The following is a 72,089-nucleotide window of genomic DNA, read 5'->3' on the forward strand; positions in this document are numbered from 1 at the left end:
AGCTCAATTACAATTTCACATATACAGAATATGGGGACAATTCTACATCATAGGGCACTGCACACTAAGGGGCAGATTCTATAAATGACGCCTAAGTTAGGTATCACTAGGCACCCTTATTGCAGAGACCTAGTGACACCTAACTTAATTACGCGTCTAAGTTAATTTTTTTTTTAATTGGTTAAATGGTGTGGTAATTGACCACCGGCAAAAAACAAAAGGAATTGACCCCCAGATATCCACAGAGAAGAAAATCCAGAGAAAACCAAAAAAACTCTGTGGAGCGACGATGTTCTTAAATGGACTTTATTTGAAAGAGTCAAAGTTCCAAAGATACACCAAAATCATCCACATAAAATAAACATAAAAATAAATTCATCCACATAAAAATAGGTTATCCACATAAAAGCCTTAAAGGACCTAGTCCGCTAGGGACACAGGACCCAACACGGTCTGCGTTTCGACAAAAAGTCTTCGTCGGGGGTCCTATAAATAATGAGGGTACATTAAGAATATTGTAAGTTATGAATGGTAGTGGTGATGAGATATGACTGTGAATGATATCTAACATGCAAAGAGTATAAAGGATGTGTGATAAGAGACCTAGTGATGTGAGTGGCACTAATGAAAATGAGTTGGTGAAAAATCATGGAAGTATAGAAAATATTTAAGTCTATGCAAAATGCAGAGTGAAGTGAAGAATTTATATAAAAATGGTGGACGTGAGAAGATCATGCTAAACAAATGATCTGTGAATACTTGTGTTTAGACAAGCTAGAAAGACACAAATGATCTGTGAATACTTATATTTAAATAAGCTAGAAAGACACAAAGGGAACTATATGGGACAAAACATGAATGAAGAATACATACCCTGGGGGTCCTATAAAGGTGAATACGTGGGAAACTAATCAATACAAAGAAATTAAAATAACATTGAATTTAAAATTTCAGGAATTAAAACCATATGTAAAACTCTGTACTCCTGCTAAGTGTAAAATTAAGCATATTAGCAAAGCCATGTAGAATGTTTTAAAACCCAAAAACAGATACAGATAATAAAAAAAATACGCAGTAAAAAAAAGGGGGGAGGTGAAAGCTTCCAATAAAGAGACTGAATTGAAAACCTAATTGAAAAAATAACAAGTAAAAAGCCATACAAGTAAGCATACCCAGTGAACTGTGATTGAAAGAAAAACAGTGAGAAGCCGCCACAGGAAAGTGATGCATATTTTTTTATTATGTTTTGTCCCATACAGTTCCTTTTGTGTCTTTCCAGCTTATTTAAATATAAGTATTCACAGATCATTTGTGTCTTTCCAGCTTGTCTAAATACAAGTATTCACAGATCATTTGTTTAGCATGATCTTCACATGTCCACTATTTTTATAATATATTTAAGTTCTTCACTTCTCTGCATTTTACATAGATTTAAATATTTTCTATACTTACCACGATTTTTCACAAACTAATTTTCATTAGTGCCATTCACATCACTAGGTCTCTTATCACACATCCTTTATACTCTTTGCATGTTAGATATCATTCACAAGTCTTATCTCTCATCACCACTACCATTCATAACTTACATGCATTCTTAATGTACCCCTCAAGAAGACTTTTTGTCGAAACGCAGACCATGTTGGGTCCTGTATCCCTAGCGGACTAGGTCCTTTAAGGCTTTTATGTGGATAACCTATTTTTATGTGGATGAATTTATTTTTATGTTTATTTTATGTGGATGATTTTGGTGTATCTTTGGAACTTTGACTCTTTCAAATAAAGTCCATTTAGGAACGTGGTAATTGACCACGCCATTAAAAACTGATTAAAAAAAAAAAAAAAGTTAATTCACAGTTGAACTTACATGCAGATATCCGCGTGGCACTAGCAACATCTAACCATGCCTACCTGAAAAGTAGGTGTGGTTAGGGGCGGAGAATAGGTGTGGTAAACTTAGTTGTCACTAGGCATGTGAGACAGGGGCCAGTAAATTATGTCAGGTAAAACCTGGTCTAATACACCCGTGCCTACATCAAAGATATCTAGTGATGCCCAAGTCCACTTAGGCACCGCTAAGCATGATTCTATAAAGGATGTCTAGCGGCTGATTGACAACCATGCACACCAGCGCCTAAAAGTTAGGTGCAGTTAGGTGTTGTTTATAGAATCAGGGCCTAATTCCTCAAGGTGGACAGGTTTCAGCAGAGATGTCAGACTAAAGATTCACCACCCATCTGGGCAGCAGCAGATGGGCAGTGTTGGAGGCGGAGGATCACATTTGATGCGACAACGGCGACAACATTGAATTTATACTGTGCAGAAGAAAGGCCCGGCAATCTGCTTCTGTATTCTGCCATGAAAACTTGATGATTTTCAACAAGCCACTAGGACTCGCACACAAGTCGATAGCACCTAACAACAGCAACATGATTGGCTACTCCTGGAGGAAATGTTAATATTACCACATCCTTGGCTTGAATCTTCCCATACGACGATGACTGAACCCCTTCTCTTTTTCCAGTATTAAGCTTCTCATTTCTTTCAAAAATTCACTGGACACAAGGGGGCAATTTTCAGAAGGATTTCCTGCAGAAAAGTGCCTTCAAAAATTGCTCCAGGCCTTCTATGGGAAAAGAAGCAGGGCAGGGCACCAATTTTTTAAAATCCCAATGCCACTTTTCTTTTTTTTTTTTAATTCTTTATTGAATTTCAAATTTTGACAGTACAATACAAATATATTAAACATGAGTATTATACGTAACACACTTAAAATACACAAAATTAAAACATTACCAATCCTTTTCTCCCTCCCTTCCTCACATAACTATTACACTGCACATGCATACATTATTACAAGGGAGAAGAGGCTCAGTTTCTCTAATTTCTCGCTGTACGGCCACTCCTCCAGCCCCTTAACCATTTTAGTCGCTCTTCTCTGGACCCTTTCGAGTAGTACCGTGTTCTTCTTCATGCACGGCAACCAGTGCTGGATGCAGTATTCCAGGTGAGGGCATGCCATGGCCCGGTACAGCAGCACTATCGTCAAATATATTTTATTGAGCACCAATAGAAACAACATCAGAAACCAAAACAAAGAACAACAAGGTAGCTCCATATTTCACACAAAAAATTCCAGCAAGCCCACCCCTCCAACCCAACCCAGTACAGCAGCATTATAACCTTCTCCGATCTGTTTGTGATCCTCTTAATCACTCTTAGCATTCTGTTCACCCTTTTCACCACCGCTGCACATTGGGCCTGCTGGTGCCTTTTCAAAAGAGAAATGCCTTGAGGAGTGCAAAATATCTGTGCCTTCCAGAGCCCACTGAAAATGGCCCTCTCTGGAATCAACTGAACAAGTCCTATCATGGAACAACTACTCTTCATAATTAAAAAGGTGCTAATTAGTAGGTCTCTATGGCAGTCTAGAGAAGCATATGAACTCTAGTTCATATTCTCAAAGAAAGAGGACATGTTTTTTGTACAACTAAAAGTCAATAATAAACACGCAAGGCAGAAACCACAAGATGGCAAGAAGCCTCACTAAAAATTGTGCTGGGCCCAAAAGCCAAACTTCCATACTCATCCTGGCCCCAGATCTACTTCTACACAACTAACATTGTGGTGAAAAAGTTCCCACCAAGACCAGATGGGCATGGCTAAATTGTGGATTCAGCTATGATATTGAAAGAGTCAGAAAAATTTTCCATAACAGACAGAATTCTGAAAGCCATTTTACTGCTCACTGGTATGCACTGCATATCCATATCCACACACCTTTGTTATAGGCATATATCCCTTCATTCTCTAAATGTGCATCCAACTTGACAGCACGCAACGTTGCATGTCTGTGCATAATGTAATTGGATCATTAGATGCTAACTGCCCTTAGTTGGTACTGTACTATATATACATGCAATTTCTATAGTGCTCAACAACAACTGCAAGGGGTTTTGGATCTGGAAGGAGCATGGGTGGGTCAAGGTAGGCATGTAATTTTGGACTAATGCTAGTATTCTGGGTGGCAGCCATGATGAGAAGCAGAGTGTCTGGAGACGAAAAATAACAACTTCACATCCTGAGGCAGCTTAAACTTAGCGAAATGCTGCCCATCGTCAATGTGCGGTGAATCCAACTTCAGATAAGTCCTCTTCTAATGGTATATTGTTTTATAGTGGCTGTATTCCATACCACAGGTTGCATTGCACAAAGCTTTTTTTGGTTAAACATTTATTCAAGGAGGTTTTTTATGCCAGTGACGTGATCATATCCCGCTTAGTTCTCCATTTTTCATAGCCGCTGTGTCAGCTGGTGAAGGAGGGGCTCTGAGGCTTTTTTCTACCTCAAAGCAATTTTTGACAAAAAAGCTCTTTTAGATGCTTGATCCTGGTTTGAGAATAATCCCACAATTTCCACTCTTCTCTAATTTGGGGCTCAGTGTTGCTTATCATGACTATATGTTTGCTGTGTTAGAAATTTTGAGAGTGTTGATTTATTATGATATTTTTTCTCATTTGCTTGAGTTGTTTTGTACTAGTATTCTGTAACAGCAATGTATTTATTCATTCAATTTTCTATACTGTTCTTCCAAGGGAGCTCAGCCTAAAGTTCAGTGCCTACATTGTCATGCCTAGCCACTGTAGGTGCCTAACTTAATTGATTAATAAGCTTAATCAGAGCCAATATTTGGCACTTAACAATTCATAATTGGTTTTAATTTGACTTAATTGAAAGTTAGGCACTTAACTCGAAAAACATGATTCTACAAAAAGTAGGCATCTAGTCCAAAGTGCCTACCTAAAATTGGATGTGGTTGGGGGCACATCGTGGGCATGTTTTCGAGTTAGGCACATCTTTGTGAATTAGGCATCGGTATTTAGGCAAAGAAAACCCTGTCAAACTGGGTATGCCTAAAGTTAGGATACCTAGTGACACCTAAGCCCACTTAGGCAGTGCTAAATGTGATTCTATAGAGTGCACCAAACATTTATAGAATCGTGCTTAGTTTTGTACTAGTTGGCACCAATTTTTTAGGCAAACTATATATAATCGGAACCTTACTGCTTCTTCCAGAGGCTGTTATAGGGGAAAACACCCTCCAGGGATTGAAGACAAAGTTAGACAAGTTCCTGCTGAACTAGAACGTACGCAGGTTTTTGACCTAGGGGCCGCCAAGGGAGCGGACTGCTGGGCACGATGGACCACTGGTCTGGCCCAGCAGTGGCAATTCTTATGTTCTTATGTCCTCAATAGTAAGTACTACAGTAAGTTTATCTGCATTAACAGCATGTTGGTCCTTGTGTTAATAGCAACATTTATGCTGGCCTGAATAGAAAAAAGTAGGGAACACCCGTCACCAGAAACCCTGAATTTAAAGAAGAAGGCCTCTTTGAAAACACACTCCCTGAAAACAGCATAGGTATAAAGCCAGGAACAGATACCATTGATGAAACCTATTTGCATACAGAATTGCATACAAGAGAGTTGACTGCTGGGAAAGACTGGTAGTTTCACCCTGAGGATAAAAGGGGGTAACTAACAAGTCTCCCAGGAAAGTGAGAGTGGGAAAGTGAGAGCTAACCCAGTTCTCAAGGTGACTCTCAGGGGGATGAATGCTGGCAATTGCCTAACCTTCAGGAAGTCAAAAGGATTCTGATGTGGCCAGTGTGAGACTAAGGACTTTGCCCTGTTGGGAGGCCATAGTGGGTCCCAAAGGTACTCAGTGTGACCAGGGAATCTAAGAGAGCACCAGACTAACTGATGGTACCAGAAAAGTAACCAGAAGTGACTGGTGGTGACAAGAGTGACTGGAAGTGACCAAAAGTGACATGAAGTAACTGTTTGGCAACTGGAGGTGACCACAATAAAAGAAAGTGATAAAGCAACTGGAAATGACTGCTCAACACCCCTTCTAGGTGCCACTTTAGATCTGGACTTGGATTACAGTAAAATCCTGCAATACAGTGCATTAAGCTCAGATCTTACAGTGTTTTAGTAAAAGGGCCCCATAATATTTATTTATTCAATTTTATATCCCGTCCTCCCCAAGAAGCTCAAAACATGTTAAATCAGGTATTCAAGCATTTTCCCTATATATCCTGGTGGGCTCACTATCTAATGTACCTGGAGCAGTGGAGGATTAAGTGACTTGCCCAGGGTCACAGGGAGTAGCGTGGGGTTTGAACCCACAACCTCAGCGTGATGAGGCTGTAGCTCTAACCACTACCCAACACTTGTATTTCTGCTTGCTCCTCTGTGGGCAGTTTCCATACTACCCATTGATTACTGCCCATTGATTCTGGGTCCATTCAACATTTATGCAGCAATCAAGGCTGCAAGAAAAAAAGTTGCAGCCAACTATTTGGAGCTTCAGAAGAGCAAATAAGCATAAATCAGCACAGTACCATAATTTTACAAAGCTCTGCACCTGCTTTTGCAGTTCTGTTAACCACTACTATTTTGTACATATTAACACAAAATGACAAGTGAATATAACAAACTTGCTGGAATGTGCCCTGGGGAATCTGCATGCATTTTTTAAATTGATCACTGGAATGCACTGTTAGCTTTAGTCAGGGGGTAGTGCTGCTGGAATGATATAAGTCCTTACATTTTGTAATATGGCAGGTCTGTGTGTGAGATACAAGGCAATGCAAGCTAGTGCTGCCCGATTTGTCAAATTGAATCAAATTCACTGATTCACTTTGGTGCATTGATAATGACAATAATTGCTTAGCAGAGCTTGACTTGCAAGCTGAGAGGACACGTGAAGTGAGTGCTCCCCTACAAGTGACAATAGCCTCTTAAGCTCTGTGCTATGGGACAGTGGAATGGGGAAACTCTTGCAGACATCTCTTAGAACCAGAGGACATAGTAACATAGTAACATAGTAGATGACGGCAGATAAAAACCCGAATGGTCCATCCAGTCTGCCCAACCTGATTCAATTTAAATTTTTTTTTTTCTTAGCTATTTCTGGGCGAGAATCCAAAGCTTTACCCGGTACTGTGCTTGAGTTCCAACTGCCAAAATCTCTGTTAAGACTTACTCCAGCCCATCCTCCTCCAAACGGCCATGCACAGACACAGACCGTACAAGTCTGCCCAGTAACTGGCCTAGTTCAATCTTTAATATTATTTTCTGATTCTAAATCTTCTGTGTTCATCCCACGCTTCTTTGAAGTAGAGGAGAAGCATGTGAATTTCCAGTAGGATCACCTATCATCTGCACAGGTTCCTGGATCAGCTCCAGTGGCTGAAGAAAGAAACTACAACCACTTACAGCACCAAGGGCCAGATTCACTAGCCTGCCCAATCGGGCCCAATCCGGGCAGGTCCGACGAATTCAGCAAACTCCAATATGCAGATGGGGGCGATCGAAGGAACACCCCCATCTGCCGGTACGGATCGCTCTATAGTGATTCCCGCGAAAGCAGACCATCTTTAGATGGTCTGTGCATTTGCTGGATCTCCGGCCTGGCACTTTTTTTTACAGCCCGTGGTTTTAACCCACTTAAAGCCTGCAGGTTAAAACCACGGGCTTTCACTGCGGGGAAGGGTGGGAGAGTCAGGGCGGGCAGGCAGGCAGATCGGGGCAGCTACAGTCAGGGCAGACAGGTAGATCGGGGAAGCAGGAGATCAGGGTTGACAGAACTGAGAGCAGGGTGGCAGAAGGCAGTCGGAAAGGGCTTCAGCGACTGGTCCTCAGCAGTCGCTTTTTGGGTTGACCAGCCAGCACAGTCGAATCGGCAAATTTGTTTAGTGAATCGCGTCCCTGACTACTTTGCATGCAGTTCCCCTCGTTTGCATGCGCGGATTGGAATCAGATCGCAAAACAGGTTAGTGAATACTGCAGGAAGGAAATCGGGTCGCAAAGGGTTCGCAAACCAATCGGTTTGCTTGGTGAATCTAGCCCCAAGTCTCCTTCCCACCAGGACCAAGCCAGCTAAAGCACTGCACTGGAGCCTCAGAGTCCTGGAGTCTCCCAGCACATCCAGCAACAGAGACTGTGATAATCTTCTTTGAAGTATTCTTATTCTACTAGCTACACTGTTGAAGAGGGAGCTTCCAGAGGATATCCACATAGTTTCAGCAGGAGTAAAGAATATGAAAGAGATATGGAGATTTTGTAAATACTGTTTGTTTACTGCCTCTGCCAAAGTAGACAAGCTCTGCTTTTGTTATGGTCCCAGTTATCTATTTCAAAAGGCCTTAAGTAAACAAGCTGGTTCAGAAGCCATTACCTGAGGGACATATATTATTGACTGTGTAAAGAGTGCAGCCTATGTGAAATGCTTACCTATGGCCTCCTAGATTTTACTGGTTCTGGTTCTAAACCAAGAAATTAATTATGCGAGTAGTGGCATACCACAGCACTTGCCTTGCACTCATTTCCCTTTTGATTACCACCTGAAGATAAAGGTTTATCTAGGGTTACCATAAGTCCAGATTTCCCCGGGCATGTCCTCCTTTTTCAGGACATGTCTGGGGATCCAGATGGCTTTTCAAAACCCAGCACTTTGTTCGGGTTTTGAAAAGCTTCCTCGAAATCGCGTCTGGCAGGAGGGCGGGCAGCGAAGGGCGGGGCTGGGGCATAACAGAGTGGGGATGTGTGGAACTGGATGGGCCTGGGGGCAGGTCTATGGGGTCCGAATTTTACTAAAATAAAATCTGGTAACCCTAGGTTTATCCATAGTACCTTTAAACTTTCTTAATCATCATTTTCCTCTTACCCATGAAGTTTGAGTCGGGTTGTCCAGAAAATTAAAAAGAAATAGCTCCAGTATTCATCGGATACCCTAGAAGAGCTCCAAAGAGGGGTTCCTTTTTTATAGCATGCTCTTTTGTTCATGCGCCTGTGGCCACGTGCCTTAATGCAGTCACAATTTTAAAGCTCTCCTCCATGCCCCTGAAGATATCACAGTGGCATCCTCTGTTGCTTGAATTATTCCTCTCTTGGGCTAATACTCTGCAGGTACCACCACTCCCTAGGCTGTTAATGCTGGCCTGGACTCACTCTCTTCCCTCTCTTATTCTCTTTTAAGCTTATCTTAATGATATGTTAATTCAATGAACTGGATCAACCACAATCTTTAGCAACTGGTGCCGATATAATAATTGTTCGCTCAGTCTGCCTGCCAGTTTAGGGTCACAAATGTTTGATATGCTTAGTGATTGCAACTGGCTTATTGTCTAGATACGCCCGGCATACTTCTCATGCCTGTCTTCTCTTTGTCACTCTGACCCTTGCTTTTTCTTTTTGTCTTCCTACTTTAAAACTATGATGGTTTAGGCTGGCTTGGAGACCTTTCCCAACCTTTTTTTCTGCCCTTACTGAATGTTACCTACTGTCACCTCTACCTTCCAATTCTTGCCTCTACGTTGGCAATTTGCCACCTTCTCTCATCTCTAAATTATGGAACTCTGCTGCCAGCTTCAGTGTACTGGTGCATCTATGATTTTCCTTGCAACGTCTTTTATCTGTCAATTTGTCTGCATGTCTTTGTCAACCTGTTGCCCTTGGCACAGCTGTCGTCACCATTTGTTGTCATCTGCTTAAGTCTTTCTAGTAGCTATATTTTGCAGTCTCAGCTGCAGAATAAGGAGACTTTGCTTCCAGTTTCAGCCGCCTCATTCTTCCACAATACCTGTGTTGCAGATCACTTTCTTGTCATGTGCTATGAGTGAGGGTACGGTGCAGCTCAGAGGGGAGGGGGGGGCGACGTGTTGACTGGTAAGTTGAATACTGTCAGCAATACTTGGGCTTGATATATGGATACAACTAAGATTCCTATCTATATAGTCAGCATGGTGGAGACTTGACAACTAGTGTTTAAGTATAGGTGACTGAGGCCCGCGCAGAGTGGCATGCATAGCTCTGGCCACCTTATTAGACAGACTGAATGAACTGTGTGAGTCTTTATCTGCTGTCATTTACTGTGCTAGTGTGTTGTTCTATACGCCCTGGAGAAAGCCTGCATGGTCAGTGATAGGAGAGAATGTTAGCAGAGGTCAAAGAAGTCACAGTGCCCTATTCTTCAACCTTTGTGGTTGCCATCAACACTGCTCCTCCGAGATATTAATGTCAATGGTTTATGGCTTATGGTGTAGTCCAATTTGCTATACTGCCTTTCTTGATTAACACATCCAGGCAGCTCACAGTCTAAAAGTAGAAAAAAAGCTCAGTGAGGACCTTAATTTCTTGCATAGAAACCCCCCAAATTACTGAATATATAGTTTGTGTGGATGGACATATAGTTAGTGTGGGTGTGATATCATCCTGTCTGAAAGGGTTACACTGGTTACCTGGGTATTGGCATATCGGATTTAAGATCTTAACACTGATTCATACAACACTACAACATGGTGCCCCAAATGACATAAATATCATTTTAAAGATTTACCAGTCAGCACGTGCATTAAGATCACAAGGGACGCAACATCATATTTCTGCCTCGGATGTTTCTCCTTTCAGGCCTCAGTACCTTCCAGCCAGCAGAAAGGCCCTACCACCACTTCAAACAACCCCTCCCAGGTCCGCCGCCACTGCTGCAACTAAAGCAAAGGGAAAAGGATCCACCGCACACAAACCACCGCAGGCTCCAGCTGAACGCGTCGAACACTGACTGCCACGGAGCTACATATCACGGAGGCAGGGATCACAAAGTTGTAAGTGCGAAGCCTCTGCTTGCCCTGGATCAGCAGCATGGAATGTTGCTTCTCTTTTGGATTCTAGAATTTTGCTACTCTTTGGGGATTCTGCATGGAGTGTTGCTACTATTTGGAGTTCCGGAATCTTGCTTACTCTATGGAATGTTGCTACTTCTTGGATTGGCCACTGTGAGAACGGGTTACTGGGCTTGATGGACCATTGGTCTGACCCAGTAAAGTTATTCTTATGTTCTTACCCATGATGAATATGCGATAGATTTACATACAATGGATGTAAGGCACGTACAGTTATTTTATGCTTATTCATTGTGGATATCCTGAAACCCAAATGGCCCAGTGTATCCTAAGGACGGTGTTAAGAACCTCTCATCTAGCACTAGGCAGAATTGAAGTAAATGCATAAAAAGGATGGACATGGATATCATCACCTACATTTTTGAACCTGAAAGTAATGTAATGTAATGTAATGTAATTTATTTCTTATATACCGCTACATCCGTTAGGTTCTAAGCGGTTTGAAGAAAATATACATTAAGATTATAAATGAGAAGTAAGAAGGTACTTAAAAAATTCCCTTACTGTACTAGCTTTAGCTGGACAGAGTTCTGCATACATGAATGCTCTTTGGCAAAATCATCCTTTGGTTAATCTTTCTTTCCAGTACGTGCACTTCACACTGATCCTCAGATGACTCTCAAGACAGGTGTGAAAATAAAATTTCTTTCAAGAAAAATTCTGGGTCGCTACAGCAACATATTATGGGGTGGGGTACATTTCAAACAAAGGAGAGGCACCAGGGTTCATTTGATGATCTGGGAGATGGCTGCTATGTTCTTTTTGCCAAAAACTAAGGCTGCAACAGATTAAAACAATATCTGTGATCCAATTCAGTCAAACATATTCTCACTATAATTCTATTAATATGCAGAGTTAACTTTTTTTTTTTCCCTTAAAGCAGTATACCCTGAAGGATTCAGACTGCAGCCCATGATCCTGAATATATGGCATACATGAGACAGCAAGGCTGTTTGTCTGTCATTTGCAGTTATGCAAGCACAGCCACACAATAGGGAAACACAGGCCTTCAGTGAAGCACTGTTATCAGCTCTCTGCACTCCTATCACGGTGCACATGCCAAAAATAGCTAAAGCAGCTTCTGCAATAATTAACTTGTCACTGGCGCAGGAGACCACGCAGAAGGGAGAAGTTTACAGACTTCTAAACTTAGTTTTGCTCAGGCAGCTCTGAAGACAAACTGGCAGCATTTTAAAATCATGTTCTGCTCCGATTTAACGAAATGCTTTTATGTTAGAAGCAAATTTTTTTTAAAAAAACTCACAAGCTCACTTTTTTTTCTCTTGCATACAGAACAGGAGGCAGCCTTTTGAAAAAGAGCAACAGACCCACACTGAAAAACTGCTCATATCATGGAATATATACTGTACATGTTCAAGCACACGAACAGCAGAGAAGAAACCAACTCGAAAAATCAAATGAGGTTTTTTTTTAAGTCACGGTTTTTTTATTGTAAAAGTTTTACAATCAATAAAACAAAAGCATAGTAACATCAACAAACCATGTGATGGGCAAATACAATTATAAGCATGAAAAAAAGTTGCTATAACAATCAGAACTATATTCCTTGGAAGCAATCCAACATAGGAATAAACAAATCACATGAGTAAAACATTATCTATGATAAAATTAAACAAAAAGGAGGGAAGAAAAGAAAAGAGGAAGATAAAGGAAGAAAGTAAGTTAAGTAAATAAATAAATAGATAATAGATAAATAAAAATAAAAATAAAAGATAAAGAAATACCTAAGAGCTGGAGCTTTGGAGGTAAAGTTTGAGAGAGTTCCATTTAGCAAGAAATTGAGGGAATCTGCCGCATTTTTTTGCCAAATATGCTTCATATCTATAAGTTAAGCAGACAAGATTCCACCATTGTGTTACGGACACCTTAGATAGATCTTTCCAGGAGTTAAGAAGAAGTTTCAAAGCAAGGGAGATAAGAATATCAAAGAGAAAAGCATCAGAGGAAGAGAGAGGAGATGGTAAAGCAGAGGATTTAAGTAATAACATTTGGTATGAGAGAGCCACATTGATATGAAAAAGAGAACAGATAGTGTTCCACAGAGACGACCAATATGTTTGGATAGAGGGACAGAGAAATAATAAATGTTTGAAGGAGCCGATATCTGTAGAACATGTCCAGCACTCCTTTGCAAAGGTAGGATTAATACGATTTGATTTAATCGGGGTCCATTGGGCTCTGTGACAAAGGAAAAATAGGCTTTGAGTAAGGGAAGCTGACCTAGAGGAATGAAAAATAGATCGTAGATAAGAGGACCAATCACAATCAGAAATAGGGCAGCCAATATCTTCCTCCCAGGATTTTTTAACAGAGGAAAGAAGTGGGAATTGGAGTTCCTTAAGAAGGTTATAGAACTTGGAAGCTGAATGGCCCAAATTACGGAATTGAGTAGAAAGAGTTAACAAAGTCGGGGGTTGGCGATTAGCTTTCAGGTCACCAACAAGTTTACGTAGAGCTGAACGTAATTGTAACCATTGATAGAAGTAAGAGTCAGGAAGGCCAGATTTATATTGAAGCTCGTAAAAAGTGAGCCAGGAGCCATCAGGGTGACATAGTGCAGAGATATCCCAAATATGATAAGTAGTCCAGGATGGCCAGAATACAGGCTTTTTCTCTATTAGTAGTTTAGGGTTTCTCCATAAGGGGCATAGTGTGGATTGAGACCAAGGGCAAGCTAATAAGCGGTCTAGATCCTGAAGTGTGCGGAGGGAAGTGAGAAGTATAGGGTTACGAGTTTTAATTTGTAAGTGTGTGGACCCAAGAAGTCGTAATGTAGGAATAGGATGTAGAAGGGCCATTTCAAGTCGAAGCCAATTGGGGGCCATTGTGTTAGTACATGAATCCGAAGAATGTAACCATTCGGATCCCTGTCTCAACAGGAAGGCTTGATGATAAAGAAATAAATCAGGGAAGTTAACACCTCCAGCCGACTTGGGAGATTTGAGTTTACGTTGCGAGATTCTATGTGGTTTATTGTTCCATAGGAAATCAAGAAGTAGTTTTTCTAAATGTTTGTAGAAGGAGTTAGGAAATAGAAGAGGAAACATAATAAACATATATGTAATTTTTGGAATGACCATCATCTTGAGGGTATCTAATCTCCCCCACCAAGATAAATGTAGAGGAGACCAGTTGGACAAAGCGGATTTCACAGAGGAGACAGTCTTAGACATGATAAGGTCCATTGTTATCTTGAGGTCTTTGTCAAATGGGACACCTAAATATTTCATCCCTGTGGATATCCAAGTGAACGGATATGAGGGAAGAGTGAAGGGTGTGCAGGCATCATTGAGGGGCATGAGCTCAGTTTTGTCCCAATTGACCTTATACCCAGACATAGAAGAGAATTGAGAAATAAGATCAATGAGAGAATGCAAAGATTGTTCAGGGTCAGAGAGATATAGGAGAATGTCATCAGCATAAACAGACAGTTTAAATTCCAAATCAGCAATAGAGATTCCTTTGATAGAGGTAGATAATCTGATATGAGCCAGGAGGGGTTCTAAAGCTAGGTTAAACAATAAGGGGGATAAAGGACAACCTTGGCGTGTGCCCCGTTGGAGGGTAAAAGATTCAGAGAGAGCATCATTAACTATAATCTTAGCAGTAGGGTTGGTGTATAATAAAGAAATCATATGAATAAATTCAGCAGGAAATCCAAAGTAGCGAAGGACACAAAATAAGTATTTCCATTCCACTCTGTCAAAGGCCTTCTCAGCATCAAGAGAAGCCACTAAGAGGGGTTGGTCTCTTGACAGAGTGGAATGGAGAATGTGGCATAATAATCTGGTATTGTCTGCTCCGTAACGACCCTTTAAAAAACCAACTTGATCTCTATGTATAAGAGAAGACATAACAGAGTCTATTCTATTAACTAAAATTTTTGCAAAAATCTTATAGTCCAAATTCAGCAAAGAGATAGGTCTATAATTTTTAACATATTGGATATCCCTGTTGGGCTTTGGCAGAACAATAATACTGGCTTCATGGAAGCGGGATAAACAATTAGGAGAAGCAATAATAGACCGATAATAGGACAAAAGATGTGGAGTCAGAGAGTCCGAGAGAGTTTTGAAGAATTCCGCAGGAAGACCATCAGGTCCTGGTGCTTTTGAAGAAGCCATAGAAGAAATAGCACGTTGGATTTCATCAGTAGAGATAGGATGACGCAGAGGTTCATGCTGAGACGGGGTAACAGATGGCAAATGTGCAGATTTCAGAAATTCGGAAATCACATCTTCTGGACAGGTAGATTCTGAAGTGTACAGAGAGGCGTAGAAGGAATGAAATTCTTTGAGTATGTCAGAAGTGGTATTGTGGATTGAACCAGAGGCTGACTTGATGTGAGAAATCCGATGTTTGGATCTTTGCCCTTTAAGATATAAAAGCAAGATGATGGCCCGCCTTTTTGGAGGTAGCATAATATGAGGCTGATTGGCGGAATAGTGAGACAGAAGCAGATGAACTGAAAATCTCGTTGTATTGGAACTTAAGTTGTTGTAGGGATTTATAAAGAGTGGAGTAAAAAGAACCATATAATTGTGATTCCAAGGCATGTATTTCCTGTTCCATACGTCGAAGGTTAGATTTCTTAGTTTTGAGTTGATAAGCTGTGTAGCTAATACATTCCCCTCTCAACCAGACTTTATAAGATTCCCAGACCATGGTAAAGTTGGATACAGAAGATTCATTCCGGGCAAAAAAGGCATTAGATTCAGCAGTAATGTGAGATAGAAACTCTTCATTGCTAAGAAGCAGGTTATTTAATCTCCAAGAACGAGGTGGCTAGTCAAGGGACCAGTTGAGAGAGCAGGATATGGCAGCATGGTCTGAAATAGATATATCGTGGATAGTAGTTGCGGTAGTGATATTCAAGATGTCTTTAGATGTCATAAAATAGTCGATCCTGGAATATGATTTGTGGGGCGGTGAATAAAATGTAAAGTCCTTGGTTGTTGGATGAAAAATTCTCCATAAATCAGTCCATCCGTATGTTTGCATCATATTGGAAAGGGTTGAACGGACCCTCAGTTTTGCAGGGCGGCAAAGAGAGGATCGGTCAATGAAAGGGTCCAACGGAAAATTAAAGTCTCCAGCGACGATAGTATGTTCTGAGAATGAGGAATGGCAGATGGTGTGAAGATCCTGAAAGAAAGAGGGATCATCTGAATTAGGTGCATACAGGTTTAGTAGATTCAGTGGTTTGCCATCTATGACACCCTCAATATAGGACCATCTGCCCATGGGATCAAAAGAATGAGTGGTTGATTGATAGTTAAGTGACTTGCGGATGAGAGTTATAACCTCATTCTTCTTTCCCATGGCAGGGGCGGCGTAACAGTGTTGAATCCAACCGCCGGTGAGTTTTTGCGCTTCAGCAAGGTTTATGTGTGTCTCCTGTAAGAGACATATATTAGCCCCTAGGTGTTTGAAGTATTGTAGTATTTTCTTGCGCTTCACGGGGCTAGACAGGCCCTTAACATTAAGGGATACAATCTTTAATGAGACCATGGGGTTAAGTGAACAGAAGCTAATATTGGAACTCTATAAAATGTCAATAATCCCATTGGAAAAAGGCCAAATGAGCAACAATGATGGCTGTAATCCAGAAAAAATGGAACATCGGACAGCAAGAGAGAAGAATCATGATGATGATAAAAAGAAAACAAAAGGTAATACCAAGCTCCAAAAGGGAAAAATAAAATATAAGGTGCAGCCATGAAGAATAAGAACAAGAATATGCTGCAGTGCATAAAACAGGAGATGTAGATACTATAGATGGGGACCCGTGAGGTCAAGAGGCACTCAGTATGCATGCAAAAGCTCCAGCCATCAGCAGGTAGTCCAGATCAGAATGCATCCATTTTGAAATGTAACATTGAAATTAGCTCTAAAATTCAGGTCATGGCTCCAATATTTTCATCTAGATATTTCTGTAATTCAGCAGGATCCTCAAAATTCTTGGTGGAATTATGATAGGTAATCCTCATTTTTGCTGGATTAAATAATCCATATTGCGCTCCAATGGTCTTGAGCTGAGGTCGCATGGCTAAGAAAGCTTTTCTTCTTTGAGCAGTGTTCTTAGAAAGATCAGGTACAAGCAAAAAATTTTTTCCATCTATCAAAAGAGGTTGTTTGATTTTTGCTGCTTGCAGTATTTGTAAGGCATGAGAGTATCTAAGGAGTTTCAAAACCACAGGTCTTGGAGATTTAGATGGTAGAGGAGGGCCGGAGGGTACTCGGTGGGCTCTTTCTATTTCTAGAGCTGGTGAAAATTGTATGTTTAAGAGAGATGGAAGGAGAGAGTGTAAATAGGAGATGATATCATTACCCTCAACAGACTCCGGTAAACCAATGATATGCACATTACTTCGTCTCATGCGATTAGACATATCATCCAAGTCCCTCTGCATAAGATCCATTTTGCGGAGACCACGTTGTATATCTAAGAATTGAGCGGTTAGTCGTTCTTCTGAGAGGTCTAAACGAGCTTCAAATTGTTTAAATCGGAGAGTAATATTACTTAGCTCAGATTTTATATCAGCTGTCGCTGCCAAATTTTCATGCATGAGACCCTGCAGTAGTTATAAATCGTGGGACAGGGAAGCGTCTGCCACGAGGAGTTTGGATGAGGCCTTGTCCGGAGACGGGGGCTCGTGCTTGGATCTTTTGGAAGCATTTGTAGCGGTGTGGGAGCCAGACGCGGTCGCCCCGTCAGACTTAGGGGATTTCGCGGCCATCGGAGCAACGGAAAAGAAAATTTTTGACCTGAATAGAGCGGTGAAACAGGCAGGATGCCGATAATTGTGATCGGGCTGGAGCGAGTGAGCAAACTAAGCAGCCATCTCGATGCCGGTCACGTGACCACCCCGAAAAATCAAATGAGGTTTAAATAATCAAGTCAGTGATTTTTTTTTTTTTTATGGAGCCCATTTAAGAGCAGAACTTGGTATCTCCTTGAAAGTCTGCTAGCAACTAATGATTATGTTTTCAGAACCAATTGATGTATCACCTATTTAAATTCCTAAAGTCCTCTGGTGCTTAAAACAAACTTCAATGATGATAATTTTCAAATGACTCTTCATAAAGATTCTCAACATTTTTTTTTAAGCAGCAGGTAACAAGACTGACAGTATCTGAGCTGTGGGAGTCACATTCTATATATAAGAACTTGGCTCTTTATTCCTGTGATGACATTACATTCTGCCAGAAATTTCTACCTTACAGTTATGTTCTCCCTGAATCTGAGAAATATTTACCCTCACAGATATGTGCCAAGATTGTGCAGCTTTCTTGCTCCAACTCCTTACAAATTATGTAGATATTTTTAAAGTAATCTAAGAGCCTAATTACCCTCATAACCGTAGCCTGTTCTTTGCTAATCAAAATAACAGCAGGCATCAGCCACCGAAAAATCTGCTTGCAATATTAACTGCAGAGAAGTGTGTAAGAGTGAAACAAATAGTAAATATTTTATCCATAAAGACTGCATTATCTATGGGCTTCACCCATCAGTGGAACACGGGAGTTCACTGCAATGTTACCTGAAATGTTGCCAAAGAATCTGGCATACCTTTACAAAAACACTAAGTATAATACACTTCTAGCAGTTTCACCACTCCCTGGTGATATTTTCTTGTTAAATATTTGTACATGGCCTGTTTATTGATGTTGCAGTTATGATCAAGTGATATCAGATGTGAACTAGGAACACACACTGAGAGCAATCAAAAGTGGTTGGTGGTAAGAACAGATACTTTTCTTTTTTTATATATCCTCTATAATAAAACACTAAGCACGCATGCGCGCTTAGGGTTTCGTGATCCCTGCCACCGTGCCGAATTCGATTTCTGGCGCATGGGGCAGCTTGTGACAGTTTGTGTAGCATGCAGAGATTTGAGCAGTGGTGGCGGTTTGACTCCTGCGTTGCCGGGACGCTTCGTCTCACCCCGGACCAGAAAATACAGCAGCCGCGATAATGTGAGGTGGACCAGCCTAGCAAAAGCCCCGAGGCTGCCAGGGCTAGCAGATGATGGACAGGGGGAGAAGGGGTACTACTGGACAGGAGGATCAGGTAAGGGGTGCTGCTGGACAGGGGGGGAGGTAAAAGGAAGGGAGAAGTCCTACTGCTGGACAGGGGGAGCAGGGAAGAGCTGCTGCTGGACAGGGGGGAAGTAAAAGGAAGGAAGAAGGCTTATGAGCTGGACAGGGGGAGCAGGGAAGAGGTGCTGCTGGACAGGGGGGAGGTAAAATGAAGGGAGAAGGGCTGCTGCTGGACAAGGGGTGGTGGTGGACAGCCGAGGAAAGAAAGAAAGAAAGACAGACAGCAGCCAAGGAGAGAGAGAGACAGAAAGAAAGACAGACAGACAGAAAGCGGCCAAGGAGAAAGAGAAAGACAGACACACACATCTATTCTAGCACCCATTAATGTAACAGGCTTAAAGACATAAGAACATAAGCAGTGCCTCCGCTGGGTCAGACCACAGGTCCATCTTGCCCAGCAGTCTGCTCCCGCGGCGGCCCGAACAAGTCACGGCCTGTCTGAGTCACCAGAAGGGGCCCCCTTGCCACCTTGGTTTCCCATTGAGTCTTATCTTCCCATCGAAGTCCTAACCCTCCGGTCTTGCACATGCACGACCTGGTTGGATTTCTATACTTATTACTTGGTTTGCTTTCTATACCTGTGTTACATCCCAGCACCTCTCTCAGTATCCCCACGATCCCCCTATCCCTCAGGAATCCGTCCAATCCCTGTTTGAATCCCTGTACCGTACTCTGCCTGATCACTTCCTCCGGTAGCGCATTCCAAGTGTCCACTACCCTTTGGGTGAAGAAAAACTTCCTTGCATTTGTTCTGAACCTATCTCCCTTCAGTTTCTCCGAATGCCCCCTCGTGCCTGTTGACCCCTTCAGCCTGAAGAATCTATCCCTATCCACCCTCTCTATGCCCCTCATGATCTTGAAGGTCTCTATCATATCTCCCCTGAGCCTCCTTTTTTCCAGAGAGAAGAGCCCCAGCCTATCCAACCTCTCGGCGTATGGGCAGTGTTCCAGCCCTCTTACCAGTTTCGTTGCTCTCCTTTGGACTCTCTCAAGCACTGCCATGTCCTTCTTGAGGTACGGCGACCAATATTGAACGCAGTATTCCAGATGTGGACGCACCATAGCTCGATACAATGGCATGATGACTTCCTGCGTCCTGGTTGTTATGCCCCTCTTTATGATGCCCAGCATCCTGTTGGCTTTTTTCGAGGCTGCTGCGCACTGTGCAGATGGCTTCAGTGATGCATCCACCAGCACACCCAAGTCTCTCTCAAGACTGCTGTCTCCCAATAATGCCCCCCCCCAATTTGTATTTGAACAACGGGTTCTTTTTCCCTATATGCATGACCTTGCATTTTTCCACGTTAAAGCGCATTTGCCATTTGTTTGCCCAGTCTTCCAGCTTGTCCAGGTCCCTTTGCAGGTCCTCACACTCCTCCCTAGACCTAACTCTGCCGCACAGTTTGGTATCGTCTGCAAATTTTATAACCTCGCACTTTGCCTCTTTTTCCAGGTCATTGATAAATATGTTGAAGAGTAACGGCCCCAGCACCGATCCCTGTGGCACACCGCTTGTGACTCCCCGCCAGTCAGAGTATTGTCCCTTTACTCCGACCCTCTGCAGTCTACCCGACAACCAGTGCTCGATCCATCTGTGCACATCCCCTCCCACCCTGTGGTTCCACAGTTTCCTAAGCAGCCTTTCATGTGGCACCTTGTCGAAAGCCTTTTGAAAATCAAGGTAAATGATGTCTATAGGTTCCCCATTGTCCACCCGACTGCTTATTCCCTCAAAGAAGTACAGAAGGTTCGTTAAGCATGACCTTCCCTTACAGAATCCATGCTGGCTTGTTCTCAGTAGGCCATATCTCTCGATATGCTCGCAAATACCATCCTTGATCATAGCTTCCACCATCTTCCCTATAATTGAAGTCAGGCTCACCGGCCTGTAGTTTCCGGGGTCACCCCTCGATCCCTTCTTGAAGATAGGTGTGACATTCGCCAATTTCCAGTCCTCTGGTACCTCTCCAGTTTTCAAGGATAGGTTGCAAACATGCTGGATTGTGCCCGCTATTTCTTGTCTTAGTTCTTTCAGAACCCTTGGGTGGATCCCGTCCGGGCCCGGCGATTTGCCGCATATAATAGACTAGCATATAATATTGCTTGATCAACCCGAGTCAAACAAATCTCTGTTCCTGCTCCTCTAGCCCTATTTCTTTAGTGATTGATGTCGTGTGGCAAAAGATTGGAAGGACCATGGCCTCTGTGGCCAATTCTGCTGCCTATGCTCTGAGTCTGGCTTGGATGCTAAGCAGGGTTTAGCTGGTTTGTAACTACATGGGAGACCAAAAAAGATTGATCCAGAACAAGTGCACTGGATTATAGAATGTAAAGATAAGCCATTGCAGTATTCTGCTGATAAAAGTTTGGTGGGTAAGGAAAGCATTGCAGGGCGGTGCTGACAACAATAGCAATTTATTATTTCTATACTGCTACCAGGTGCATGAAGCGCTGCACATTGTACATGTAAGAGACGGTCCCTGCTCAGAAGAGCTTACAATCTAAATATGACAGACACAAAAGGCTCAGAACAAGTGCTCATGTAAGGACTTAGAGGGGGGAGCAGCTGATGAGGTAGAATCACATAGGACAAAGAAGATTCTGAGCTTAATGATCAAGAAGGGAATTGGAGGGGGTTAGAGAGGTAGTAGTGGACCATTGAGGGCATGCCATGCTTAGTTTGTTTACAGACGTATCAGGCCTATGATCTAGCATTGTGTGGCCCACCCCTCCTGATAGGGAATCACCAGATGGAGTGGATGCGGCAGCCCTGAAGTGAGGGCCTATGAATGAAGGCCTAAGGTTAGCAGGACTGGAGGGTGGGGGGGTGCAGCTGCAGTTTGATGGCCTAACCAACCCCCCCCCCCACCCACACATACACACACTCACTCTTTGGGCTCAAACCCCCTCCTGAACTTCAGCATCCCTTTGCTGGAGGGGATGCCAAAGCCTTATCAGCCAAAAAAATACAATGTCACTGCTCTACTCCTTCTTGCACTGCTTTCCTAAGCCAAAAGTCACACGAGGAAGAGGGAAGCAGCAGCACTCTATTTATTTGGCTAGTGGGGCCTCAGCATCCGTGCCAGCAATGGTATGTTTGACATTCAGGGGGTGGGAAGGAGGAGGAGGGAGCAATGCGTTCCCCCCCCCCACCCCAGTCCACCCCTGGGTGCTCCCCAAATTGAGGGCTGGCTACACCCCTGGGTTGTACAGCATTGGGTAACACTGTAAGCAGGAACCCTTTATTTACAGTATATCAGTTAATAGGATGATTGACATTCTGAGTTCTGAGGGCAAATCACTTCGGGTCGTCAGCAGCATGACTGAAGCAACCCGGAAGCTCATCCTCTGCTGCTGCTTCCTGTCCCCACATAGGCAGAAAGCAGTAGCAGAAAGAAAGCTTCTGGGTTGCCGAAGGTAGCGTATTTAATTCAGTCATGCTGCCGACGGCTCAAAAAATTATAGCAGCACCTGTTGAGCAAGCACTGGATCCTGTGTGTGTGGGGGGGGGGGTGGAGGAGAATAACATGGGGAGGGTAGGAGGGATGCTGGACTGCAGGGATGGGGAGAAAAGATGCCAGACCTCGAGGGAAGGGAATGGAAGGGACAGATAAAGATGTCAGACCACTGGGAGGGTAAAAGGGAAGGATTCCATACTAAGACAGGGGGAGGGGAAGGGAAAGACAGAGAGAAGCCAGACCACAAAGAGGGGAGGAGGGAAAGGAAGGAGTGGATAGAGAAGCCAAACTGTTAGAAGGAGAGGATAAAGATAAGGAGGAGATAGTACTTAGGGAAGCAGGGGAAGGGGAGAGAGAAAGAGGACATGGTGAACAGGGATGGGAGGGATGAGGAAGGGAAAAGAGATGGAAGAACTGCTGTTTATGGCTAGATGGGAATAGGGGAGAAGAAAGAGGGAGGAGATGGCACACATGGATGGTGGGGTATGGCATAGAGGAGGAAATAATGAGAAAGGATAGATGGGAAGGGAAGATATGGAAAAGTAAATAGATCTAATGAGTAAGCAGAAAAATAGAAGAAAGTTGAATATTAAAAGTTAATGCCAAAATGCCTAGTTACAGTAAAGATAACAGAATATTAGCTGATACATGGAAAACATTGTGTTATGTAAGTAATTTAACAACACTTCCAATTCACAAATCTACAAATCAATCTATATGGCTGAACTCCAAGATTAAAATTGGCAGAGAAAGGCTCGCCTGGAAGCATTGGATGATAGCAGGAATACGTTTATTAGATGATGTTATCTCTAATGGTAAAATGCTTGAATTTTCACAGTTGCAACATAAATATGGCCTTAATAAATCAGAAAGTTTTAGATGGTTGCAACTGAAGCATGCCATTCAGGCGGAGTTCCCTGACTGGAAAAACCTTAATAATCAATATAGTATGGAGTTCTTATGCTTTCAGGCGGACTTCTTGGGTCACCAGGCCGCCCAGTGGTAAAAATTGCTGACTGGATTTATTAAAAAGAAACCAAACACTGGTCTGAGAGACATTTGGAGCATTGAGATCAAGCATCAAATTACTGCATCTCAATGGCCACGAATTTGGACTTGGAGGGTGAGATGTACAGTGTCGGCATCTATGAGACAAACTTGGGTTTTTCTGTTACATAGAGCATTATGGACCCCTGTTCGGTTACAAAATTTGGATAGCTCTAAGTCTAATAAATGTTGGCACTGTCATCTCGAAGCAGGGACTTTATATCATTTATTATTCTATTGTCCATTTATTATGAATTTCTGGAAATCAATTTGGGACCAAATTAATTGTTTATTAGATAACCCGGTGGCATTATCATATGATACTGTGCTATTTGGTATGGCAATGAGAGCAAAAAGTCACATTTCTACAAATAATAACAAATTATTACTTATAATGACCGGGGTTGCCATTCAACAAATTACATATAATTGGAAAAATTGGAGTAGATTTAAATTATAATTTCTGGTGAAATTCCTTATGTTATGTTTATAAAATGGAAAGATTTATTGCAATACAGCGTGGTTTTTTCAGGAAATTTCAGGATATGTGGGAGCCATTTACAAAGTATTGTACCGATTAGATGACATTTTATTTTATTTTTTTTTCCCCTTAAATTTACAAGTTTGATTGTGAAGGGAGGTGGGGAGGGTAAATTTATTGTTACATATTGTATAAAGTATTGATTATATGATAAGAAAGGGTGGGAAGGGTGGGAGATAAAAGCATATTATTTGTACCATTGATGATTATTAAGTGTTATATTTATTGTTAATTTGTTTGGATATATTGTTACACTTATTGTAAATTTGAAAATGAATAAAGAATTAAAAAAAAAAAAAGTTAATGCCATTTCTTAAAGATAAACCTGTATTGAAAGTATTGTAATAAGTTCTTCTTTTTGGTTGAGGGTATTAGTGACAAATGGAAATTAGATGGCCAATATGCCTGACCTTGATGGATATTGATAGTTGATTTGTTCTTATATATTTTCTTTGTTTGGTGTGCACCGAGCAGCTCTCATAATATGGACTGTATCATTGAAAAAGAGATATTGCATTTTATTCTCTTCTTGTATATTTGTTTTCTATATGGTTGGATATTCCTATATTTTGTTATTTTTTAATGTAACAAAGGATAAATAAAGAATAATAATAAAAAAAAAAAATTAATGCCAAAGATGGATGTCAATGTGATGACATCATACACATGCACAGAGGCAGTAGCATAGTAAGGGTGGACAATGCCCGGGGCGGTGGCGCTCCTCCCCCGCCCTCTTCCCCATCCCCCATCGCATGCGCCCCCTTCTCTTTCCTCGTACCTTTTTAATTGGTCCAGCGTGAACAGCATGCCCATATCGGTGTCCGCTCGTCCTTTGATGTCACTTCCTAGGTGCAGGTCCCAGAAATGACACCAGAGAGACTACCGATGCTGGCGCAGGCAGCAACCTTGCACTGAGTAAAAAAGGTACAGGGGAAGGCAAGGGGCATGCATGCGTGGAAAGGAGAGGAGCGGGGGGACGGAGGAGGTGTGCTGCATCATTAGGACAACCACGCCCGGGGCGGACTACCCCCCTTCCTTACTATGCCACTGCGTAGACCCTCTAGAGGTGGGCCAGAACTCAGGAAAGGAGACACAAGGCTCGTGTAGGGGTGGGGCTGAGAGCAGAATGGGGCGGGGACATGGACAGAACAGGTCGGGGCTGGGGTATAACAGGGTGGGGACCATGTGTCCTTTTTTTAAAGAGGAAATCTGGGAACCCTACATATGACCTATCTGGACCCTAACCATGTCATCTACTACCCCTTCCTCTTTCTTAGAGTTCCAACATAGATGGTTAGCTTATTTATTTATTTTAAAAATTTGTATACCGCCTATTTTGTAAGTGGTTTCCAAACAGTAAATATTCATAAAACTAACTTATAAACATCTTACAACATACAGAATTTTCTGAAACCTATATACAATACATACAACAACAAGCAGCTTGAGTAATAAGAGTTTTCAGGAATTGACATATGAAACTTATTGCAGCCTCCACACATAGGAGTCAACGAACAACTGAGCTTTTAATCATTTCTTAAACTTAGGGCAGTCTGTGCATAGCCTTAATTGACCAACCAGAGCGTTCCATAAATTCACTCCGGTGCAGGACCAGGAGCCAAGGTCGGCACAAATAGCAGGTGGAAGAGGCTGCTCATGCCAGCGAACATTTCAAGAGGTATGCGAGGAGCAGGAGGGCACTCAAATGGTGGGAAAGAGTGGGGGCACACGGTGTGGTGATGTTGGGTGCCACTGCCCTGGATGCCAACCTCCCTCACTATGCCACTGCCTGCAGCAGTGCCTTTTTATTTATTTAAAAATGTATTACCCACTACATCCACCAGTTCTGCGCATGTTACAGTAAAAACATGCATAATAAACACACACACACACACCCCTTTTATGAAGCTGTGTTAACGTTTTTTATCACCAGCTGCGGCAGTAAAAGCTCTGATGCTCATAGAATTCCTATGAGCATTGGAAATTTTACCACCACAGCTGGTGATAAAAAATGCTAACACGGCTTCATAAAAAAGTGGGGAAAGTACCTATAAAATAAATATAAAATAAGAAAAATCACGAAATGAAATATAGTAATATCATAACGGCCCCCCCCAAGAAATAAATAAAACGGATACTAATTTCAGTCATATAACCTGTGGTAAGCATGCATTAGCGTTTACTACAGCTTAGTAAAATGACCCATACGTTTTTACTACTGAAATTCCTTGATTTTGATGGGGGACATCTATTTCTCTGTATATTGGAACGACAAAATTGTAATAAAAATAAAAACTGAAATCACTACATTTATAAAAGTTGTAGATATACAGTATAATTTTCTTTTAGAAGAGGAGCACAGACCAAGATTGGTAGCTTATCTAACTGCCATTAAGTAATGCATTTCTAGTTGGTGACCTGTGCTGAAGATAGGTTTCATTTTATTTTCCGCTCTGCCTGTGCTCCTTCAGCTGTATGATAAGGTGAGAATCTTTCTCCAATTATGGTTTTTCCACTTTGATTTGCATGTCCCTGCACTGTTGAGATAACAGTGAGACCTGCCCTTTTTTAAAAAAAAAAGAGTGTGAACAGATATTACAAAGAACATTACAAGGTATTTGCAAACTGTTTACACATACTGCACATGCTCTTAATGGTACACTGAATAAGCATGAGATTAAATTAACCAGAAAGCACAGTTACTTACCGTAACAGGTGTTATCCAGGGACAGCAGGCAGATATTCTCACATGTGGATGTGGGTGACTTCATCCACGGAGCCCCGACGCGGACAGCTTTTCAAGCAAACTTGATTGAAGATTTCAAGTTTGCTAGTGCTGCACCACGCATGTGTGTGCCTTCCTGATCCACTAGAGGGCGCATACCCTCCTCATGGTCATCAGTTCAGATAGCTAGCAAAGAAGTCAACCTCGGGGAGGCGGGCGGGTTGTGAGAATATCTGCCTGCTGTCCCTGGATAACACCTGTTACGTAAAGTAACTGTGCTTTATCCCAGGACAAGCAGGCAGCATATTCTCACATGTGGGTGACCTCCAAGCTAACCAAAAAAGGGACGGAGGGAAGTTGGCAATTCAAGAAAACAGATTACACAAAACCGACTGGCCCAACCGGCCGTCGCTCCTGGACAGAGTATCCAGGCAGTAGTGGGAGGTGAAAGTATGAACCGAAGACCAAGTGGCAGCCTTGCAAATCTCCTCGATAGGCGTCGACCTGAGGAAAGCTACAGAAGCCGCCATCGCTCGGACTTATGTCCCGCGACTCGACCATGCAGCGCGAGACCAGCCTGAGCGTAGCAAAAGGAAATACAAGCAGCCAACCAGTTGGACAAGTTGCGCTTGGAAACTGGGCGTCCTAACCGATTAGGGTCGAGGGACAAAAACAATTGAGGAACCGTCTGAGGAGACTGAGTGCGTTGAAGATAAAAAGCCAACGCCCTCTTACAGTCAAGTGTGTAAAGCGCCACCTCGCCAGGAGGCGAGTGGGGCTTCGGAAAAGAGACCAGAAGAACAATGAAATGATTGAGAGGAAAGTCCGAAACCACCTTGGGCAAGAACTGGGGTTGAGTACGGAGGACCACCGTGTCATGAAGAAATACAGGAAAAGACGGGTCCGCAACCAGAGCTTGCAGCTCACTGACTCTGCGAGCAGACGTGAGAGCAACCAGGAATACCACCTGCCAGGTGAAGTAATTCAAAGAGCTTTATCAATGGAATCAAATAGAGGTATCACCAATTGAGTCAGGACCACACAAAGATCCCAAACCACCGGAGGGGCTTTGAGCGGAGGATGTACATTGAAGAGATCCCTCATAAAGCGGGAAACCGTCGGATGGACGGAGAGCAGCGTCCCATCAAGCGGCCGATGAAAGGCAGCAGAAGCACAGAGGTGGGCTTGAATAGATGTCGATTTGAGACCAGACCGAGACAAGTGAAACAGATAAACCAGCACTGAAGGCAAGGAGGCAGAGAGCGGATCCATCCGGTGCTCAGCACACCACGCAGCAAATCAGGACCATTTCTGGGAATAGCATTGCCGAGTGGAGATCTTTCGAGAGGCCTCGAAAACACCCCCACCGACTTGAGAGAAACAGAAGGAGGGAGGCACGTTGCGAGGAACTAAGCTGATAAGTGTAGAGACTGCAGATTGGAATGCAATAGAAACCTCAACACTGAGACAGCAGAGAAGGGAGCATAGGTAGGAACAGAGGCTCCCTGACATGCTGGAGGAGCAGGGAGAACCACAGCTGCCAGGGCCACAGAGGAGCCATCAAGATCATGGTGGCACAGACTGACAGGAGGTGTATCAAAGACCTGAGAATCAGAGTAAAGGGAGGGAACACATAGAGGAACCTGCCCATCCAATCGAGAAGGAAAGCATCTACCTCGATGCGAACCCGGGAGAACATCCTCGAGCAATATCGAGGCAACCAGTGAGTGAGGGGCAAAGCGAACAGAACTACCTGTGGGGTTCCCCACCAAACAACCACATGCCGCAGAGTCTGAGAATGGAGCGACCATTCATGCGCCCGAAAAGGGCGACTCAACGTGTCCACCAGACAATGCTGCTCGCCCTGGAAATACACCGCCCAAAGAAAGAAGTAGTGGTGTAACTCCCCCTCCAATGACGAAGGGCTTCCCTGCAAAGTAACAGGGAACCTGTACACCCTGGCTTGGTCACAGAATACATCGCCACCGGGATGTCGGGACGCACCAGGACCCCGCAATCCAGCAACCAATAACGAAAATCCACCACGGCATTGTAAATGGCCCGGAGCTTCAGCAGATTGATGCGGCTGCAACGGTCCGCACCCGACCAAAGACTCCAAGTCCGAAGGCCGTCGTGTTGCGCCCCTAAGCCGATGCCGAGGAGTCCATCGGCAGAACCTTCTGATGTGGGGATATGAAGAGGTGGCCCACCAACGAAACCAGCGCACCACAAAAGCGCTGGGAAGCGGGATCCCGATCCTGCCATCACTGAGATGCTCGGGTCCAGTGGGGAACACGAAGAGGAAACCAGGCGAACATCGGGACATGAACCGTGGAGACCCATGATCCCAAAGCATCAGCATCAGCTCGGCCGAGGCTGAAAACCGCTGAGACACCAGCTGACTCAGGCGCAGACAGGCGGCCTGCCGAGGCAGAGGCAGAAAAGACTGGAGGCGGACCGAGGACAGAGGGGCCCTCGTCCGGTATAAACAAACAAGGCCCTCCCCCTGAGGTCGAGACAAGAAGGAGCACAGACAAACTGGGTCCAGGTCCGCCCCGACGGACTCCGGAGACTGGGGCGGACAGAGTCTGAACCGCTCCCAGACTAGAAACTAGTGCAGGTCACGAAGGGCCAGGACCAGACGTAGATGGGAGGATGGGGACGCCCAACCGACAGAGGCAAGGCTATACTCCCAGTGCGTAGACACGGTGACACCCCTCCCGAAGGGAGGGGAGGAATCCCCAGAAAGAGAGCAGCCCGGAGGCTATGCGAGAATAGTCAAAAAGACGGCCAGGAGTCGCCGAAGCCGGCGGCTGGACCATAACCCGGTGCTGCTGCAGCTATTGCGGCTGCTGCGAAGGAGGCCGAGATAACACAAGAAAGGTATCCGGAGGGCCCCTCCGGAGAAGGAGTCCAAACCACCAAGGCAGAAGGGATTCAGCTGAAGGCGTCCCGATAGGCGAAGGACCGGTCGCGTTCTGAAAGGCGGTTAGTAGCCTCCGCAAGAGAGGCCTCAAGAAACGCAGTACTCACGCAAGGAAAAGTGGCGAGATGATCCTGGAGGTTCGGATCCTCAGCCACACTCTGCGCCAAGCGAGATGACGCATGGCGGGAGCAATAGAGCCGGAGCAGGGAGAGAGTCTCCTCCAGGAAACCAAACTCCGCACTACAAGAATCCGTCACGGCTGCCCGGAATGAACCGAAGAGAAAGCAATGTTACTTACCGTAACAGTTGTTATCCAGGGACAGCAGGCAGCTATTCTCACTAGTGGGTGATGTCATCCGATAGAGCCCCGATACGGACATCTTGCAAGCATGTCTTGCTTGAAGAAACTCAGAAGTTTCGAGATGCCCGCACCGCGCATGCGCCAGTGCCTTCCCGCCCGATGCTCCGGGCGTGTCTCCTCAGTTCAGGTAGCTAGCCGAGAAGCCAACCCAGGGGAGGTGGGTGGGACGTGAGAATAGCTGCCTGCTGTCCCTGGATAACAACTGTTACGATAAGTAACATTGCTTTATCCCAGGACAAGCAGGCAGGTATTCTCACTAGTGGGTGACCTCCAAGCTAACCTCAATGGGATGGAGGGAGAGTTGGCAACTTAGGAGAACAAATTTTGTAACACAGTTTGGCCAAACTGTCAATCCCGTCTGGAGAGAGTATCCAGACAATAATGAGAGGTGAATGTATGAACCGAGGACCAAGTGGCAGCCTTACAAATCTCCTCAATCGGTGTCGATCTGAGGAAGGCTACAGAGGCTGCCATTGCTCTGACCCTATGGGCTGTGACCTTACAGGGAAGGGGTAATCCAGCCTGGGCATAGCAGAAAGAGATACAAGCCGCCATCCAATTGGAGATGGTGCGCTTCGATACAGGTCGTCCCAACTTGTTTGGATCAAAAGAGACGAAAAGTTGAGGAGCAGTTCTGTGTGGTTTGGTGCGATCCAAGTAGAAAGCCAAAGCACGTTTACAGTCTAGAGTGTGTAGAGCTGATTCTCCAGGATGAGAATGAGGCTTTGGAAAAAACACTGGAAGCACAATGGATTGGTTGAGATGAAATTCAGAGACCACTTTAGGCAGGAATTTCGGATGAGTGCGGAGGACCACCTTGTCATGATGGAATACTGTGAAAGGAGGGTCCGCCACTAAGGCCTGAAGCTCACTGACCCTGCGAGCAGATGTGAGGGCCACCAGAAAAACCACTTTCCAAGTGAGAAACTTTCGGGGAGCCTTGCTCAGAGGCTCAAAAGGAGGCTTCATAAGCTGAGAAAGGACAACATTTAGATCCCAAACCACTGGAGGCGGTTTGAGAGGAGGATTGACATGAAAAAGTCCTTTCATAAATCTGGAAACCACAGGATGAGAAGAGAGAGGTTTCCCTTGTAGAGGCTGATGGAAAGCCGCAATAGCACTCAGGTGAACTCGTATAGATGTCGACTTGAGACCAGACTGAGACAGGTGTAGAAGATAGTCCAATACAGAGGAAAGAGAGGCTCGTTGAGGCTCCTTAGAATTGGAAACACACCAAGAAGAAAATCTAGACCACTTCTGGGAGTAGCATTGACGAGTAGCAGGCTTCCTGGAAGCCTCCAAGACCTCCCTCACCGCCTGGGAAAACTGGTGAGGGGTTACGTTGAGAGGAACCAAGCTGTCAGGTGGAGAGACTGCAGGTTGGGATGAAGCAGTGAACCTTGATGTTTAGTAAGCAGTGAAGGAAACACTGGAAGAAGGACCGGCTCCCTGCTGCTGAGTTGAAGTAGAAGGGAGAACCAAGGTTGTCTGGGCCACTGAGGAGCAATCAGAATCATGGTGGCATGGTCCGATCTCAACTTGACCAGAGTCTTTTGAATGAGAGGAAATGGGGGGAACGCATACAGGAAGCGATTCCCCCAATCCAGTAGAAAGGCATCTGCCTCGAGACGATGAGGAGTGTAGATCCTGGAGCAAAAAAGAGGCAGTTTGAAGTTGTGGGGAGCCGCAAAGAGGTCTATCTGAGGCGTTCCCCACTGAGCAAAGATCTGATGAAGGGGCATGGAATGGACCATTCGTGAGGCTGGAGAAGCCGACTCAGCTTGTCCGCCAAGACATTGTCCTTCCCCTGAATGTAGACAGCTTTGAGGAAGGTGTTGTGGCGAACCGCCCAATCCCAGACTCTGAGAGCTTCCTGGCAGAGGGAGGCCGAGCCCGTGCCCCCTTGCTTGTTGACATAATACATGGCGACCTGATTGTCGGTGCGAATAAGGACCACCATGTCGTGCAGCAAATGTTGAAAAGCTTGAAGAGCATTGAAGATGGCTCTGAGCTCCAGAAGATTGATTTGATGGAGTCGGTCTGCACAGGTCCAAAATCCCTGAGTGCGAAGCCCATCCAGATGCGCTCCCCAGGCATAGGTCGAGGAATCGGTTGTGAGAATCTTCTGGTGGGGAGGAGAATGAAACAGCAAACCTCTGGATAGATTCGAAGAGGTCATCCACCAGAGCAGAGACTGCCGAAGAGCAGGAGTGACTGTGATGTGTCGAGTCAACGGATCCGACACCTGAGTCCACTGAGATGCCAGGGTCCACTGAGGAATTCTGAGATGGAGTCTGGCAAACGGCGTCACATGAACTGTAGAGGCCATGTGGCCCAGGAGAACCATCATGTGTCTCGCCGAGATGGTCTGGCGAGAAGATACAGACTGGCAGAGATGAAGAAGAGCATCCATGCGCTGAGAAGGAAGGAATGCTCTGAGACGAATGGTATCCAGGACAGCCCCGATGAAGGGCAGAGACTGGGTCGGCTGTAGATGAGACTTGGGAAAGTTGATCTCGAATCCCAAACTCTGCAGGAACAGAATCGTGGACAGGGTCGCCGAGAGGACCCCCGAGGCCGAGGGAGCCTTGATCAGCTAGTCGTCGAGGTAGGGGAATACCTGAAGACCCTGGTTCCTGAGTGCTGCGGCCACCACCACCAGACACTTCATGAAGACTCTGGGAGACGAAGACAGGCCGAATGGAAGCACTCGGTACTGCAGATGGAGATGTCCCACCCGAAATCTGAGGAACTTGCGAGAGGCCGGATGAATGGGGATATGAGTGTAGGCCTCCTTGAGATCCAGAGAGCATAACCAGTCGTTCTGCTCGAGGAGGGGGTAGAGAGAAGCAAGCGTCAGCATGCGAAACCTCTCTTTGACAAGGAATTTGTTGAGGACCCTGAGGTCCAAAATGGGTCGCAGGTCGCCCGTCTTCTTCGGGACAAGGAAGTACCGGGAGTAAAACCCCTGGTTCAGTTGGTCCGTTGGAACCGGCTCCACGGCACGAAGCCGGAGCAAAGCCTGAGCTTCCTGAAGAAGAAGGGCGGTCTGAGTCAAGTTGGAAGGATACTCTCTTGGAGGGTGGTCCGGAGGGACCCGATGGAAATGAAGAGAGTATCCCTCCCTGATGATAGTAAGGACCCAGAGGTCGGTTGTTACGGTCTCCCAGCGATGATAAAAATGATGGAGACGCCCTCCGATAGGAAAACCAGGGGGAGGCAGAACGAAGTTGGTTATGCCCTCGACGAGACAGTCAAAAAGGCTGAGTGGTCTTAGGGACAGCAGGCGACTGAGACTTAGGCTGAACCTTCTGGGGAGGCTGTCGCTTCGCCGGTTGCCTCGCAGGAGGAGTTTGCCTCGGCTGATAACGCCGCTGATAAATCAACGGTGGACGAGAAGGTCGAGACTGCTGAGGCTTAGGCTTTGGCCGAAGGATAGATTGGAAGGACTTTTCGTGGTCAGACAATTTCTTCGTGACAGTCTCGATGGATTCGTCAAAAAGATCCGCCCCAGCACACGGGACGTTCGCCAGGCGGTCCTGAAGATTTGGGTCCATATCAATGGTCCGCAACCAGGCCAACCGGCGCATCGCCACCGAGCAAGCCACCGCTCAGGCTGAGAGCTCGAACGCATCATAGGCAGATTGCATCAACTGGAGCCGGAGTTGGGACAACGAAGCAACCACTTCCTCAAACTCAAACCTAGCCTGGGACTCGATGTATGGAGTGAACTTTTGAAGCACAGGCAGAAAAAATTCCAAATAGGTTGCAAAGTGGAAATTATAATTCAGGACTCTAGACGCCATCATCGAATTCTGATAGATGCGTCGCCCAAACTTATCCATGGTTCTGCCCTCGCGACCTGGAGGCACGGAAGCATAGACCTGGCCAGGATGAGACCGCTTGAGCGAGGATTCGACCAGGAGGGACTGGTGAGAAAGCTGAGGACCCTCGAAGCCTTTATGATGCACCGTGCGGTACCGCAAATCCAATTTGCCAGGGACCGCAAGGATAGAGTAAGGAGACTCGAAGCAGCGCATGAAGGTCTGGTCGAGGAGCTTGTGCAGGGGAAGCCGCAAGGACTCCGCTGGAGGCCGAGGCAAGTGCATGGTATCGAGATACTCCTTGGAATATCGAGACCCCGCATCTAGAGTAATGTCCAAGTCATCCGCCATCTGCCTGAGAAACGATGAAAAGGACAGTTGGTCCGCCGTCGTCGGTCCGCAAGATGGACTAGAAGAAGACGAAGCTTCAGGCTCCAAAGAGCCTGTGAGCAACAGGACGAGTAGAAAACCTCGTGGTCCTCGAACTCCGGGCCTGGAGGGGGAGACCCCGTCGAAGCAGCATACCCCAACCGAGGCAACTTCTTCTGAGGCGAGACGGTTAAGTGTCGAGAGGAATGCTTCGAAGAATGCCTGGACCGATGCCCCTCTCGATGCCTGGAAGGGGATCGAGTCCTTCTGTGAGAGACTGGGTCAGACGCTTCCAAGGAGCAGATCGGACTCGATGCCGTCGATCGCATAGGTGGAAGAGTCGGTGCTTCTCTGGACGTTGCCCAGGCTTGAAAGGGAGTTCGGAAGAACTCGTCCTGCTTCCTGCTATGCCCCGGACTGGATGGCCCCGAAGGTGGACGCCACACTGAATCATGGGGCGGAGTAATCGGTTCCAAGGGAGGCAGGTCACTAAACGAGGGTTTTCTCGAGGGAATGGGCTCCAAAGGAGGCATATCACTAAGAGAAGCCCTCCTCGAGGGAATCGGTTCCAAAGGAGGCACAGCACTATCGGAGGACCTCCTCGAGGACCCGGACACCGCTCGCCGCTCCACCTCGCCGAGCAACGAGGTCGTGCGGCGAGGAGGAGGAGGAGGGGGCGGTCCGCCCCTCGAAGCCGAAGCAGGGAGGTCACCCTGGATGGTGGCAATCAATCGAGGCCCCATGGTTTGCATGAGTTCTACGAACTGAGCCTCCAGAATGGACCGCAGCGAAGCCGATATGGAGAGATCCGCACCAAAAGGGGGCCCTTCCGCACGGTCTCCGCGCTCCTTCGGTGCAGTGTGCTTCTGCTTGCCAGCTTTCGGCACCTTGAGCACCACCGGTGGAACTGTAGGGATCGATACCTGCTCCGAGGAGACGGAGGAAGGCACCGGCGCCGAAGCCTGGGCCAAAACCGGAGTGAACGACGCCGGTTTCAGGAGGCCCAAAGCAGCTGGGGAGGCAGCAGGCTTCGCTGAAGGAGTCGAAGCCCCCGTCGATGTCGATGTCGAAGCTGCAGGATCTGACGAAGCTTCCATCTTGAACATGGACTCCCAGAGCAGAGAGCGGCGCTTAAACGCTCTCGCCGTCAGAGTGGAGCAAGGCCGGCACGATTTCGGGAAGTGATCCGGTCCCAGACACTGTAAGCAGCGTCGATGAGGGTCCATGAGCGAAATCGCGCGCTGGCACTTGCTACACTTTTTGAAACCGGTAATCGGCCGGGACATAGGCCGGAAAAGCTCCGCCGCAAGGTCGAAGGCACGGGGCCTCAGCCACGCGGCCGACCTAGAGTCAGAAGGAAAATTTTATTTTTTTTTTTTTAAAAGGAAATCAAAGAAAGAAATAAACGCACAGGAGAGCCCAAAAGAACTCAACCCGCGGCAAAAAGAAGGCAAAAAAGATATTCAATGGGCGCAAATTGAAGATAGACTTCTCAGCTCCGCGGAAGAAAAAGAACTGAGGAGACACACCCGGAGCATCGGGCGGGAAGGCAATGGCGCATGCGCGGTGCGGGCATCTCGAAACTTCTGAGTTTCTTCAAGCAAGACATGCTTGCAAGATGCCCGTATCGGGGCTCTGTCGGATGACATCACCCACTAGTGAGAATACCTGCCTGCTTGTCCTGGGATAAAACGGGGAACCCTCTCGAATAGGAGCCGGAGACGCCGAGGCACAGAGCCACAGACGAAGTCGAGGCACGAAGCCCCCGTCGAAACCGGGGCGCAAACCCGCAGTCGACGCCGAGGCCCAAAGCCTCAGCCGATGCCGAGGTATAAAGCCCCTAGCGACGTTGCGGCACCAAGCCACAGTCGACTTCGAGGCACAAGGCCACAGTCAACCAAAGGGCACAAAGCCCCAAGCGACGTCAAGTCACAAAGCTCCAGTCAACGGCAAGGCATGAAGCCTCGGTCGATGACAAGGCACAGAGCTCCAGCCGACGATGAGGCCCCCAGCCTCAGTCGACGTCGAAGCACAAGCATCAGGCGACGCGGACCACACGGCTCAGCCGACGTCGAAGGTACAAAGCATCCGTCGATGTCGAGACACCAAGCCCCAGTCGACGTCGAGGCAGAAAGTCGAAGCACAAAGCCTCAGACAACGTCGAGGCACAAGGCCGCATTCTACGTCGAGGCACCAAGCCCCAGGCGACGTCGAGGCACGAAGCCCCAGGCGACGTCGAGGCACGAAGCCTCAGTCGACGTCGAGGCACGAAGCCCCAGTCGACGTCGAGGCACGAAGCCCCAGGCGACGTCGAGGCACGAAGCCCCAGCCGACGTCGAGGCACGAAGCCCCAGCCGACGTCGAGGCACGAAGCCCCAGCCGACGTCGAGGCACGAAGCCCCAGCCGACGTCGAGGCACGAAGCCCCAGCCGACGTCGAGGCACGAAGCCCCAGCCGACGTCGAGGCACGAAGCCCCAGCCGACGTCGAGGCACGAAACCCCAGCCGACGTCGAGGCACGAAGCCTCAGCCGACGTCGAGGCACGAAGCCTCAGCCGACGTCGAGGCACGAAGCCCCAGCCGACGTCGAGGCACGAAGCCCCAGCCGACGTCGAGGCACGAAGCCCCAGTCGACGTCGAGGCACGAAGCCCCAGTCGACGTCGAGGCACGAAGCCCCAGTCGACGTCGAGGCACGAAACCCCAGGCGAAGTCGAGGCACGAAACCCCAGCCGACGTCGAGGCACGAAGCCTCAGTCGACGTCGAGGCACGAAGCCTCAGTCGACGTCGAGGCACGAAGCCTCAGTCGACGTCGAGGCACAAAACCTCAAAGATGTCTAGGCACGAAGCCCCAGGAGACGTCGAGGCACGAAGCCTCAGCCGATGCCGAGGTATAAAGCCCCTAGCGACGTTGCGGCACCAAGCCACAGTCGACTTCGAGGCACAAGGCCACAGTCAACCAAAGGGCACAAAGCCCCAAGCGACGTCAAGTCACAAAGCTCCAGTCAACGGCGAGGCATGAAGCCTCGGTCGATGACAAGGCACAGAGCTCCAGCCGACGATGAGGCCCCCAGCCTCAGTCGACGTCGAAGCACAAGCATCAGGCGACGCGGACCACACGGCTCAGCCGACGTCGAAGGTACAAAGCATCCGTCGATGTCGAGACACCAAGCCCCAGTCGACGTCGAGGCAGAAAGTCGAAGCACAAAGCCTCAGACAACGTCGAGGCACAAGGCCGCATTCTACGTCGAGGCACCAAGCCCCAGGCGACGTCGAGGCACGAAGCCCCAGGCGACGTTGAGGCACGAAGCCCCAGTCGACGTCGAGGCACGAAGCCCCAGTCGACGTCGAGGCACGAAGCCCTAGGCGACGTCGAGGCACGAAGCCCCAGCCGACGTCGAGGCACGAAGCCCCAGCCGACGTCGAGGCACGAAGCCCCAGCCGACGTCGAGGCACGAAGCCCCAGCCGACGTCGAGGCACGAAGCCCCAGCCGACGTCGAGGCACGAAACCCCAGCCGACGTCGAGGCACGAAACCCCAGCCGACGTCGAGGCACGAAGCCTCAGCCGACGTCGAGGCACGAAGCCCCAGCCGACGTCGAGGCACGAAGCCCCAGCCGACGTCGAGGCACGAAGCCCCAGCCGACGTCGAGGCACGAAGCCCCAGTCGACATCGAGGCACGAAGCCCCAGTCGACGTCGAGGCACGAAACCCCAGGCGAAGTCGAGGCACGAAACCCCAGCCGACGTCGAGGCACGAAGCCTCAGTCGACGTCGAGGCACGAAGCCTCAGTCGACGTCGAGGCACGAAGCCTCAGTCGACGTCGAGGCACAAAACCTCAAAGATGTCTAGGCACGAAGCCCCAGGAGACGTCGAGGCACGAAGCCTCAGTCGACGTACGAAGCCTCAGTCGACGTCGAGGCACGAAGCCCCAGTCGACGTCGAGGCACACCGAAGTCCGTCGAGGTTCAGAAGTCGGCACCGTACCAATGAAACTGGTAATAAAGGTGCAGCAGTGCGCTCCATAAAGGGCAACCTCGAGATGAGTATTCCCATGAAAGGAGGCACGCATCGAAGGTCTCGTAGAGGCGGGCACGATTGCACTCGATGCCTGGAATGCCTGAGACTCAGCCGGTGGCGTTACCAAGGTAACGCACCTAGAAGAAAGAAAGAAAAACTTACCGGGGATCGAAGCTACTCAGTCCGATTCCAACGAAGGAAAAAAGGGTCCCGGCCATTCTGCTCACACGAGGTGAGCCCAGAGAGAGGCCAGGGAAGAAGAAAATACAGCTGCAGCAAAATGAGGCCTAGCAGCATGGCTGAGGCCCAAGAAGGGCCTGCCGATGGAACCAGCAGAAACACAATAAAAAGTCCTTTTTTTTTTTTTTTTTTTTTTTAAACAAAGAAAATACACGATCAATTAACAAACGCACAGCGACTCCCTAACAAAATAAAGAAGCCGCGGTGCCAGAAAGGCACTTAGAAGAACGCAGAGAAGAGAGACAGGGCTTTCTGGCTCAGCGGAAAACTAAGAACTGAGGACCATGAGGAGGGTATGCGCCCTCTAGTGGATCAGGAAGGCACACACATGCGTGGTGCAGCACTAGCAAACTTGAAATCTTCAATCAAGTTTGCTTGAAAAGCTGTCCGCATCGGGGCTCCGTGGATGACGTCACCCACATCCACATGTGAGAATATGCTGCCTGCTTGTCCTGGGATAAGCCTTATACAGTATGATGGAGCCATTCAAACACATTGCTCTGGTCCATTTCTTCCAGTGTCCATTCATATTTATCCAAAAGGTGGTGGTACATGTATTACATTAAAGTTGTATATTTGAGAACAGGGGCTTGAGACTCATGTGAACCTATTTTAAGCTTTATCATCTTATTTAAATTTTGCCCCAAAAATCTATTCCTAATCTCTGGCTCTTCTTGGTATGCATGTTTATTGGACTTACTTAACACATAAAGGTGCACTTTCATTAACATGCATTAGATTTTACATTTAACATTCTTTAACACAGGAAATTAACTTGTGCCAAGTGCAAAACTAATGTGGTACTTAGTAGAAGGTGTGACTAGCATGTAGCCTGCAGATTACATGTTAAAATGTCCTTTAGTGCACAGTACTCAGCTCGCAGTAAATGTGGAAGCACTAAGGACTAGATTCACTAAGCAAACTGATTGTGTACCGATCGGTTTGCGACCCCTTTGAGACCCGATTGTTCCCTGACCCAATTCACTAACCTTCCTTCCGATCAGCACCTGATCCAATCAGCGCATGCAAATAAGGGAAATAGCATGCAAATTTTGGAAGGCAGCAATTCACTAAACAATTTATACAAAACAGATTGGGCTTGCCGATCAGAAAAGAAGCAACTGCTGAAGGTCAGTCGCTTCTATCCTGGCCACCTCTCCTGCCCTTTAAAACCACAGGCTCGCAATGCTTTTAGAAGAATATATAAAAAAGGAATTTTTCCTTTTTTATATATTCAGCAAAACGCATTGCAAGCCTGTGGTTTTAACCCATGTCCCCCCTACCTCGCACGCAAAGGAATATGACAGGAGGGATGCCAACTCCCTCCTGCCATCACAAACTCAGCTGGGCCCACCCTCCTCCCCGTACCTTTATAAACATTGAGAGCAGGAGGAGTGCCCAGTCCCTCCTGCTCCTTAGGTCTTCCATTATCTTCAGGAGCAGAAGGAAGCGCAAAGTTCTCCTGCTCCTGGTGCTCTGCTGGCCGCAACACAATACTGGCCTTAGGCCACCCCCGGTGCATCATGTGATGCACGGTGAGCACCTAAGGCCATGATTGGCTGAGGCACCTCAGGCTTCTCCCAAGGGAGGGGGCCTGGGACACCTCAACCAATCAGGGACTTCCTTAGGAAGGAGTCTAAGGAAGTCCCTGATTGGACATTGTTTTTTTGCCAATCATGGACTTCTGTAGACTCCACCTTAAGGAAGTCCCTGATTGGCTGAGGTGCCCCAGGCCCTTCCCAAGGGAGGAGCCCAAGGCCCCTTCCCCATGCATCACATGATGCACCGGGGTATGGCCTAAGGCCGGTATTGCATCGCGGCCAGCAGAGCAGCAGGAGGAGGACTTTGTGCTTCCTCCTGCTCCCGAAGATCACGGGAGGCCTAAGGAGCAGTAGGGACTGGGCACCCCTCCTGCTCCCAGTGTTTTTAAAGGTACAGGGAGGGGGGTGGATCTGGCTGGAAACTGTGAGGGGGCATCCCTTGGGTGACAGGAGGACATCGGCATCCCTCCTGCCATTTGTTTTTGGGGGTAGGGGACATAGTGGATATGGCAGAAGGGAGTGGGAACCTTCCTGCCATAATTTTAAAAGCGGGGCACACATTATTTTTTGGCTTGAGGAGGGAGGGGAAGGGGCACTTGTCGGGGGAGGGAGGGAGGGTTAATTTTTTTTTTTTTAATGTGGCTGATATTTTGCGTGTGTAAAACATGCAAAATAATCTGTCCGATTAAAAAAAATTTTTAAAAGCCAGCAGAATTAAATCATTTCCCTTTCCTATTGTACTTTCCTTATTTGTATTCTTTTTAAAAAAAAATTGTAGTTCTCCCATTTTTTCCCAATGTTTTCATGTTACTAATATGTTTGTAATGTTTGTTCATGTTTATTAATTAAAATGTTTGTTCCCCAGCTATTTTACATTATTATGTACAACGCTTTGTACCTTTGGATATGCGTTTAATCAAAATTTAAATAAACTATGAAACTAAGAAGCCCTGACAGCAGTGACAGGAGGCTGCTTCTCTTGTCACTATTGTCAGGGCTCTAGCGATCCATGCAGTCGTTTGGGTGCGTGCCTCCGATCGCCCCCATTTGCATAAAGATGGTTGTTGAATCGGTCAGCCTGCCTCCAATCACCCACGGATCGGACACATATCGGAAGGTTAGTGAATCTAGCCCTTAATGTCTCCTAGTTAGGGTAAGGTTACCAGATTTTCGCAGGAAAAAAAGAAGTTTGACCCCCGCCCACAGCCCTGCCTCATTCCGCAACCATCACCGGCTCCACACAAACCTCGTCTTTTTGGAGCTGCATCTGGAGGGCATCTGGAGGGTGTAGGGCTCCATGGCTCAGCTGATCCTGGTAGGGGGAATTCTCATCAGCTGAGGCACCAGGAATCTCCGAAACCAGCTCAGATGCTGGGAATTCCTCTGCTGTGATCAGCTGATGGGAAGCCTACAGGGGTTTTTTTTTGGGGGGGTTGCTCTTTGAGTGGTGGGAGGGGGTCTATGACCATTCCCTACCCATACCCTGCCCTGTTCCATTCCCTTCCAAATAATAGCATTAATACTTGATTTACGCTGCACTAACTGTAAATATACCATGTAGGCTATAAGCATGTTTGTGCATTAGCTCTTCACATTTGCCAAACCATGCTTTAACAGCCTAAAGCACTATAGTAAAATGGCCCCTTATTGACTAGTTTCCTCTTTCCTAACCAGCTTAGTATATTTTAACATTAACAAACTCTAACCATGACATCCTGAATTAATATGCAAATGAGTCCACTCTCAAGCAGAATCATGATAATGAGCTCATTATTAATGCAGCTTTCCTAGGCTATGTTCACTATGAGTGATAGTTAAGTATCTTGGTTTGAGCTTCATATGCTAAAAAGTAAATTGACGCTTGGCCTTGGATCTCCATGTTATTTCTTAAAATTGTTTGGAGGCTTGACTTGGAATCTCCCCATGGTCAGGGTCAGGGAGACCCTAAAAATTCATCAAAAAGATTCCTCTTTGGATCCACTTCTACCCTCATCAAAATATACTTTGTTAAGCTCCTGATAGAAGATTTTAAAAACAGTCACAGCTGGCAATTATCCTTAACTCCTTACCCAGATCTCCCCTTGCCATTTTGAGCCCTAAATTCTTAATACTGCAAGATTGACCCCAATCACTGAACCAATGTTCTCCTAAGTCCCACAAGTGTCTACGTAAATAGATTTTCGTAATTGACAAGCAGAGTTGCAAGGGGTCAAGAGAAAGTGGGAGTTTTGACTTAATTGATGCCTGAGGACCAAGGAGGCCATGGTATGAAGTATCAATAATCTAAAGCTGCCAAATGGATCCAGGTTTGTAGGACAGGATTGATCCAGTACTGGATTTGCCCTGTTGTATACAGGAATAACACAAAAAGGCAACCTAGTCACATCAAGGTTTGTGTGGAGGACGCTCAGGACGCCAAAATTGGCTACACAAGGGAAAGGAAGTGACGTCATCGTGGCTGATGGCAGCCTAGAGAGATAGCTCCGCGGACCCCCGTGCTGATTTTGGCTATCTTCGCGCGATTTCGCGCGCCTGCACTGCATATTACCTACAATTCGATTGTGTAGCTGCTTTGCTGTGTCTCGATGACGACTCGAAAAAAACAAACCGACATAAAAGCATTTTCTTCACCGATCCCGAATGGGCCTCCTAAGCCTAGCTCAAAAATGGCGCCCGATCCGACCGCGGCTGCGGAGGGCTCACATGTCGATGCAACGTTGCCAACTTTACAGCTGGAGATGCGTGGCTGGTTTCAGGAATTAAAATCTGAGATCTCTGCAGTTCGAGCTGATATCCACGCTGTTGTTGCTGAGCTAAAACGTGAGGTGGGTGAAATCGGGAATCGAGTGGGAGAGACGGAGACTGCAGTGGAGGCACATGGCTCTGAATTAACACACTTGAGAGGCAGGATTGCAGCGTTAGAGGAAAAGGCTGATGCGAGCACCCTAAAGATGGAAGATCTGGAGAATCGCTCCAGACGGTGCAACCTTCGCTTTCGGGGTGTGCCTGACACTGTTTCTGACTCTCGCTGCATGGAGGTGATTGATCATATATGCATTCAGGCACTGGAATCCGCTGGTTTACCTGTGGAGGTGGGGAAACCATTGCTGGATAGGGCTCACCGCATCCCTGGCCCTCGTGATGTGAACCGTCCTCGTGATGTTGTGGCCTGTTTCCATCGCTATATGGATAAAGAACATGTGCTTAGGGCGGTGCGGCGCTCTGGGGGAACTGTTAAATGGGAAGAAGCGGACATTGATGTCTATCCTGATATAGCTCCAGCAACCCTGGCCCGCCGTCGCACATATAGAGACTGTACCCGTATACTGCAGGAGCACAGTGTTCGATATAGATGGATTTATCCTATCGGATTGGCTTTTACACATGCAAGTAAGACTTACACTGCAATAACTGTGGCGGATGTTCAGGCTTGATTGGTGGAAGCTGGTTTGATGGCAGCTTCAGAAATGGCTCCACTTCCTCAGAGGTCACCTGTGCCCAAATCAGGAAGAGGGTTGGGATGGCAGAGAGTGGCTAGATCGGCTGCAGCTCGTCGCCCTTTGGAGGCGGCCACACCCTCACCCACTTGAACATTTGTTTTTGTGCAATGTGCTTTAGAAATTTTGTGCTGTGTCTGTTTTTTCTTCTCTTTGCTGAGCGGCTTCTGTCGCGGAGATTGTTTATAGGGCTTTTTCTGGGGGTCCCTTTGTGAACTGTTTCTCTACACTTCCTGTACCGTGGTTTCCAGGTGCTTTGGTGGCTGGACCATGTGGGGTATTGTTGGGGGGTTGGGGGGAAGGGGGGATGTTGGAGCTGGGGAAAGTAGTGACCGAGTGCTTTCTTGTATGATTGTATGGAAGTGTGTTTGTATAATGTTTTTCTTAAGGTTACGATTGCAGGGGTTGGTTGATTTGGCTGCTTTGGAACAAATGGTTGATTTGGCAATGAAGTGCTTTCTCCTTTCTGGTACAAATGGATAAACTCACTTTGCTATCTTATAATGTACATGGTCTGAATTCTCCACAAAAACGACGCTTGTTATTTAAAGAAATGAGCCGCCTGAATAGTGCGGTTGGATTTATTCAGGAGACCCATTTTCAATCTCACTATGAGAAATTGCTTACACACCATAGCTACCCACACGTTTTCCTTTCTTCTAATAAGGTCCGGAAAAAGACCCAGGGGGTGGGCATCTTAATTCATAAACGTGTCCAGGTGGTACTGAGAGAGGTGGTGCGGGATGTTGAGGGCCGCTACATATTGGTCAAGGCTGAGTTGGATGGCACCTTGTATAGTTTGCTGAATGTCTATGCCCCAAACGCTGGTCAGGGGGCCTTCTTTACATTGCTAGAACGTGTGCTGTTAGATCATGTAGAAGGTACACTCCTTGTGGGTGGAGATTTTAACCTTACTTGCTATCCTCAGGAGGATAATTCAAATTCTTCCATCCGCTACGCTAGAAGCGACAGAAGAGCTTTGCTGCGCTTCCTGCGTAGGCAAGATTTGATAGATGTGTGGCGCTATTTACATCCAGGCACGCGAGATTACACATTTTATTCATCGAAACATAATTCATATACTAGAATTGATATGTGGATGCTGCCTCGTATTGCTCTGCCTCGAGCCCTGGCCTCCAGTATTGAGCCCCGGGTGTGGTCAGATCATGCTCCTTTGACTCTGGAGTTACAGGTTGGACAGGTTAGAGGCGGCCGTCGCTTGTGGCGTATGAATGACTCTTTGTTGAAAGATCCCAATACCTTGACTCTTTTAGAGACTGATGTCAAGGAATTTTTTGTATTCAACGACATAGCTGGCATTAATGTTGCAATTCTTTGGGAAAGTTTTAAAGCTACCCTTCGGGGTTGTTGTATCTCGAGGGGGTCGTACAGAAATCAATGTCGAGTGGCCCGCAGATTAGAACTAGTGTCCCGCCTTCGACGCCTAGAGAATGCCCACAAGAGAGCCCCGTCGGTGGCTGGGGGGGTAGCGCTGACGGAGTGCCGGAGAGATTTACAAGAACTTGATTTAGAGGGCATGGCTTGGGCCCTGCAGAGGCGGAAACAACGGTTTTTTGAATGGGGTGGTAGGGCAGGTCGCTTGTTAGCTGCACAGATCAAGCAAACTCAAGCACAACATTCCATAACTCGGATTCGTAATGATTCGGGTCAGCTTTGTGCAGATGATGGGGACATCCATCAGGCTTTTTTATCCTTCTATCAGACTCTGTACACTCCGGAAATTGAAGCCACGGAGGGGGAGATAGATGCTTTTCTATCTAACGTCACCTTGCCTTGTTTGGCGGAAGTTGATGCGGAATGGCTCTCTTCCCCTATTCAACCCGCTGAGGTGGTAGCGGCTATACGTCATTTGGCTGCTTCCAAGGCACCGGGTGTTGATGGCTTTTCCCCCCTGTTTTATAAGAAAATGGAGGCCCATATAGTCAATCCTCTGACCAGATTGTTTAATTCTTTTTTGGAGGGGGATTGTCTGCCGTATTCGTTTCGTCAGGCAGCGGTCTCCCTTCTTCTTAAACCTGGGAAAGATCCCCTCCTTTGTGGGTCTTACCGCCCTATCTCATTGTTAGGAGTTGATTATAAGCTGTTTACCCGTATTTTGGCAGTCCGGTTGCAACGTTTTCTGCCTTACCTAGTTCATGGAGATCAATGTGGCTTTATTTCAGGGAGGCAACCTGGTGATAATATCCGAAGAGTGTTAGATCTTATTGGAGTGGCCCATCAAGATTCTGTTCCGGCAGTCCTGTTATCAGTTGACGCTGAAAAAGCCTTTGATAGGGTTTATTGGCCGTTTATGTTAGCGGCCCTGAAGAAGATGGGCATTTCGGGTGCTTTTCTACACTGGGTGACTTTATTATATGCTGCCCCGGAGGCTTGTTTAAGAGTTAATGGAAGATATACTGCTAATTTTATGATTCGTAGAGGAACTAGGCAAGGGTGCCCTTTGTCACCACTGATTTTCGCGCTGGTCATGGAACCTTTAGCAGCCACTATACGTGCGAATGCTGATATTCAGGGAATTGTGGTGGGTGGTGAAGAGCATAAGATTTTATTATATGCTGATGATATTTTGTTTACCTTGACCCACCCACATCGTTCTTTGACGGAGGTGCTTCGTGTTTTGACTATGTTTGGTGTGGTGGCTGGCTTTAAAATTAACATCGAAAAATCTGAATTGCTTAACGTTTCCCTTCCGGACTTGTTGGTAACGGACTTACGTGCTATGTTCTCGTTTCGATGGGCGGCTAAATCCATTAAATACCTTGGTGTGCGTATATCTCGAAGACTTACTGACCTTTTTGAATTGAATTACCCTCCGTTGCTAAGAACTGTATTTGCTGATCTGGATCGATGGGAGGGATTGAGATTGTCTTGGATGGGTAGGATTAGTGCTTTGCGTATGAATGTGCTGCCTCGTTTTTTGTATCTGTTCTCCTGCCTACCTCTCTCAATTCCTAAACGGTTCTTGCTTAGGCTACAACGGCGGGCCTTTGCTTATATCTGGACACGTAAACCCCCTAGGGTGCGGAGGGAACGTATGTACTGGGACAGGTTACATGGGGGAATGGGTGTCCCTGATTTTTCTACATATTACTATGCATCCCAACTGCAAGGACTGTTTCATTGGGCATATCCCTCCCAGCGCTGGGTCTCTCTAGAACAGGCCTTACAACCTACTTACCCTTTGGCAGCAGTGCCCTGGCTGTCTTTTGATATCCTTCGAGATCTGCAGATGGGGACATCTTATGGGATGGAATGTACTTTGCATGCGTGGAGCCGGGTTCGACGAGCTTGGTTCCCACGTCAGCGCTATTTTTATGCTACTCCCATTAGATTTGCCCCTGATTTTCTGCCTGCTAAAGATACTGGGATTTTTCGGCGTTGGGAAATGGAGGGTCTTAGGGTCCTAGGTCAGCTGGTAATGGGTGGACAACTGGTACCCTTTGCTGCCTTGCAATCTATATATGACCTCCCCTCGACTGATTTTTTCGCCTATGTCCAACTTCGGGATTTTATGGTGAAGAGGGTGATCCCGGAGTGGGAAGGGGCAGACTCTGCTTTTTTACAAGTATTTAGGATGGGATCTGGGGTGGGCCTTATTTCACGTCTCTATAGGGCTCTTTTATACACTAGACCACAGGCCCACACATATGAACATCGTTGGGAACTCTTGCTGGGGAGGGCCTTGGATTATCGACAATGGGACTGTCTTTATGGTACACTGCTGAGAGTCTCCTTGGCATCTCCCTTAGTGGAGCAGGGATATAAGATGCTATTCCAGTGGTACCTTACGCCAGAAAAGGTGCACCGTTTCTATCACTGTGGGGACGGGCACTGTTGGCGCAACTGTGGATGTCTGGGCTCCTTTGGGCATGTGTGGTGGGATTGTATTAAGATTGTACCTTATTGGAAGATGGTTCAACGACTGCTGATTGATGTGTTACGCTTACCCATCCTATTGCGTATGGAAATATTTTTACTTAACTATCCTTTGGGGAGTTTGGATGTGGATCAGAATCATTTTGTGGCCCTGGTTGCTACGGCAGCCAGACTTTTAGTGGCTACATATTGGAAGCGTGACTCTTTGCCTTCTCGTACTGAACTGTTACATAAGATTGACCAAATTTACTTGATGTCCAAATTGACTGCTTTAAATAATGATTCCTGTGGAATGTTTCATCGACAGTGGTCTCGTTATAGCTCCTGGCGAGGTTTACTTTGAAATTTTTCTTATTTTCTTTTTCATCTTCCTTTGTTTTAAGCTTATGTTGTATCACTCGGTGGGGGGGGGGTGGGGGGGTTCTGTTGTTTCATATGGGCAATGTACTTTTGCTGTTGGCATGCTGTCTGTGTACTGTTTTCATTTTGTTTAATAAAATCTTAAACTTCAAAAAAAAAAAAAAAAAAAAAAAAAAAATTGGCTACACAACTTACAAACCAGAATTAGATAAATATAATATAGGGTGCTCTCAGTATGAACCATCAGTGATAGGAGCGCAGCTCCGACACTTCACTTCTGGGTCAAGGCGGTAAGCCTCCACCCCCACACCATCATCGAGCACCCTAAATGTGCTGAAATTTAAAGGGACCTGAGTCCACTAAATCAAACCAATCAAACAATCAAAGTGAGTAAATCAACACAAACAACCTGAGCGACCCCCAAACAAACCCTGCCAGCCAGACCCCCCGAACTACACAACAAAATGTAATGTAATGTAATTTATTTCTTATATACCGCTACATCCGTTAGGTTCTAAGCGGTTTACAGAAAATATACAAGAATCACCATTCAAAAAATACCAAATGAATCCAATACTTATCTGAAACCATCTCACAGACTAATAAACGCAACAAACTGCGCCAGGAGAAAAGGTTTAACCGCGCTGGTTTCGGGAGGAGCCCTTCTTCAGGAACCTGACCCCCGACGGAACACAAACGCAGAGGTCGGCTGGAGGGCGGGTTCCGTTGTGTTCCGTCGGGGGTCAGGTTCCTGAAGAAGGGCTCCTCCCGAAACCAGCGCGGTTGAACCTTTTCTCCTGGCGCGGTTTGTTGCGTTTATTAGTCTGTGAGATGGTTTCAGATAAGTATTGGATTCATTTGGTATTTTTTGTATGGTGATTCTTGATTTTGTTGTGTAGTTCAGGGGGTCTGGCTGGCAGGGTTTGTTTGGGGGTCGCTCAGGTTGTTTGTGTTGATTTACTCACTTTGATTGTTTGATTGGTTTGATTTAGTGGACTCAGGTCCCTTTAAATTTCAGCACATTTAGGGTGCTCGATGATGGTGTGGGGGTGGAGGCTTACCGCCTTGACCCAGAAGTGAAGTGTCGGAGCTGCGCTCCTATCACTGATGGTTCATACTGAGAGCACCCTATATTATATTTATCTAATTCTGGTTTGTAAGTTGTGTAGCCAATTTTGGCGTCCTGAGCGTCCTCCACACAAACCTTGATGTGACTAGGTTGCCTTTTTGTGTTATTTCTATAGTAGGATTTTTAGCAAATTCGGAATGCATTGTTGTGCTGTTGTATACAGGGACTTGGAGTTCTGATTTCCCCTCTGTAATCCCTAAGAAAGCAAGTCCCAGCATGCACTGGAGTAAACTGTGGGCTGGATCAATCCTGTCCTGCAAATCTTGATCCAGTTGGCAGCCTAACACTAAGCCCGCCCAAAGGAGAAGAGATAAAGTGCTCTGGGAGATTGAGAAGAGACCAGGGTCAAACTGACCATGAGACTGACTAAAGGTTCACTTAGAGTAGGTTATACAAGTGTGCATTCCTAAAAAACTCAGCACATTTAGCAAAGGCCCTGAGCACCAGCACAGCTCAACACCTATCATGTCCCATTCCCTTCAAAACAAGAAGTTTGGAGGGAATAGGACATGACAGGCATTAGGTATGCATAGATACCCAAGGTTGTACACCAATTATGCTGTCTTGTTTAGGTTTGAAGGCCTAGATGGGGTTGAAAGCAATAAAAGAGTGCAAACAAGGACGAGCTAGGTCTGGTAAGGGGACATGTTGGATACGATAGGGAATATACTGGTCATGAGGAGAGGGGAAAAGTACCAAGAGATACTGCTACCTGGGGAGGGAGGTATGAAGGGTAAGAGGAGATGCTGACTCCTTGGAGTAAGAATGGAAGATGATGGTCCCCTGGGTGGACAGGGGAGAGGAAAAGGATATACTGGGCATCTTGTGGGGCAGGGGAGATATCTTGAGCACTTGGGGGATAGGGAGAAAGAGGCTGTTCACCTGAGGATATAACCTTGAGCTATCCTGGTGTGTGGCACACATAACTGAAGGGGTCATCTAGGACAGTGTTTCTCAACTCATAAGAACATAAGAACATAAGCAGTGCCTCCGCCGGGTCAGACCATAGGTCCATCCCGCCCAGCAGTCCGCTCCCGCGGCGGCCCGAACAGGTCACGGCCTGTCTGAGTCACCAGAAGGGGCCCCCTTGCCACCTTGGTTTCCCATTGAGTCCTATCTTCCCATCGAAGTCCTAACCCTCCGGTCTTGCACATCCACGACCTGGTTGGATTTCTATACTTATTTCCTGGTTAGCTTTCTATACCTGTGTTACATCCCAGAACCTCTCTCAGTATCCCACGATCCCCCTATCCCTCAGGAATCCGTCCAATCCCTGTTTGAACCCTTGTACCGTACTTTGCCTTATCACTTCCTCTGGTAGCGCATTCCAAGTGTCCACGATCCTTTGGGTGAAAAAAAACTTCCTTGCATTTGTTCTGAACCTATCTCCCTTCAGTTTCTCCGAATGCCCCCTCGTGCCTGTTGACCCCTTCAGCCTGAAGAATCTGTCCCTATCCACCCTCTCTATGCCCCTCATGATCTTGAAGGTCTCTATCATATCTCCCCTGAGCCTCCTCTTTTCCAGAGAGAAGAGCCCCAGCCTATCCAACCTCTCGGCGTATGGGCAGTGTTCCAGCCCTCTTACCAGTTTCGTTGCTCTCCTTTGGACTCTCTCAAGTACCGCCATGTCCTTCTTGAGGTACGGCGACCAATATTGAACGCAGTATTCCAGATGCGGACGCACCATCGCTCGATACAATGGCATGATGACTTCCAGCGTCCTGGTTGTTATGCCCCTCTTTATGATGCCCAGCATCCTGTTGGCTTTTTTCGAGGCTGCTGCGCACTGTGCAGATGGCTTCAGTGATGCATCCACCAGCACACCCAAGTCTCTCTCAAGACTGCTGTCTCCCAACGATGCCCCCCCCAATTTGTAGTCGAACAACGGGTTCTTTTTCCCTATATGCATGACCTTGCATTTTTCCACGTTAAATCGCATTTGCCATTTGTTTGCCCAGTCTTCCAGCTTGTCCAGGTCCCTTTGTAGGTCCTCACACTCCTCCCTGGACCTAACTCTGCCGCACAGTTTGGTATCGTCTGCAAATTTTATAACCTCGCACTTTGCCTCCTTTTCCAGGTCATTGATAAATATGTTGAAGAGTAACGGCCCCAGCACCGATCCCTGTGGCACACCGCTCGTGACTCCCCGCCAGTCAGAGTATTGTCCCTTTACTCCAACCCTCTGCAGTCTACCCGACAACCAGTGCTCGATCCATCTGTGCACATCCCCTCCCACCCCGTGGTTCCACAGCTTCCTAAGCAGCCTTTCATGTGGCACCTTGTCGAAAGCCTTTTGAAAATCAAGGTAAATGATGTCTATAGGTTCCCCATTGTCCACCCGACTGCTTATTCCCTCAAAGAAGTACAGAAGGTTCGTTAAGCATGACCTTCCCTTACAGAATCCATGCTGGCTTGTTCTCAGTAGGCCATATCTCTCGATGTGCTCGCAAATACCGTCCTTGATCATAGCTTCCACCATCTTCCCTATAATTGAAGTCAGGCTCACCGGCCTGTAGTTTCCGGGGTCACCCCTCGATCCCTTCTTGAAGATAGGTGTGACATTCGCCAATTTCCAGTCCTCTGGTACCTCTCCAGTTTTCAAGGATAGGTTGCAAACATGCTGGATTGTGCCCGCTATTTCTTGTCTCAGTCCTGCAGTACCCCTTTGCCAGTCAGGTTTTCAAGATATCCACAATGAATACGCATGAAAGAAATTTGCATATAATGGAGGCAGTGTATGCAAATCAAGTTTATGCAAATTCAATGAGGATATCCTGAAAACCTGACTGGCAAGGGGTACTCTAGGACCGAGTTGAGAAACACTGATCTAGGATGTCTTTGGCTAGCCCTGGATGAGACAGAACCAGGGGTAGATGCAGGGGTTCTTGATTCCCCAATATTGAACAAACCCCTTCACTGTGTTGAGGGAGAGGTAAGTTTTGTTGAGTTTAGCATCCTAATCTTGTTAAAAAATTGGCAGCTCTCAGTCTATTTCTAAATGTGGGTCATTTTTTTTTTTTTTTTTTGCGTTTAGGTAGCTGCTGGAGCTTAGGCTTCAAAACATAGCCCTCTTGCTGTTCAGACAACTAATGTCTCATGTCAGAGGGATCACCTGTGACAATTATGGTGCAGTGTCAGCAGGCTGAACTTAAACACTACTGTGCTGAGCTAGCATTTTACAGCTGTCCTTTATCACTCTAATGTCTCTTTGATTACAGCAAGTGTGACAGAACTGTGCATTTTGCTGTGTCCAATGCCTTCTCAAAGCACATTAGCATAATACAGCACCTTAGAAAAAAAAAGCAGTTCTAGATCCTTTCGCCATCAGTTCATATTTTATTTAACATCATAGTATTGTCCAGGACTGAAAAACAGTTTTCTAGACAACAGAACGCCTTTATACTTCCATAGCATGAAGAGCATGACAAAGGTAAAGGAGAGGAGTAAAGTTAAAAGCTACCTTTAAAGAACACTTTAAAAACGTATTCATTTGAAGATGTATTTTCTTGTACATGAGAATTGGTTTTGTCATTTATTTGCTGAGGTTATGTCAGCCTCCTCTTAATGTAAGTTCTATGGGTTGATAGGCATGTGGGGAATTTATTGATTTTTACTGTGGATGTTTCATTGTAAGCCACTTTGACTTTAAGTGGCATATAAGTACTGTAACTAAATAAATAAACTAGGGCTGCATATCGATTAATCATAATTACAAATTTTAATCACATAAATCATCCCCTCCCTCACATTTCCTTCTATACTCGTACAGTGGCAAATATAGACAGCAGAAGTAAATTTTCAGAACCGACATGCTTTAATTGCTAAAATGAAACTAAATAATTTTTCTTATCTTTGTTGCCTGGTGATTTTATTTTTCTAATCATTTTGTTCCGTCAAGCACCTACAAACAAATTCAATATGTGAAAGTTCATATATTATTAACAAATAGATGAATTTGATGGTTGGAGGTTTTATGGTATTATATTAGTTCATAGGGAAAATTTAAAACAATCTCTATACATGTACAAATGAAATAGCAGTAAATTAAGAATTTAGTTTGTTTCTAAATTTAAATAGGGCAGCTTCTATTAATTGTATAATTTTAAAATGTTATTGAATGTGCAGGGGAGGGGAGGGGATTACAAGTTTACATAGGTGCATCCATGTTTGCTATGAGTGATCTCAATGGGTGGATGGGGGGGGGGGGTTAAGGGATGGGGTTAGGGATGGGAGATTTGGATATGTATAAAGGAAATATTTTTGGTTCTGGTAGGAGAATGGAATATTTTAGATTTTTTTTTTTTTTTTAGATCCTCTCGAATTAAACTATAATGGTTATAAAAATGTTCTCACTAAATGTTAATAGACTCAATCATCCTATTAAAAAGAAAAATATCCTTGCCTTTCTGAGGAAATAAAAAGCAGATATATCTTCTGCAGGAGACTCACTTGTCTGCAGAAAAATCTGCCAAATTGGAAGGAGGATGGGTTAAGCATTGTTTCTATGCTTCAGCGATAGGGAAAAAAGCGGGTGTGGCAATTTTGTTTAGTAAAAAAGTATCTGCAACCTTCAATAATTTCTATTCTGATGACTTATGGAGATGATATATTGACACTTTTTAATCTCTGCACCTAATTCTGTTTTGTTGGGTTTTTTTGAAAATCATTTTGGAAAAAATCATTCTCTCAAATACTATGCCTTATTTAGTTTTAGCGGGTGACTTCAATGCTGTGATGGATCCTTATATGGACAAACAACCAGGTAGACAATTAAAGTCCTTAGGGATGGATCATTTAATGCTGTTTGAGGTTTGCAGTTTGAGAGATATTTGGCGGATATTCAATCCAAATGCCTGAGAATTTACATTCTGTTCCCAAATACATCAATCGTTTTCAAGAATAGATTATTTCTTAGTATCAAATCATATAATCCATCAGGTTTTGGAAGCAAAGATTGATCCAATTATTAAACCAGATCATATGGGTGTAGGGATTGAATTCCAGTTGACTAAAGAACACTCTCAAATTCCTGTTTGGAAATTTAATAATACACTGCTTACGGATTATAGTTTTATTGAGAAAATGCAAGGAAAAATAACTGAATTCTTTCAAAACAATACCTCAGATCAGATATCTCAAGAAACCATATGGGATGCTTTTAAGGCAACTTTAAGAGGCCAAATTATAGCATACTTGGCTCATCTTCATAAATTAATGAGGCTTGAGTTAGTTGTGAAATGGAGTCAACAAATTTTTAAAGAACTACCGTATTTTCGCGGATATAACGCGCGCGTTATACGTGATTTTACGTACCGCGCATACCCCTCGCGCGTTATATGCCTGAGCGCGGTATACAAAAGTTTTTAAACATAGTTCCCACCCCGCCCGACGCCCGATTCACCCCCCCAGCAGGACCGCTCGCACCCCCACCCCGAACGACCGCTCGCACGCGCTCCCACCCGCACCCGCATCCACGATCGGAGCAAGAGGGAGCCCAAGCCCTCTTGCCCGGCCGACTCCCCGACGTCCGATACATCCCCCCCCCCCGGCAGGACCACTCGCACCCTCACCCCGAAGGACCGCCGACTCCCCAACAATATCGGGCCAGGAGGGAGCCCAAACCCTCCTGGCCACGGCGACCCCCTAACCCCACCCCGCACTACATTACGGGCAGGAGGGATCCCAGTCCCTCCTGCCCTCGACGCAAACCCCCTCCCCCCAACGACCGCCCCCCCCCCAAGAACCTCCGCCCGTCCCCCAGCCGACCCGCGACCCCCCTGGCCGACCCCCACGACACCCCCACCCGCCTTCCCCGTACCTTGTGTAGTTGGGCCAGAAGGGAGCCCAAACCCTCCTGGCCACGGCGACCCCCTAACCCCACCCCGCACTACATTACGGGCAGGAGGGATCCCAGGCCCTCCTGCCCTCGACGCAAACCCCCCTCCCTCCACCGACCGCCCCCCCCCCACGAACCTCCGACCGACCCGCGACCCCCCTGGCCGACCCCCCCACCCCCCTTCCCCGTACCTTTGGAAGTTGGCCGGACAGACGGGAGCCAAACCCGCCTGTCCGGCAGGCAGCCAACGAAGGAATGAGGTCGGATTGGCCCATCCGTCCTAAAGCTCCGCCTACTGGTGGGGCCTAAGGCGCGTGGGCCAATCAGAATAGGCCCTGGAGCCTTAGGTCCCACCTGGGGGCGCGGCCTGAGGCACATGGGCCAAACCCGACCATGTGTCTCAGGCCGCGCCCCCAGGTGGGACCTAAGGCTCCAGGGCCTATTCTGATTGGCCCACGCGCCTTAGGCCCCACCAGTAGGCGGAGCTTTAGGACGGATGGGCCAATCCGGCCTCATTCCTTCGTTGGCTGCCTGCCGGACAGGCGGGTTTGGCTCCCGTCTGTCCGGCCAACTTCCAAAGGTACGGGGAAGGGGGGTGGGGGGGTCGGCCAGGGGGGTCGCGGGTCGGTCGGAGGTTCTTGGGGGGGGGCGGTCGTTGGAGGGAGGGGGGTTTGCGTCGAGGGCAGGAGGGCCTGGGATCCCTCCTGCCCGTAATGTAGTGCGGGGTGGGGTTAGGGGGTCGCCGTGGCCAGGAGGGTTTGGGCTCCCTTCTGGCCCAACTACACAAAGTACGGGGAAGGCGGGTGGGGGTTGGCCAGGGGGGTCGCGGGTCGGCTGGGGGACGGGCGGAGGTTCTTGGGGGGGGGCGGTCGTTGGGGGGAGGGGGTTTGCGTCGAGGGCAGGAGGGCCTGGGATCCCTCCTGCCCGTAATGTAGTGCGGGGTGGGGTTAGGGGGTCGCCGTGGCCAGGAGGATTTGGGCTCCCTCCTGGCCCAATATTGTCGGGGAGTCGGCGGTCCTTCGGGGTGGGGGTGCGAGTGGTCCTGCCGAGGGGGGAGAAGAATCGGACGTCGAGGGGGGGCATCAGGCTTTCAGGATGGGGACAGGACTTCAAGGGGGGACAGGCAGACCTTCAAGGGGGGACAGGCAGACCTTCAAGGGGGGACAGGACTTCAAGGGGGACAGGCACGGAGAGGCGGGGCAGTGCACCGAAAGTCAGGGCGGGTGAACGGTGAGTCGGGGCAACCAGAGGAGAGTCGGGGCAGTGCACCGAAAGTCAGGGTGAGTCGGGGCAACCAGATGAGAGTCGGGGAGGGCGAAAGGAGAGTCGGGGTGGCCAGAGGAGAGTCGGGGAGAGCGAAAGGAGAGTCGGGGTGGCCAGAGGAGAGTCGGGCAGCATGCGCGTTATATGCCTGAGCGCGGTATAGAAAGGTTTTTGTACATATCATCGTGATTTCTGCGCGCTATACCCCTGTGCGCGTTTTACAATGGTGCGCGTTATATCCGCGAAAATACGGTAATGGCAGCTAAATATAAATACAAAACGATAAGTAGTCAATTAGCTATGAAAGATCTTTTCTTACAGCAAACGGTGTACTATGGTACATTCAGGGATAAGTTTCATTTAGAAAGGGGGATTTGGCAGGGATGCCCTTTGTCTCCCCTGTTTTTTGACAGTCATAGTGCCCTTATTATTGGCAATTCAGCAGGCAGAGGAGATAAAAGGTATTCCATATGCTGGTCGAATGTATAAAGTCTCAGCTTATGCAGATGGCATTCTACTGCATTTAACAAACCCTGAAACAACATTGCCAATTTTGCAACAATTGATTAAGAATTTTGGAGATTTATCTGGATATAAGATCAACTAGAGCAAATCTGAGGTCCTTCCCCTGAACGTTCACTGTGTTACAGGTGTATTTGATCCATTTTGATTCCTCTGGAAAGAAGAGGGTATAAAATATTTAGGGATAATAATTCAACGAAGCCCTTTAAATCTCTATGAGTTTCGGGGCCATTAGCATAGCGCAGCCGCTAGTGCGGCTTTGTAAAATAGGCCGCATGTTTGCTAATGAGAGACGTATTCTGACGATGATGAGAGAGATGTGTGAGAAATGGAACCCGTTACATCTTTCTTGGTGGAGGAGAGTCCAAACCATTAAGATGATTGCTCCTATAATTTGTTATCAGATTAGTATGATACCGATTTATTTTCAAACATCCTTTTATCAAAAAATTAATAGAATTCTTTTGGATTTTTTATGGTCAGGTAAAGTAACCAGAATTGCAATATCATCTTTGCAACTAGTTCAATCAAGGGGTGGAGTGAATTTCCCAAATTTTTATGTTTATCACCAAGCCTATATTTTAAGGCAGGGGATGTATTGGGCTGTTCCAGAGCTTATTGAAATTCCTCCAGATTGGCTTATACTCAAAAGTCAACTTATGGCCCCACTCTGTTTAAAACATATATTAAGTATTGATCTTCCAAGAATATATAAAGATAATAAAATTTTTCATTCAGCTCGGAAGACTTTAAGGTCATTAGATGCTACATTGCCAATTTCTATTAAGAAAACAAAGTTTCAGTCCTTATGGTTAAATTCTAAAGTTAGGATTGGAAATTCAAAAAATGTATGGAAGGACTGGTTGAAAGCTGGAATTCGAACATTAGAGGACGTATGTCCTAATGATAAATTTGCATCCTTCTTCCACTTGTAGCAGACATTTGGTTTGTCGGACAAGCAAAATTTTAAATGGATTCAATTAAAACAAGCTATCCGTCAAGAATTTCCTAAATGGCATTCATTAAATGGTCACAAACCTTTCAAAACACTGTGTAAATCACACTAAATCACCTGTTGTTAGGCCCACTTTGTTCAAAGGTGGAGACAGTCAGTGTTCACTACACAGAGATAACAGATCACAAGTGTCTGCAGTCAGACCTCAGGGCAAATCATTGATCGTATGTTAACTCAAGAAACAGTTCTAGTGAACAATTTTGACTGTTAATAACCAATACTCCAAATACACAATCTTAGACGTTTCTATATCCAAAGATCTTATTCATTATTATTTATCTTTTATGTTAAATTAGAGTAATACTTAGTAATACATATTGCATATTTAAATATTTATAAAAGTTTCTTAAATATTTCTATAAAAGTATGTGCAATTCAACTTATAAATTAGAATACTATATTATTTAGGATGTTATACTATTTATTTATTTTAATTTTAATTTATTCATAAAACTCTAGTTATACACATATTAATTTGCAACATACACCAAAATTGGAAAATCTAATAACAAGAACTTAATGAAGCCCTGGATGGTTAATAAAACCGTTAAGATATACCTGTCAGACCATCAATAGCCTGCCCTAATGCCGAGCAGCGGCATAACTTTCCCCACACAGTAGAGAATGACACGGGGAAAAAATCTGTCCCCGTCACCGCCCCGTCACCGGCCCACCATCCTCTGCACCGCCCCGTCACCGCCGTTCCCTTCACCGCCCCGTCACCATCATCCCTTTCACCGCCCCGTCACCGCCACTGCCATCCCATTCACCGCCCCGTCACCGTCCCCGCTGCATCCATATAAGCCTTAGTACTGTAATATTTAGCTTATTCCTTTCTTATAAATCAAAGTTCCTGCTGCTGAACTAGAGAAAGAGATGTTCAGCTGGCAGGGCTTTGTTTATAAATTTTTATCAACACAACTAATCTACTATTTTATCCTAAAGCAAAAAATAAATAAATAAATATAATTTTTTTTTTCTACCTTTGTTGTCTGGTTTCTGCTTTCCACATCTTCTCATTGAATTCCTTCCATCCACTGTGCGTCTTCTCTCTGCGTCTTCCATTTGCTGTTACTGTGCCTCTCCCTTCACCCCCCCCCCCCAATTGGTCTAGCACCCATCTTCTTCCCTCCGCTCCCGCATAGTCTGGCATCTGTCTTTTTCCCACTCTGTCTTCCACATTTCCCTTCGGGGTCTGTTCCTCTCCACCCTCTTTCAGTGTCTGTCCTATTCCTTTCCACCACCACCCTTCCCTCCCTCCTTTACCATCTGTTCCTTTCTACTACCCTTCAGCTCCTCTCGCGTGGCCTATCTACCTTCCTTCCTCTTATTTTCATGGCATGTTACAATGTAATTTGTGCAAGCCACTGGAGCCTGCAAGCTCGGTCCCTGTCCCATCCCCACAAACCATCTCGCTTCTGTGCTCCTATTTTCTCCATTTCTAATATCTCCCCTATGTATCTGTCATTGCCCCCCCTGTGTCCATATACCATCCCCATGGCATGTCCCCTTTATGTCTCTGTCCCTATGCCCCATGCACATAATTTCCCCTCTTTCTGTTACCTTCCTGTGTCCAGATTTCCCCTATCTTCCTCTTCCATACTAGTGTGTCTCTTCTTTTCAACCCCATCTAGCTTTTTTCCCTCTTTCTTCCCCCCCCCTGCTTCTAGCATCTGGCTCACCTGCCAGTCCTTCCCTTTCTTTCCTGCTGTGGGTTTTTCTTTCCGACTTCATCCCCTTGGCCCAGAATCCTTTTCCCTTTCACTCCCTCCTTCCAATTTGAGCCGGGAACACTAGCGATCGCACGGTCCCCGCAGCTCACACCCGCCTGCCCAATCGATTCTAGTGTTTAGCCAGCTCTCTCCCTTCTCCTCACCTTAGTTTGTAGATTTTCTTTTTCGGCGACCCGCACGCGCGGCTGCTCAGTGTTCAATCTTCTGCTCTGACGCAACCGGAAACAGGAAGTTGCAGCAGAGCAGAAGATTGAACACTGAGCAGCCGCGCGTGCGCGGCTCTCTGATAGCGTGCGGGTCGCCGAAAAAGAAAATCTACAAACTAAGGTGAGGAGAAGGGAGAGAGCTGGCTAAACACTAGAATCGATTGGGCAGGCGGCTGTGAGCTGCGGGGACCGCGCGATCCTTCATACCTCACTGCGGGGACAAGACCATTCACCGCCCCGCGGGCGGTGAATGGCCTTGTCCCCGTCGCCGCAGCGACTGCTAGTTTTCTTCCCCGTTTTCGGCGGGTGACCCGCGGCTAAAATGCGGTGGCCGCGGGTAAACCGCCACCGTGTCATTCTCTACCACACAGCTCGATATCAATAAGGCAGAGGCCGACAGGGGAAACCCATCGACTTTTTGATGGCGTTCTAGGTCACATCCGGCTATTACGAGTAGGAAATGACACACCAAATGGAACACAAATAAATTGTTCATTTCAAAGGGACCTACGGAAGTTCCATAGGTGAAAAATTCTATGCACCCGAAATACCCAAAGAGTAATAACCCGTTAATTACAAGAACGCGTTAGTTGAAAAAGACCTGCCGGTTAATAGTTAGGTTAAGACCGTTCGGTTGAATACAATGTAAACGATCAATCCATCTAAGTTCCAGCTGTAACAATTTTTTTCCCCACAGTGCAAGCCCATGGTTTTAACCCGTGGAGTTAAAACCACGGGCTCCAAAAAAATGAAAAAAAGAAAAAAAAATAATAATTTTCTGCTGGGCCCAGAGGTCCAGCGCATGCACAGATCATCTACAGATGGTCTGCACATGCGTTGGGATTGCTATAGAGTGATCTGGGCAGGCAGTTGGGAGCATGATTCCGATCGTTCTCATTTGCATAATGGCAATTCATGAATCAGCCCCCCCCCGGACACGGATCAGATCGGATCTCTCATGGATGGGATCCGATCCATGCCCTTAGTGAATCTAGCCCATTGTGCTGACCAATTAGTACGTGGTTAGAGCATGATCCCTTAACACTTACCCCCTCTTCTACTAAACCGCGCTAACGGTTTTAGTGTGGGGAGCCGCACTGAATAGCCCGCGCTGCTCCCGACACTCATAGAGTTCTTATGAGCCTCGGGAGCAGTGCGGGTCATTTAGTGCAGCTCCCGGTGCTATAACCGCTAGTGCAGTTTAGTAGAAGAGGCCCTTAGAAAAATAGGTGTTGGTAAGTGCTCATGTGATAATGGCTATGTGCTAATGGTGAAATAATGGGCAATGGGGTCATTTTACCACCACACTAAAAATGACCTCTGTGCACAGGACACACCTATGCCGGGGATAGTGTTGGCCACTTTTAGGCACAGCTTAGTGAAAGGGTCCTTTATTTTTAGATCAAATATTTTGATAGACCTATGACCTACCCTGACAGATAAACAATGGTACAGCCAGATGTTTGCAGTAAAATCGTTCCTTTATTTTCTCATATGGCTTGTTCATCCATTCCCTGAACACCAGCACCTTCCAGGCAGTACAATCAGTTATTTCGTGCACAAGCTGACCTGGACCCTATTTGGTAACTCCACACCCTTTTTTTCCCCTGTATTTTGATCAGGATGCTAAGTTGTGCCACAGACTTGCCTGACCTGTTTACAAAGAAATGCATTTGGTCCTCTGCCTCTCTAGACAGCTGTTTCTCTGACAACCTGCCCTTCTCATCCCACCAGATTATCCTTGAAAAGAAAAACTGCTCTAAATAACTCCTGTATTAGCCCAACTTCTATCAAATTCATCTGTGATCAGTACCTTTCCCCTAATTGGTTTCTAGGCTATTTCCTAGAACTGCAACACCCATAATCCTATTTTTAAAGCAGCACTACTGGTGTCCTTTCTGTGTCTCCAGTAGAGTATGTTCTCCTCAGCTCTAGACTGCTCTTGCAACTATGAGGTGTTCACTTTTTCTCCAAAACACTGTGGGATGATCAAAGGCCCAACACGAACTGCTAAGACCTTAAACCCTAGTGCAGTGTCTCTCAAACTGTGTGCCCCGAGAGATTCCTGAATTTTACCTCATTTTTAAAAAAATTCCCTTCATAAGTATACACTAGAATAGATGACATGTACGTCACATATGCAAGAGTCTGTCAATGTTATGAGCATCTGTGTGTGTAAAGATACAACTGCCCAAAAAAGCACCAAACTTTGATATGACTGGAACTTGAAAACTAACAGCAAGTAATTTTAGTTTTATTTTTTATGCAGTAGTTATTCTAATTTGAGCAACAAAACAATCAAAGCTTTGTTACCATTTGGATCTTCTTATCTTCGTGAACTTAGGTTTTCAGCTCTGGTAGAAATTAAATTAAAAAAGAGAACTACTGCAGATGGATGATGAAATGTGTGTTTGCTTGTCGACTATCAAGCCATGTTTTGAGTTAATTTGCACTCAAAAAAAAACAAGCACATCAATCGCATTGATTAGCAATTCTATTCTATATACTTTAGTTTCACCGTTGTTACAATTACCCATACATAGCTTAAAGAACTTTAAATTAATAACTCTAAAATTTAATTTTTTGTTGGTTGTACAATTTTATAATTTCAATTATAATTAACCATGAAAAACATTTGCTCCATTTAGTGTGCCAGGGCTAAAAAAGTTCTATAACCTGGATAACTTGTCATCTATACCCTAGTGCAGGGGTCTCCAAAGTCCCTCCTTCAGGGCCGAATCCAGTTGGGTTTTCAGGATTTCCCCAATGAATATGCATCAGATCTATGTGTATGCACTGCTTTCAATGCATATTCATTGGGGAAATCCTGAAAACCCGACTGGATTCGGCCCTCAAGGAGGGACTTTGGGGATCCCTGCCCTAGTGTATAGATGACAAGTTATCCAGTTCCAAAAGGTAAATTTTGTACCTGTCCTAAATTTCAAGTAATCCCATGGGACCCGCAGCATTTATTTCAATGGATAGAATTAGAGACAGCAAATACCAGACTCCTTCACAATGAAAGTTCAAAATGAGGACTGGTCTAAAGTTTCTCTTCTGGAATGGGTAAGACTGACTTTCTAAAGCCTCTACAAATATTGTTCCTATAGAATTGTCTGTTCTTTGCGACTTTATATCACATGTGGAACGGTAATAAATCATTCTCACCCTAATAAAATACAACTAGCAATAGTCATTCCACAAAAGTCAGATTTTAATTTGGTAAACATTTACCTTTATGTCCCATAATGATCCATAAATGTGGTATTCATTATATTGTATGGGGGTTTTTTTCCCCAGCATATCTAAGCTAGCACCACTTTCATTAAAAATAAAAATCAAGAAAAATGCCATTATTTCCAGTCCAAATATTATATTTTGGTCAAGTGGCTATATCATGAACCATAATGTACATTCAAGAAGCAAGTCTGCCCTCTGGAGGAACTCTGAAGAAACTGTTCTTAAAATTCACAATGCAGCTAAGAAAGGGAGAATAAATAGGCTAGAGATGACAGTTTCTTACTGGACTAAGGGGGCCTTTTATAAAGCCATGCTAAAAAGTGAGCTGCACTATGATTAGCACATAGGTTTCTCATGCACTGGGACCACTTTTAGAACCGCTGTAAAATGGCTGTATTTTCCATTTGTGCAATAATGGCCCATTAGTGTGTGGCCATTAGCACATGAGCCCTTAACTACAACTATTTTGTAAGCATTAAGGGCTCACATGCTAACCACGTACTAATCAGCGTGCAGTAATGTAGCTGCGCTAACCAATTAGCACTAGGCACGTCTACTCTCCACCCCCAAACACTCCCCAAGGCATGGGAAGCATGCACAAATGCCCAAACTACCATAAGATGTATTTAGATTTTAGCAAAGCCTTTGACAGTGTTCCACACAGATGCCTAATAAATAAACTGAATATGTTCGGGATGGGTCCCAAAGTGACGGGCTGGGTCAAGTGGAAGGCAAGAGTGGGTAGTAATCAATGGAGATCGCTCTGAGGAAAGGGATGTTACCAGTGGTGGGCCTGTTCTTTTTAACATTTTTATAATTGATATTGCTGAAGGGCTGTCAGGTAAGATTTGCAGATGATACCAAAATCTGCAATAGAATAGACACTCAGGATGGTGTGAATAACAGAAGAAAGATCTGGCGAAACTTGAAGAATGGTCTGAAATTTGACAGCTAAAATTTAATGCTAAGAAATGCAAGGTCATGCATTTGGGCTGCAAAAACCTGAGGGAAAAATACAGTTTAGGGGGGGTGAAGACCTTATGTGCATGATAGAAGAGGAGGACTTGGGTTTGATTGTATGTGATGATCTTACGGTGGCCAAACAGGTTGAAAAGGTAACGGCAAAACCTAAGAAGGATGCTAGGGTGCATAGGGAGAAGTATGGCCAGTAGGAAAAAGGAGGTATTGATGCCCCTGTATAAGACTTTGGTACGCACCTTCAAAAAGAAATATAAAGGATGAAGTCGGTCCAGAGGAAGGTTACTAAAATGGTGTGTGTGGTCTTCGTCATAAGACATATGGGGACAGACTTAAATATCTCAATATGTACACTTTGGAGGAAAGACGGGAGAGGGGAGATATGAGAGAGACGTTTAAATACCTACGTAGCATAAATGCGCATGAGACGAGTCTCTTTCATTTGAAAGGAAGCTCTGGAACAAGAGGGCATAGGACAGTGATGGCTAACCTTTTTGAGCCCGAGTGCCCAAACTGCCGCACAAAACCAAAGAATTTCCTCAAAGTGCCAGCATGTCAATTAAACCTTAATAACAAGATTTTAGTATCTAAAAACTCTTTATAAAGTTGCCTGAACTATGTAACATCATTTTTAAAGGTTGGAATCTTTGTATTGTCAGAGAATCAATTTGATTCACAATCCTTTGGTTTTCATTTCAATTTATTGGCAATTTATAATGTTTTAATGATTTCATTCAATTTAATGAATTTAGGAAGAATTTGATTCAGTTACACAATATATTTTAAATGTATTATTCACATAACATGTCAAATGTATCCTGAGTAAAAAAAAAAAGATAAACTTCTTAAAACTATTAACTGTGTCAAGACTCGGTGTGTATTCCCAAAGAGTCTATACATGTTTTTTTGTAAAATTTACAATTAAATTAGAAAATAGTTAAATCATTACATTTCTAATAATATGATGTAAAGAAAACAAAAGAGCTTTCAATTAAACCAACCGTTTTTATTGGAAATTCCAGATTGGAATACAACAGGGCCATGTAAAGTCCCTTTTTTAAATAACATCTTTAAATAATATTTAAATAACTTAGAAAGTGTCTTAACTGCAAACTGAAAACACTGCTTCATGTAAACATATGCATTGGGCATGCTCTGAAAAAAATTAATGTGATTTTTGTTGTTGCATGCATGCTGATAACTTGTCAATCCTTGGCTCATAGTGCGTTAATTTTAGAGCAACACATGCAGCACTCATGTCATCCATTAATCTGTTTCTAGCATCAGATTTTATATGATTCAAAGCCGAAAACAGCTGCTTACAAGCATAGGATGACCCAAACAAAGTAAGAAGAGCAATCCCAAGTGCTTTCATGGACTTAAAATTGTCTGGCAGAGAATTCCACGCTTTTAGGATTTCATTTTCAGAACTGCTAGCAGTGATTTCATTTGTCACCCTTTCACACTCAATACGTTCAAGAGCCGCACGCAGGTCATTGAATTTACTTTTCCAGATAGAGCTTTCTTGAAATTCCAGTAGCTCCATTTCCAAATTTTGAATATCCAACCACTGTAAGCAGAAAAGATCAAGATCTTCAAATGTGGACTTTTCTGGGGAAGTTATAAATGAAAGGGTTGTCTCCATCTTACGGAACTGAGAAAATCTTTTACTAAAATTCTCCTTTGCTTCGGCTACAATGGTGGAATATGCTTTGTGGATTTCCTGGTATTTTTTTATGACTGTCCACAAATATTGTAGAATTATCCAAATGTATTTTTAGGTTGGGAAAATATTTTAGCTGTCCACTCTCAAGGTCTTTTTCAAAAACATGCAATTTTCTCTCAAAAGCTTTAATGTCACTAAACATGCTTTCTGCTGTTTTTCCCATGCCTTGTAATTTTTTGTTTAGTACATTAAAGTGGTTAGTAAAATCTGTAAAGAACATGAGGTTGGTAAGCCAGGCCATGTTGGTGAGTTGAGGATAGTCTTCCCCCTTTTCGTTCATAAATAGCCTAACTTCTTCCAAGCAGGCCACAAATCTCTCTAACACTCGTCCTCTGCTCAGCCACCGGACATTATTGTACATCAGTAAAGTGTTATATTGTGCCTGAACCTCATCAAGAAGGGCTTGAAATTGTCGAAAATTAAGAGCACGCGCCATGATGAAGTTCACCATTTTTGTTACATCTTTGAGGACATCGTCAAGTTTTTTGCTGCTTTCTTTGGCGCAGAGAGCCTCTTGATGTATTATGCAGTGAAATTGAATCAGTGGATGTTTTGCTTCCTTAGCAAAGAAATGAATGAATCCTGATGTTGTCTCCACCATGCTAGGTGCTCCATCGCTAGTAACTGAAACCACTTTTTCTGGACTTATGTCTAGTGATGAAAAAGCCTCCATCACAGCATTGTGGATATCTATCCCTTGTGTTCTTCCAGGCAAAGACAGCAGTTTTACCAGCTCTTCTCTCATGATGTCACCAGTAGCATAACGCAAAATGAGCGCTAGTCTTGCATGGTTAGTAATATCTGTACTTTCATCCAAGCACATGGAGTAGAAGGCTGCTTTCTGTAAGTCGCAAGTAAGCTGTTGACTAACATCAGCAGCCATTCGCAGAACCCTATCTTTTGCAGTATTTCTGCTTAGCGGCATCTCAGAGATGCGCTGCACAATTTTATCCTTGTTTTGGAAATCATGGAAGAGTGAATTACTCCCAGCCAAAATTGCCTTTTTGATAAAATCTCCATCAGAGAGGGGCTTACCATGTTTTGCCATGCACAGTGAAATTTGAAAGCTGGCAACTGTAAGATGATTAGTTTTTGAAAGATAGTTGCTAAAACTAAGAGACTGGGAGTGATATTTCTTTAATTTTCCTACAAGGAACTCTTTTCTTTGAGCTAAACCAAGTTCAGCAACACTGTTATGGTTGGTCTCAAAGTGACGTTTGACACTTGATGTGCGAGACACAACACTTTCATTACACATAATACACAATGCTTTCCCACTGCGTTCAATCACTCCATATGTCTCTGTCCAGGCCTCTTGGAATGGTCTTCCACTATCTGTTTTTGCTTTTTTTGCTGTACTCATTTTCTTTGTTCAAGACTTCAAGTCTACAAAAAGATAAAATTTGTATAATAAAAAAAATCTAATGAAGTGCTGTATACAAATCCGTCCCCATAAAAAAAATATGTGATTGGGGAATTTTACTAATTGTAGACATCCGTTTTGGTCAAAAAATATACTGTCCGGGTGAAAACCGGACTTGTGCAACCTGAGTGTATGGGAAAAGGACTTTTATTTTTCATTATTGGAGCCTTTGTTATTTTATTATGATGTTTACAAAAGCACTGTGAAGGGCCACATATACACTTTACTGTTTTTTGCTATATTGAGTTTTCCATAAGGTACAGCGCAGAGGATTAGTGTGTTGGTTGTTCACAGAGAGCCCAGCCCTCCTCTCAGCTTACTGAACTTCTCTATGCAATCATCATAAGCAGCTTTTTTATTTCCTCGAATTTAGCATGTCCCCCATGGAAGATACAGAGGTTTTTACAGAGGAGCACATTATTAGACACATTAACATCCCCCCATATCCTCACCTCTCTAGCATGGGAGCACTAGGAACTGTTCCTGATTACAGATGTCACATGTGGAGTCACACTACAGCCTCACTGAGTTCCTGTGACAGACTCAGTGTGAAGCTTCTCTTCCTCCCCCCACTTCCCCCTCACACACTGCCTGGCTCATAGGATACTAAGGGGAAGACAGGCAAGCTAAACATCCACTCACAGGACTGCAGCCAGCACAGGAGGATGGGCCGCGGCCCACCGGGACAATGCCCGGTCCTCCCAATGGCCAGTCCGGCCCTGTTGCCAGGTGAGCTGCAAAGCAGACACCGGCACACTCGCCTCCCGCCGCGCCGCATATCTTAATTGCGGACTAGAGAGCTGCGCGGGGACAGAAATCCCACCCGTCCCCGCCAAAGTCTCACCCGTCCCCATGAGGAATCCCACCCGTCCCCGTGAGGAATCCCTCCGTCCCCACCCGTCCCCCGCGAGGAATGTCCTCCGTCCCCGCCCGTCCCAGTGAGGAATCCCCTCCGTCCCCACCCGTCCCCGCGAGGAATGTCCACCGTCCCCGCCCATCCCCGTGAGGAATCCCCTCCGTCCCCACCCGTCCCCGCGAGGAATGTCCTCCGTCCCCGCCCGTCCCCGTGAGGAATCCCCTCCGTCCCCGCCCGTTCCTATAAACTTCAGAAATAGTTATTTCATTTAATTATGCTACTGAATTAAAGGCTCTGGTAGAAACCCATTTACAAATAAGCAAAAAGACTTTATTAATTTGGGAATATTAATTGGGAAGAATACACACTTTGTAAACGGGTTTCTACCAGAGCCTCTTGTTTATAAATTTTTATCAACACAACTAATATACTACTTTATCCTGAAGCATAAAAAAAAGAAAAAAAGAAATAGAATTCTTTTCCTACTTTTGTTGCCTGGTTTCTGCTTTCCTCATGTTCTCATTCAGTTCCTTCCATCCACTGTCTCTCTTCCTTCTGCGTCTTCCATTTGCTCTGTTACTGTGCCTCTCCCTTTCTCCCCCTTCCAAATTGGTCTGGCACCCATCTTCTTCCCTCCGCTCCCCCCATAGTCTGGCATCTCTGTCTTCTTCCCTGCCAGCGTCTTCTCCCCACTCTCTCTTCCCCATTTCCTTTCAGCGTCCTTCTCCCCCCCATCTTCCCCATGTCCTTTCAGCGTCCTTCTCCACCCCTTTGTCTTCCCCATGTGCTTTCAGCATCCTTCTCCTCCCCCCCCCCGTCTTCCCCATGGCCTTTCAGCGTCCTTCTCCACCCCTTTGTCTTCCCCAGTGCTTTCAGTCTTCCCCAGTGCTTTCAGCGTCCTTCTCCCCCCTCCTTCTCTCCCGCCCCGGGTGCAGCACAGCTGGCCAGGTCCCCTTACTTTTGTGGGGCTTCCCCGACCGACAGACCGATAACAGCCCCGGTCTGACAAACCTCCCTGCCCTTAACCGCGAATCTAAATTTCCTTCTTACAGCTGCTGTAAGAAGGTAATTTAGATTCGCGGTTAAGGGCAGGGAGGTTTGTCGGACCAGGGCTGTTGTCGGTCAGTCGGGTTAGCGCCATAAAAGTAAGGGGACCTGGCCGGCTGTGCTGCACCCGGGGCGGGGCGGACCGCCCCTCTCCCTTGGTAGCCACTCGAGCCGCGAGGCTACTCCTCCTTATCTACCCTGCCTGCAGCACAAAGCCGAACGGAAGTCTTCCCGACGTCAGCGTTGACGTCGGAGGGAGGGCTTTGTTTAAGCCCTCCCTCCTCGCTGATGTCGGGAAGACTTCCGTTCGGCTCTGTGCTGCAAGCAGAGCAGGTAGGGAGAAAAGCCGCACGACTTTGTACATCCAGCCCCGCAGGAACCCCGCGACCCTCGGAGGCGTCCCCACAAGATTCCCGCGACCCTAGGGGGCGTCCCGTGCAGCTCTCTATTGCGGACCTTCCCGCGTGCCAGCTGCAAGGCCTCCGCGTGCCACAGCTGGCACACGTGCCATAGGTTCGCCATCGCTGGCATAGGATGAAGTTAAGAGGTGATAGGCTCAGGAGTAATCCAAGGAAATACTTTTTTCCAGAAAGAATGGTAGATGAGTGGAACAGTCTCCCAGAAGAGGTGGTGGAGACAGAGATTGTGTCTGAAATTAAGAAAGCCTGGGATAGGCACATGGGATCTCTTAGAGCAGTGTTTCTCAACACGCAGTGTTTCTCAACACGTGGGCCGCTCGTTGGGAGTATGCGGCATGGCCGCCACGGAGAATATTCCCTGCCCGCCTGTCCGTTGAAGCCATGCTGCTACCAGCAGAGATCCATCCTTGCTGCCCGCCCCACCTGATGAAGCCGCTGCCTGGGATCCTTGCCTGCCCTCCCCTTCTCCCTTCCTTCCCTCCCAAAGCCGACCCACAGGGCTTCCATCCAATGTTAGAGCTGACATCAGAGGAAAGCCTTCTGGGTCAGCCGGGGGGGAGGGGGGGGGGTTTCCCAGTTATCTCCTTGCCACACTCGCTCCTTCAGCAGCTTGAGGGATGTGCAGCCAGCATCAGTTCACAAGCTGCATATAGCTGACCCGGAAACCTTCTCTCTGATGTCAGAGGGAAGACTTGTGGGTCAGCCATGTACAGCATGTGAATCGCTGCCTGTGCATCCCTACAACAAGCCGCTTAAGGCAGATGAGCGAGTGCAGCTCAAACAAATAAGGGGACAAGATCTTTCTGGGACAAAGAGAAAAAAAAAGGGGGGGGAGGAGCACAATGGAGGGGCACGAATCGGGGGACAATGGCTGGAAGGCAGGGAAGTGGAGGGGGCACGAACTTGACTCAGAAGGAAGGGAGGTGGCATGAACATGGAGCACATGGGATGGGAGGAAGGGGGTACTAACTTGTGACATAGGAGGGAGGGAACAGAAAGGGAGAATTGTTGGACTTGAGTGTGTGAGCGAGAGGGAAAGAGATGATGGAACATGGGGAAAGGAAGAAAGAAGAAAATTATGCATAGAGAGGAGAGAGGTAGTGATGAATTGGAAAGCAAAGGATGAGGGAGAAATGTTGGATATGGTGGTGGAGAGGGAACAGAGGGACAGACTGAAGTGGATGCAAGGGGGAGGAATATTGGACATAGTGATGGAGGGAGAGATGTGGCATGGTGCTGGAGAGGGAGAAAAGGGTATGGGGCTGGTGGGCAGTGGTGAAAAATGCTACACATGATCCAGGGGATGAAAGAGGGCGAAATGTTGGTCTCATGGAGGGACAAAGAGAGAGATGTTGGTTGGGGAAGGGAATGAGATCCACAGGAGAGGAAGCGTGCAGGAGGCAGAAAGAAATATTGGATGCACAGTCAGTCAGTGCAACCAGAGACTCATGAAATCACCAGCCAACAAAGGTAGAAAAAATGATTTTATTTTTAATTTAGTGATTAAAATGTGTCCGTTTTGAAATTTTATATCTGCTATATGCACTATATTTTTCTGATTTTTTTTTATAGTTGTTACTGAGATAACAGTGCATATTTTAAAGTCATCTGCCATGACTTTGAAAAAAAACCCACGAATATAAATGATAACATTTTCTCTGCATACAGTGTACTTTGTTTGTTTTTTTGAATTTGTGGTTACCCTTATGTATTAATAAGATTATATTGTGTGTATATGAAAAATGGATGGAAGAAATTACATTACAATTAGTACTATTATTATGGGAGTGGGGTCAGGGGCGGAGCCTGGGTGAGTCTGGGGCGGAGCTTGGGCATGGGTTGATATTTGTTGGGGGGGTACTTGGCTTGAAGAAGTTGAGAAACACATAGAAACATAGAAGATGACGGCAGAAAAGGGCTACAGCCCATCAAGTCTGCCCACTCTGCTTACCCACACCCTGTCTATGCCCTAATGACCCAATTTCCTTATCTTGTCCCTCGTAGGGATCCCACATGGGTATCCCATTTATTCTTAAAGTCTGGCACGCTGTCTGCCTCGATCACCTGCACTGGAAGTTTGTTCCAATGATCAACCACTCTCTCTGTGAAGAAATACTTTCTGGTGTCGCCATGAAATTTTCCGCCCCCGAGTTTGAGCGGGTGCCCTCTTGTGGCCGAGGGTCCCTTGAGAAAGAAAATATCATCTTCCACTTTGACACGTCCCGTGAGGTACTTAAATGTTTCGATCATGTCTCCCCTCTCCCTACGTTCCTCGAGAGTGTGAGCTGCAATTTGTTCAGTCTCTCTTCGTACGAGAGACCCTTGAGCCCCGAGATCATCCTGGTGGCTGTCCGCTGAACCGATTCAATTCTGCGTACATCTTTACTGTAATGTGGCCTCCAGAATTGCACACAGTACTCCAGATGAGGTCTCACCATGGCCCTGTACAACGGCATTATGACTTCAGGCTTTCGGCTGACGAAACTTCTATTGATACAACCCAATATCTGCCTTGCCTTAGATGAAGCCTTCGCCACTTGATTGGCAGTTTTCATGTCTTCACTAATGATTACCCCTAAATCTCTAAAACACTGTATTAGAGAGAGGAAAAGATAGGGCTCCTTTTACGAAGCCGTGTTAGCGGTTTAAAGCGCATAATAGCGCGCGCTAAACTGCCGGACTTGCTAGCCGCTAATGCCTCCTCTTGAGCAGGCGGTAGTTTTTCAGCTAGCGTGGGGGTTAGCGCGTGATTAAAAGTCACATGCGCCAAAGCCACTAACGCGGCTTCGTAAAAGGAGCCCATAATGGTTACTGCGGATGGGCAGACTTGATGAGCCATTTGGCCTTTATCTGTCATCATGTTTCTATGTAACTGTACCCCACAGCAGTGGATTTTAATCTGCAGTAAACACACATTTATATAGAAGACATGAGTTATGGCATATTTAGTGATCTAATAATTACAAAACAGTGCTTTATGTTCTCACAATTCATTTCACTAGTCTGACTGTTTCATGTACA

Source organism: Geotrypetes seraphini, chromosome 14, assembly GCF_902459505.1.
Source record: "Geotrypetes seraphini chromosome 14, aGeoSer1.1, whole genome shotgun sequence".
NCBI lineage: Eukaryota > Metazoa > Chordata > Amphibia > Gymnophiona > Dermophiidae > Geotrypetes > Geotrypetes seraphini.